The following is a 71,683-nucleotide window of genomic DNA, read 5'->3' as shown; positions in this document are numbered from 1 at the left end:
GAAAGTAGGCAGTTGAATGAAGCAATAACGGTTGGTTCTGATGCAGGATGCTCAAAGGGGAAGGCTCCTTGTGCCCTTCTCTCCCTGTGCATCAGCATAACATTCAGATACAATCTGGCCTAAAAGCTTTTTATCCATCTAAGGAACAACATACTGTAAGAAGGCTGAACTGTGAAACACAATTGAAGGCCATCACATCTGTCTTCCAAAAGCCATGAGTGTGTCTTGGTGCAAGAACTGGAAAGCACTTTTGATGGCGAGGACATAAAAACACTTCAGGCCACGCTGTCCTAGCCGTACACCTGTCTAACTACCATTCAGTACACTATATTTGGCTAAATTATAAGCCCCTTGTCAGAGGGTGACTGAGTCTTCAAGAAAGGTGGGATTAGTCCCCCTTATGACTAAACAGTTGTGCCCAGGTTAGGCCTAATGAGGGGTGGGGTAACGCCTGGTGGTGTAAGGAGATGGTGTGGCAGGCTCGTAGTAAGGGATTGCAGGGGAGGAAGAGAAATAAGGGAAGGAATTACAGAACGGAAGCTAGTGTCTATAGTGTGCTTTGGAACAAGAGTAGGCTCTTGGGATGTAGCTCTGGGACCAGTGTTCCTGAAGAGGAATGGGGACCTGAGAAGCTGGATGAAGATTGTTCTTTGTCCTTGCTGTTGAATTTTTTGTTAATGTGACCCTTGGAAGAGGACGCTGTTAGGCATATATAGAAAAGTTGGTGGACTCACTGGTAACCCATTTGGAAGGAAACTGAGGCAGGGCTGCTCCAGCACCCTGCTATTGCCATGTGGGGGTGCTCTGGATGTGGTGACCCGCTTACACCCCTCTATCTGTGTGTGAGGCATAGATGGAACAGATAATGGTCTATATACTTTGACTATACTGGCCTCCCTATGGAGCCACTGCAAGAAATATGCCCACTGGGGGAAATAGTTTAGTTTTTACTATTGTTATTGTCTGTTTTTTAAATATTTTTCAGGCACGTCACACATTTGATGCAGTTTTCAGGGAACTTGGTTGAGAAAGAAGCATTCTTCTGAGACTGGAGCAGTCCCATAAATAGCCTTGTCTGGGTTTTATTGTCAGTGACAAATTAGAAAGTCTCTCACAATCAAAGTGGAGAATCTGACTTCTTATGTGTGTTTACATACCCGACAGCTTAATCTGTGCTGTAGACTGTGAGAGACTCTATTGAGCAGAACAGTAACAAACCGAGCCCAAACTTAACAGCCATAAAGATAACAGATAGCCTAGTGCTCCTCTCTCTGGCACTTTTCCTCTGCTTCTCCAGTAAATAACCATTGCTGCCGCCTTACAGAGCCCTGTGCCTGATACCTCTAACTCTTGGGAAGAGTTTGACTATTAAAAACAAGCTCCATAGAATGTATATTGCTAAAGAGTGGCTGATTTCTTTTTGAAAGATGGGTCTGATTTTTTAAAAGGGCCTCAAACTGACCTCCAATTTTGCATCCATAAATAATTGCATTATCAACTAATTGTGGACACCAATTACAGCATTTCTGTGTCTGATTTTGGGACAGAACTTAGATTTAAACAAATAACTATTCCTGCAATAAACTTTGGATATAAAAGTGTCTGTAAAATTGGGTCCTAAGCATAAAGCTGAGTCTCTGGCCAGTAACTCACCAGCAATTATTCCAATCCCTCATGGTGCTGAAGGGTCCTGGCTCCAGGTGCTATGAAATCACAGGTGATGGGAGAGCTGACTCATTAGTTGAGGAATGGTAAACAATCAAAATGTCAATAGGAAACAATTAGAATGTTATAGTAAACAATCAAAATTCCATCCATGGTTTACTAAAGTGACTGCAAATCTCCATAGCAACACAGTGGGCCCTTTTTTCCTCTCACATTGCTATAAATCAAGAGAGACTCCAATGAAGTCCATGGAGTTACACCTATGTGAAATGGACGTATATAACAGAACAATCAGGCCCATGGTGGATTAATGCAGGAAACCTTCACTTGGTCATGTTTATTGGGTTACAAAACTTCATTCAATCTTGCTACTGACCATTTAATGTTTTTAACTCAATGTCCAACTGATATTTTCTTTCATTTTATGTCTTGTCTGTGTTTTGGTTCCATGTGTTGCCAACCAGGATGATGAAGTGAGTCCAGCTCCTAGTTGTTTATTAATTTCTTGCTTTTCCCCAGTCTGTGGTTGGTAACAACACTGACCATTCTATCTGTGTTGGAAAAAAACTAAAACTCATGGGAAAAGAGAGATGAATAAAGCAGACCGAACTAGCCCATTGCCATAGGCATGAGAATAAATTTCTGGGATTCAGATATGTGGGTTCTGTGTGGTCAGACTGAAATTCATGGACTGTTGTTGTATGGGATACAGTCTGTGGTTAGAGTGTGAAGTACAGTGAGAAACAGAGGAGGTGAAATGTTAAGAAATCATGAGGCTTGCTTGTTAACTAGAATCTTTTACCATCACAAGTGAATCCTTCTGAAACTGACATTTGATAGTTATTCATATGAGGCATATATTCTGAGTTTATAGGCTCTGTTGTCCAGTTACTGCCAACAGCTGGGTGACACAGCACAAATCATACACTGTAGGAAAGGTTGTGAGCATCATATGGAAACTCTCCCATCCCTCAACTCCTACTGCTATGGATTCACCATCATCTGTTGGAGGGTGACTTGTCCCTGATGCTGCTGGGAGACCCATCTTTTCACACATCATGTTATACTGGAAGAATATCTCAACCCAAGAAAATGGGCTTTGTTGTTGCTCATATTTAACTCTTCCTGGGAGAGAGGAGTGGGGTTGACCAGTCTGCCTCAGAACACCAACAAAGAAGTGGGGAGGGGAGAGGAGGGGGGAGGGGGAGGCGTTGGTCAGACAGATACTGACCCTCAGTTCAGCAAGACCCTCAGCAAGACCCTCAGTTCAAAGGGGTCTTAAACCTGGGGCTTCCTCTGTGGTAAAAAAAAAAACAAAACAAAACCAACCCTCTTCCACTGGGAAAAAGCCAACCGAGTTTGCTCTGTAATTCCCACTCCTCTCCCTCTCTCCCCCAGGTCTGGTGGCCACAGGCTAACTTTCTGCGTACTCTGAATTCTACTTTGGCATTGTGAAGGTTCCATCACCTCTGCTCCTCTGTTGTTCTTCTGTGCACAGCTCTTTTACCCTGGCTTTGGTCCGTTGGGGCTTAACATTTGTCCCACTGAAAACTACTCATAGTTTGACAGCAGACAGATGCAGCAAATATGTCAAATGTTCCTGCATTTCTTCTCCTATAGCAGGGGTTCCCAAACTTGGTTTGCGGCTTGTTCAGGGTAAGCCCCTGGTGGGCCGTGAGATGCTCTGTTTACCTGAGCATCTGCAGGTACGGTCGCTCGCAGTTCCCAGTGGCCGCAGTCCACCTTCCCAGCCAATTGGAGCTGGGGGAAGTGGTGCTGGTCGGGCCACCGCTTCCTGCAGCTCCCATTGGCCGGGAATGGCAAACTGGGGCCACTGGGAGCTGCGAGTGGCCATACCTGGGGCGCTCAGGTAAACAAAGTGTCTCGTGGCCCGCCAGGGGCTTACCGTGAACAAGCCGTGAACCAAGTTTGGGAACCCCTGTCCTATAGGAAAGGATTCTAGTTCATGTTAGCAGTATTGCTCTTTCTTCTCAAACTGTGGTTTCCCTCTTATAAACTGGAAAGACTGTGTGGGACATTGGAGACCAACCTCTCTGTTTCTCATATTGATAATTAATAGTCAATATGTAATAATTTATTGATAATCAATAGCCAATTAACAGCCAGTAATTGAGAAAATTTTAATTGTGATTATAGTTTTGATGAGAGTGGTTGTCTCGAGTTTAGTTTTAATTAATAACAAAACTCAGATAAGTCAGCTTTTGATTGGATTTTATTGATTAAAAGATAGTAAAGACAGAATATTACACAGAGAGGCCTACAATTACTCACAACCGTAGAATACCTTCCTCTGTAGTTGTCTCAGACAACCTGCTTCCAGTCTGCAAATGGTCTCCTCCCCCTTCACAAATGATTTCCTTGTTACCCCTTCTTCTTTACCACAATGACCCTTAACTACTTCCTCCTTTTGGTACATACTTCTTCTTATCTTAGGTTATTTCCTAAGTCCTCTGTTCCCTTGTAACTTTCCAACTGTCTCAACACCTGGTAGTTAGTCATTGTTTATTCCCTTATTTGGATCATTTTATTCGTTATACATTTTGCACATATTTCGTGGTAAGTATTACTAAAATATCTGTTACAATAAGTTCAAAATACATGGTTACTGCTTGGTACAATTCAACTCCTCATAGTTAGCCAAACTGCAAAGCATCGTAGGACTCTAGCTCCCAGGCAAGCCTTAGATTTTTCCTTTGGCCGGTTTAGATGGCAGGCCTTTTTTTATGTTTAATCTCTTATGGCATGTATCAGTAAGAGGAAACTGAAAAAATAGACACTTCCCTTTTGGCTATCACTCCCCATGTAGCATCCATTGGGTTTCTTTCTGTCACTTAAAAAAAAGAGTGAGAATGATAATTCCCAATAAAGGTTGGTATAGTGATGATCTTATGTTTATATTAGGGCTGTCAAGCGATTAAAAAAATTAATCGTGATTAATCGCACTGTTAAACAATAATAGAATACCATTTATATAAATAGTTTTGGATGTTTTCAACATTTGCACATACATTTATTTCAATTACAACACAAAATACAAAATGTGCAGTGCTTACTTTATATTTCTTTTGATTACAAATATTTACACTGTAAAAACCAAAAGAAATAGTACCGGTATTTTTCAATTCACCTAATACACGTACTGTAGTGCAATCTCTTTATCATGAACAGTGAACTTACAAGTGTAGAATTATGTACCAAAAAAAACCACATTCAAAAACAAAACAATGTAAAACTTTAGAGCCTACAAGTCCACTCAGTCCTACTTCTTGTTCAGCCAATCGCTAAGACAAACAAGGAGATAATGCTGCAGATATTTGCAGGAGATAATGCTGCCCACTTCTTGTTTACAATGTCACCTGAAAGTGAGAACAGGCGTTCGCATGGCACTGTTGTAGCCGGCGTTGCAAGATATTTATGTGCCAGATGCGCTAAAGATTCATATGTCCCTTCATGTGTCAACCATCATTCCAGAGGATATGCATTCATGCTGATGATTTCTGCTCAATAACAATCTAAAGCAATGCGGCCTGACACATGTTCATTTTCATCAACTGAGTCAGATGCCACCAGCAGAAGGTTGATTTTCTTTTTTGGTGGTTTGGGTTCTGTAGTTTCTGCATTGGAGTGTTGCTCTTTTAAGACTTCTGAAAGCATGTTCTGCACCTCATCCCTCTCAGATTTTGGAAGGCATTTCTGATTCTTAAACATTGGTTAAGTACTGTGGCTATCTTTAGAAAGCTCAGGTTGGCACCTTCTTTGTGTTTTATCCAATCTGCAGTGAAAGTGTTCTTAAAATGAACATGTGCTGGGTCATCATCTGAGACTGCTATAACATGAAATATATGGCAAAATGCAGGTAAAACAGAGAAGGAGACATACAGTTCTCCCCCAAGGAGTTCAGTGACAAATTATTTAACGCATTATTTTTTTAACGAGTGTCATCAGCATGGAAGCATGTCCTCCGGAATGATGGCCAAAGCATGAAGGGGCATACAAATGTTTAGCATATCTGTCATGTAAATACCTTGCAATGCTGGCTACAAAAGTGCCATGCGAACGCCCTGTTCTCACTTTCAGGTGACAATGTAAATAAGAAGCGGGCAGCATATATCCCGTAAATGTAAACAAACTTGTTTCTCTTAGCGATTGGCTAAACAAGAAGTAGGACTGAGTGGATTTGTCAGCTCTAAAGTTTTACATAGTTTTGTTTTTGAGTGCAGTTATGTAACAAAAAAAAATCTACATTTGTAAGTTGTACTTTTACTATAAAGAGATTGCACTACAGTACATGTATGAGGTGAATTGAAAAATACTATTTCTTTTGTTTATCATTTTTACAGTGCAAATATTTGTAATAAAATAATAATATAAAGTTAGCAGTGTACACTTTGTATTCTGTGTTGTAATATAAATCAATACATTTGAAAATTTAGAAAACATCCAAAAATATTTAATAAATTTCAGTTGGTATTTTATTGTTTAACTGCACAATTAAAATCGTGATTAATTTTTTTAATCACAATTAAATTTTTTGAGTTAATCGTGTAAGTTATCTCTGATTAATCGACAGCCCTAATTTATATATAGGGTAATGTCTAGAGAACCTAGAGAACTCTACTTTCATGAAGTGCTTGATGAGAGAAGACTGTGTGCGTGGAGGAAGGAATAAAGCCTGAATGTTGAACAGTTTTGGCTCTCGCTCTTCTTATACTTGAACACTGAACATATAGAGAGAGATTTAATCAGGAAAATAATATAACCTCTGAGGTAAGTGAATCTGGGCAGTGATACTTAGGGAGGCAAGAACCTGAGAACTGCTTAGACAGGATCCATCATTTTCCTCATCTGTTCTATTTGTCTACAGCTGCAGCATCCATGGGTATGACAATGCTGAATATCTTGAAATAGTGCCAGGTAGACAAGGATCAGGCCCTGTAGGACTATAAATCAACAGCAACGTGTTGAATAGAACCTGGAGCAACTGAATGTTTCAAAGGGGGATGAATTCTGAGCTATGAAAGAAAGGTAACTGTCATCTTGGAAACTGGTGGTTGGAGTGGAACAGTCCATTTTAAGAAATTTGGAGTATAATTGGAAATACACAGCAATCAGCCAATACATGCTGCATTTGTACAGTGCTCTTGTAGGGTGTGAAGGAACCTAAAGAGAACCTAAGGTGTGAAGAAACCTAAAGGGTTTCTTAACAATGCAAAGACAGTTTACCGGGTAGTTTATGGAGCCCATAATGAAAATTTCCACAAAAACCTGTACATTATCAAAAGACTCACTGTGGTCTGTAGTTTTTTTTTTTCTCTTTTTTTTTCTTGTCATGCATCAACCCACAATGCTTATGAAAATGCAGAATTGTTTGGCACAAAAGAACAAGATGCCAAAGGGAAGGTTGAGAAAGACTGTATCATTCCAAGCACACAGGGACTTCCTCAAAAAAAAACAAAAAAAACCCTTGTTCTGGTATACAGTATCATTGGTGGCTTTTGCATGTGATTTTCTAATCAGGATGGAGGTTCTGGCCTTGAGTATAAATATATGAGCGCTCCCTCTGGGGTGGACTGCATCTACAGAGCAGAGCAGTTAACCTAGATTGAGCATCTCCACCATGAAGACAGCTGGTGTCTTCATGGTCCTCCCTCTGGTACTTTTATGTTGCTTCTCAGGTGAGTACTCTTTGCTGTAGCCTCTTTAGAGTAGGGTGACCAGACAGCAAATGTGAAAAATCGGGACGGGGTGGGGGTAATAGGAGCCTATATAAGAAAAAGACCCCAAAATTGGGACTGTTCCTATAAAATCGGGGCATCTGGTCACCCTACTATAGAGCCATATGTTTGCTGCTTCCTAGTCCTCTGGAAGCCTTGACTATTAAAGCATAAGGTCAGTGATATGCTTGTTTTTGAGAAGAATCCTGAGATCCGGCCTGTTTTGCTTGGATAGTAGACAATCCAGGGAACCATAAGAGTACAGGTTAATGTTAATGTCCTTTGACAAAATCTCCCCTTTCCCATGGTGCTGTGAAATGTACCATATGACAATTGGTTGCAACTAGAGATGGTGGTAAAACATTCAGTTTCAAAATATCAATGAAATTCAAAATTCCAAAAAACTTGGGGGAAATTTCAGTGATTTTTGGTGAAATTCCTCCCCTCCCCCGGCACCTTCATTTTTCAACCAGCTATTCAGAAGGTAGACATTCTTCAAGTTTTTGAATTTTCCGTTTTTTAAAACACTTCTTATTATGGCAAAGTTACCATAAAATGTTAACATGCTACATCATACATTACTTATTAAGGATCAGGTTAATATTCAAAGAACTTGGATTCAGATGCCATGTGTATAACTGGGACATCAAATTTGTGAAAGGACTCATTCCAAAAAGAATTGAAATCATTTTGAAAGATGTTACTGAGAAGACTAAATATTAAGGACCTGCTTAACATCCATTGACTTCAATGGATTTCTAAGCATAAAGTTAACTTCCTGGCTTGTAACTTTCCTGCCTTATTCCCACTCCTCTGCACAACGCGTCATGTGAAGCACTGGATCCATGCGCTGAGAACTCCTAAACAGTGCCAATGACTGAAAAGGTTTTTGAATGATCAGGCTTAGAAGAAAAAAATATTTTCAAAAGTTGTAAGGTGCTATTAGTTACCCTGCATCTTCAGTGGAGTAGAAAACCTGAAAAATGTATAGTAATAATAAGCAAATGATAAGCCCCTTATTATATTTTCAAATGGTGCAAAACCCCACATATGGCCCATTTGTTGCAGAAAAAGAGTTCAATGGACATATTTCTTGAATTAATGCTTATAACCTGATTTCCGTTGCAGGGATTTGTCTCATTGTACATTGAGTATCCATATTTTTCCTCTAGGTATTGCCAGTGAACCTCTGAATCAGGTTAGTCCAACTCTTCCTGTTTAGTAATTTTCACTCTCCCCTAATCATTAGGGAATTTGCATTGTGGCCAACTTTTCCGTGTCGGAAGTAACACTAAAACTAGTTAAGAAGGTGTTCAGATATTAGTGATGAGTGCAGTCTAGGAACCTACTTCGAACAGAGTAGTGGGCAGGGCTGGGTTAATCAAAAAGCAAAATGACCCCAGTTATTATCATTATTGCTATTAGTTATTATATATTGGTACTGTGGTACTGATATTTCCAGCTGGGATATAGGAATACTTATTTTGGGGGTGGATTAAAAAGTTCACTTTCTATAGGAAAGAGGACATCCCCATGTGTTTCATATGGTCAGTCGCTGAGTTTACCACATTGATAGTAGATAGTACGGCTGGCTATTATGGAACTAATATACCCCTAAAAGAATGAACAGTAACGGTTATCTTTCATTCATCTATATGTCTAGAAAATAATATATTTACAGTTACAGAATGATTGTTGTGCTTATCCAAAACCACCAAAGGGCAAAACCCGCTGCTGTACATAGTGTTTTTCCTTCCAAATGCTTTACTAACTACACGATATTCATAGAGCATCATGGAAATGCAACTAGCACTTGGGCAGAAAGTAGTTCCAAACTACAGAGCACAGTACCCCAGTGGTAGGGAGGGGAGAAGTACTAGCAAAGACACATGGAAAAATCCTACTCTCACCTGTGTCACAACTGTTCTTCTACCTTCTAAAGCCAGGGCTGGCATTAGGGGGTAGCAAGTATGGCAATTGCCTGGGGCCCCATGACACAGGGGTCCCTGTGAAGCTACATTGCTCAGGCTTCAGTCCTGGCTGGCGGGGCTCAGGGCCCTGGGCTTCAGCCCCATCCATCTGCCCTGGCCTAAGTGAGTCTAGTGCTGGTTCTGCTTGGTGGACCCCCTGAAACCTGCTCGTGGCTCCCGAGGGGGCACCAGACTCCTGGTTGAGAATAACTACTCTAATACACCTCAAAAGAATGAACACTAATAGTTATCATCATGTATTCATCTGTGTGTCTAGAAAATTATATATTTACAGTTGCAGAATGATTGCAGTGCTTATCCAGAAGCAAAGGGCCAAACCTTCCTCTGTACGACAGAGTACCATCCTGTCTGTGGCACCAATGGTGTGACATACAACAACATATGTTTTTGTGCACCAGAAAATGGTGAGTAAATAAATCAATATTTTCTATTAGCAAGAATTAGATCTACTGCGGCAAATGATACAGGAATGCTGAAAACTTAGAGTGGTCAAAGAATATTAATATGAATATATCTGTCCCAATCACATGTTATACATCCCATGTACTTCTGTGTAATTCCACAGTGATCTTATGAGATGTATTGCTGTGCAGGGACATTCATTTTGATCTCTTTTTGTGTTTCAAGGGAAACTGGAGGCAAATTTAACCTACTGCATAAGGGAGTATGTATGAAAAAGGTAAATCCAAGTGTATTCTATTTTTCATTAGCATAGTGTTTTTCCTTCCAAATGCTTTACTAACTACACGATATTCATAGAGCATCATGGAAATGCAACTCTCACTTGGGCAGAGAGTAGTTCCAAATTACAGAGCACAGTACCCCAGAGGTAGGGAGGGGAGAAGTACTAGCAAAGACGCATGGAAAATCCTACTCTTACAAAAAGGACCATGGGCTTTGTAATGGTGACTTACAGGAGACAGAAACTTGGTATGCCAGATCTCATCACCCCCAACATAAACCCCATTGCTCTCCCTGCCTCCACCTTTCCTCTACACACACATTGACTATAGGCAACTGGTTTATCACCTTTGGGAGAAAGAAGGGCTGATCTAACTGATAATATTTCAGCCTCTGATTCCAGGCAAAAAGATGTATTTCAGGGTTTCAGTTTAAAACACAAAGCCATCCCCTCCACCTGAAAGCAAAATATATTCCAAATCCCAAGGCTGCCAACACAGTAAAGGGGAGTAAACCAAGACGTTTATAAGAATGAAATTGTAAAACTCTATTAGTAGTATCCATGTAGTCTCTCTTCATATTCTTGTACTAATGAGAATGAAGTAAACAGTAAGTGAACTTTTTAATCCACCACTAGAATAAGTATTCCTATATTCCAGCTGGAAATATCTGTACACTGTGAAGTCATTAATAGCAATTGACTCCAACCAGGTTCAGGGCTTCACTGTCTTATGGCACCACATAAGGAGATGCTGTTTCTGCCCTGAAATGCTTCCAAATCTTCACTCAGATAACTACTTCTTCATTTATCAGATTGATTGCAGTAGATACCCACGAACAAAAGACCCACGCAAGATATCCTGCCCACGAATCTATGCACCAGTCTGTGGAACTGATGGTGTCACTTATAGCAATGAATGTCTGCTGTGTGCAGAAATCTTGTAAGTCCTTGAATATTACCTTTGGAATAACTGAATCAATGGTAAGAGATGCTAAGAATAGTTCTCTTGTATAAGCATTTTCTTTATACAGGGATATATCAATGTCCTGAGGTAGCTGAGTCCCTGACTCACATCCATATTCTTTTGACCTCTTCTGGTTAACCCCTATGTCCCCCGGACACCATAGCTAATATGATCCACTATCCCAGGGATGGGCAAACTTTTTGGCCTGAGGGCCACATCTGGGTGGGGAAATTGCATGCAGGGCCATGAATATAGGGCTGGGGTTGGGGTGCGGGAGGGAGGGAGTGCGCGGTGTGGGAGGGGGTGCAGTGTGCAGAAAGGGCTCAGGGCAGGGGGTTGGGGTGCAGGAGGAGTGCAAAAAGGGGCTTAAGGCAGGGGGTTAGGGGACTCAGGGCAGGGAGTTGGGTTGTGGGGTGCAGGAGGGGTTTGGGGTGCAGGCTCTGGCCCGGCACTGCTTGCTTTGAGCGGCTCCAGGGTGGCAGCAGCGGGGCTAAGGCAGGCTGCCTGCCTGCCCTGGCCCCACGCTGCTCCCGGAAGTGGCCAGCACCACGTCCCTGCCACCCCTGGAGGATGGGGGGAGCAGAGGGCTACGCGTGCTGCCCTTGCCTGTGGGTACCTCCCCCGCAGCTCCCTTTGGCTGCGATTCCCCGTTCCTGGCCAATGGGAGCTGTGGAAGGTGGTGCCTGCAGGCGAGAGCAGCGCATGGAGCCCTCTGCCCCCTCCTGCCCCAGAGGCTGCAGGGATGTCGTGCTGGTCGCTTCCGGGATCGGTGCAGGGCCAGGGCAGGCAGAGAGACTTCCTTAGCCCTGCGGTGCCACAGGGGTGGCAATCCCATGGGACAGATCCAAATCCCTGACGGGCTGTAGTTTGCCCACCCCTGCGCTATCCTCTAGCTCAGGGGTTCTCAACCTTTTACTTTCGGAGGCCCAACATGCTATAAAAACTCCATGGATCAGCTGTGCCACAACTGGTTTTCTGCATACAAAAGCCAGGGCTAGCATTAGGGGGTAGCAAGCAGGGCAATTGCTTGGAGCCCCACACCACAGGGGGCCCTGTAAAGCTAAGTTGCTCAGGGTTCAGCTTCAGCCCTAGGTGGCAGGGCTCAGGACCCTGGGCTGCAGTCCTGTGTGGTGGGGCTTTGGCTTTCTGCCCGGGGTCCTAGTGAGTCTAGTGCCGGTCATGCTTGGCGAACCCCCTGAAACCTGTTCTTGGCCCTCCAGGGGGCCCCAGACCCCTGGTTGATAACCACCACTCTAGTTAATAGGTTTATCTTTATGCATGCACCTAACTACAAATCCCAGATCACAATGGGACTCCATGATTGGTTAACATCAGATCCATGCTGACTTCCATCAGGATGATAAGCCTCACATTCCCAGTAACTTCTGAGATTATATCAGAGAGAATTTGATCATTACAAATCATCCCTCTGAAATATTCCATATGTTCTTAACTATTTCTGTAATTTAATAGTGAATTCTGGAGAGTTTTACTCACCAGGTAGACAATTTTATTATTCACTGACAATAATTGTCTTCTCTCTTTCAACTTTTCATCCTGTAGAAATGGGGCTACCATAGGTCTGGCACATAAAGGAAAATGTAAGGAGAAGGTAATGGCACATTTTTTATTAATTATCATTAAAATTGACATGTCACACAGTATAAATCCTGGTCACAAAAATGTTGATAACACTTGATAGATGGAAAAATGCTACTCTTACACAAAAGGCTTTGGGATCTGTAATGGTCACTTAGAGAAGACAGGACCTTGATTTTCCAGATCTCATGACCCCCAACACAAATCCCACCTCCTTGCCTTCCTCCCTGCCCCCACCACCTCTCCGCACCCAGATTAATTATAGGCAACTGATTTATCACCCTTGGAAGAAAGAAGGGCTGATCTAACTGATTATGTTTTTTCAGTGAAGCAGATGGTGTTTCTTATGACAGTGAATATGGTGGGGCTTGGAAACCATGGTGATTGGGGCATTTTAATTATTTATTATACAGCAAAGAGATGGGTTGAAAGTATGGCCTTTGTGGTAAAAGGAAAGCTGGGGAGATATGAAACTCGGGTTCTATTCCTGTTTATGTCACAGACTTTCTGCATGACCTTGGGAAGGTCTTGTAATCTCTCTGGCCCCTGATTCTGCTTCTTGAAGTGGTCAGTTCATGACGCAGTGGCAGCATAATAGAAATTAAAGATCCCCACAGAGTACGCCTGTCTAAACGTTTTCTCCACAACCGTCTCCATTATCAGAAGGTCTTATAATATCTGTAGCCCTGATTATACTTCATGACATGGTCCGCTTATGCCACAGTGGCAGCATAAGGGGGTTTAAAGAGCCTCTTTACTCCCATCTCAAAGTCTTCTCAGCACAGTATCATACTAAAGTAATAGCTGTGGGTGCAGAAAAGTAGGAATGGAGAATCTGGCCCACTCTGACTTTCTTCCCAATATGTAAAATGGAGATCAAATTACCTGCTTCCTAGAGAAGCCTCATTGCTTAAAGAAAGGTGCTATGTTAGCTCAATAGATGAGTCTTACAACAGATGACTTATTACTCCCAACAACAAATGGGGTTATAATGTCATATAACTATGTAAGCAGAGTCAGGATGAGCTCCACCCTGACATCTGGTGGTGAGGTGTGGCAAGTTGTGGAAAAGAACTTCAGGGGCCAATCTCATTTGCATAGGCACACCCACCCCGCCTAGAGTGAGGCCATAGCTGCCCAAATGGTTACTTTGGCTGCTGTGGGATCCCCAGTGTCTCTGTTATTGGGGCAGGAAGAATAAATTGTTATTACCCTGATTATGGGAACTGTGCTTGGAACTGTACTTGGCCTTTTGTTATGATGAAGGGACTCACCATCAACTAAGTAGCACTCGCTAGGCAAAGATCATGGATTCCAAAACTCTGTGAATTGAGAGAGACTGGGGACAAGTATTAATACTTGGTGGCATGGGCCCCTTGGTGAGGCAAAAAATTGGCAAAACATGCCAGATAACTGATCAAGATATCAGAGAGGATTAATATGAATGTCTGTCTCGTCAAATGTCTTGTACTATACAGTCCATTTCCTTTATTTTTTTACATGTGACAATGAGATGTTTTATTTTGAAGAAATACACATTATGCTTAATTTTTCTCTTTTCAAGGATAACTGGAGTTAACATTGGCATAAAACATGAAGGCGTATGTAACCGAAAGGTAAATCTACACATATTATATTTACACTAATATAGTGCTTTTCCTCCCAAAGACTTTACAAACTATAGTATGTACACATAACACCAATTATGTAGTCATCACTTGGGTGGAGAGCAGCAATTAATTTGCACACAGCAAACTAACCAAGTAGTGAGGGTGGAAAATATTGACTGAGGAGATATGTAAAATCTTACTCTGACAAAAATTGTCATAAAAACTTAAATGTTCATGCAGAGGAAACAGGACCATCTGCTGATTCTGAGAGACCTATGCACAGTAAATTGTGGGAGGAACTGAATTGATCTACCATGGAAGAATGAAGGACTCTGTGGAATTTTATCTTGTGAAATCTAAATCAAATAGATAATGTTTAGATTAGAAGGCATTTTTGAGAATTTGCTCATACAAGACTGTTGCATTGAGATCATTATCTCCATTTTCCCTCTGTTCTAGTTAAGCTTTTATACGTCACTCATCCTAACAACTCTAAATATTGTCTCTCTCTAGATCAACTAATGGAAGAATTGGCATAAAATAGAAAATATTATGCTTCAGTATAAATGATAAATTCTTCTGATTCCTTTATGTAAAGATATAGTTGCCATTTGTCCTGTTCATCCAGCATTCCTGATGGCATTACTGTCTTGAATTGGCGGTTCAATAAAGCAAATTTAGCAGAAATTTTTGCCTTTGTTCTTTTATCACCACAAAACATTGTGGGATTCCTTGAGGGAATCATTGAATAAACAAACTTTTCTCTTCATTCTCTATGAAATGAATAATCCAAAATTAAAAGAATCAATTTGATAATAAATGTGTTCTGGGATTGGATTCTAGGGGGGAGTCCACAGGAAACACACACAGTGGAGGACCTGAGTTAATATCAGTCTTCCCCTAGAATCAGTCCAAGGAGCTGCTGATCAAATAATAATCCAGGCTGCACCCATACATTCACCTTTCCCTCCTCACCATCCCCTTAGATAGCTACCTGGGCAGCTATCAGGATTTTCATCAGTCCCTTCATGCTGGGTAAATACTTTGAAGGTATGGACAGATTTCTGGTAACGCAAAGTTGTGCCTCGAAGATACATGCAACACTAGTCATCCAAATTAACTTGCCAACCATCCTTAAAGGTGAAGTGTACATTGCATATGCTAAAGTGTATATTTTCATAATCCAAGAGAGATCTGTTAAATTGTTGATGTCCTAAGCAAACATCTAAAGACCTAAGATTAAAATCTTAACAAGATGCTTTCCTGTTCTGTCACAATAGAACTCATTAAAAATCTTTCATTTCCAACATAATGAATGGTCTTAGATTTCAGTTTTTTTAACCTTTTGAATCTACTTTATATAGTACTTGTATTAAATTGCTGTGGAGGTGGTTTGGGAATTGAGTTGTTTGATTCTGAAATGAATGGTGTCAGGAACACATCAAAAGAAATGATGAGGGATGAAAGTAATATTAAATTCTTACTGGTGTGTGGACCAGCTCCAGCCCCCGGAAGGCGTGGGGCCTCAGGCGGAAGGGGCGGAGCTAGGGGGGTCAGTCTCCCACAACCAGCCCATCCGTGTTGCCTGGTACCCGCCACCCGGGGCTCCGGCGACGATTTAAAAGGGCCCGGGGCTCCAGCTGCTGCCGTGGTAGCGGCAACCAGGAGTCCCGGACCCTTTTAAATCTCCAGCCCCGGGGCAGCTGCCACTTTTCTCCCCCCCACACCCCCACCAGCAGCCAGGGGGGCAAAAGGGGCAATGATGTTAAAGCGCTGCTGCGGAACGCTTTAGCATGGGCTATGTACTGGCCCGTACCAGCCCACTTTCACTCCTGGAAATGACACCTTGTTCCATGATGTTCTTATGCCTTTATAACAGCTGAGGGATTCCTGCACACAAACAACTTCAGGGATGGGAGACAGAGGTGGGACTAGCTGAAGATACAATACAATATGCAACCTCAATTCTCCAAATCTTATAGGAGGCCTGGAGTAAGTTTTGATAAGCAAGGTTGTGGATTATTTACAACGTTAGCAATTAAATAGCTATTAGGAGATATGGAAGTCTGGGTAACATGTTCAGAGAATCAAGATTCTACAAAATATACAGAAAATATTCTAGATTTTACCCCCTGCAAAGTTCTGACACTTCTATCCCTCCATAGTAATTAATGCTAATCCCCTCATGGGACAGTCCCATTTATCATCAGCAAAGCAGCTCTTCCCTTCTTTAGGTCTATGTATTCTTGTTAGAAATGGGAAGTCAGAACATGTCCTTCACAGGCAAGGGAGCTTCTGGTGAGTTTTCACTGTAGACTCTCACTCTCACATATTAGTCACCCTGAATTTCTGCCAAGGAGTGAGGCATGAAAATTTTGTTTGCCAAGTAAAGTTTGGTTCTTGTCCTATGTCCTTCTACATACTCAATATCCTAATATCCAGATGCTAGCTGTATCTGCGCTTGGGAGAGAGTAGGTATGTATGTATGCTACGCTGGTGCCATCTAGTGCTGCAACTAATGTTGCACCACCAACCTCAGCCTGGTCCAGTCCACACAAGAGATCCACTTCCTGGACACTACAGTGCTAATAAACAATGGTCACATAAACACCACCCTATACCGGAAACCTACTGACCGCTATTCCTACCTGCATGCCTCCAGCTTTCACCCTGACCACACCACACGATCCATCGTCTACAGCCAAGCTCTGCGATACAACCGCATTTGCTCCAACCCCTCAGACAGAGACAAACACCTACAAGATCTCTGTCAAGCTTTCTTACAACTACAGTACCCACCTGCAGAAGTAAAGAAACAGATTGATAGAGCCAGAAGAGTTCCCAGAAGTTACCTACTACAGGACACGCCTAACAAAGAAAATAACAGAACACCACTAGCCGTCACCTTCAGCCCCCAACTAAAACCCCTCCAACGCATTATTAAGGATCTACAACCTATCCTAAAGGATGACCCAACACTCTCGCAAATCTTGGGAGACAGGCCAGTCCTTTCCTACAGACAGCCCCGCAACCTGAAGCAAATACTCACCAACAACCACATACCACACAACAGAACCACTAACCCAGGAACTTATCCTTGCAACAAAGCCCGTTGCCAATTGTGCCCACATATCTATTCAGGGGACACCATCACAGGGCCTAATAACATCAGCCACACTATCAGAGGCTCGTTCACCTGCACATCCACCAATGTGGTATATGCCATCATGTGCCAGCAATGCCCCTCTGCCATGTACATTGGTCAAACTGGACAGTCTCTACGTAAAAGAATAAATGGACACAAATCAGATGTCAAGAATTAGAACATTCATAAACCAGTCGGAGAACACTTCAATCTCTCTGGTCACGCAATCACAGACATGAAGGTCGCTATCTTAAAACAAAAAAACTTCAAATCCAGACTCCAGCGAGAAACTGCTGAATTGGAATTCATTTGCAAATTGGATACTATTTATTTAGGCTTAAATAGAGACTGGGAGTGGCTAAGTCATTATGCAAGGTAGCCTATTTTCTCTTGTTTTTTCCTACCCCCCCCCCCCAGATGTTCTGGTTTAACTTGGATTTAAATTTGGAGAGTGGTCAGTTTGGATGAGCTATTACCAGCAGGAGAGTGAGTTTGTGTGTATGGGGGTGAGGGGTGAGAAAACCTGGATTTGTGCTGGAAATGGCCCACCTTGATTATCATGCACATTGTAGGGAGAATGGTCACTTTGGATGAGCTATTGCCAGCAGGATAGTGAGTTTGTGTGTGTGGTTTTTGGGAGGGGGGTGAGGGTGTGAGAGAACCTGGATTTGTGCAGGAAATGGCCCAACTTGATTATCATGCACATTGTTTAAAGAGTTGTCACTTTGGATGGGCTATCACCAGCAGGAGAGTGAATTTGTGTGGGGGGGTGGAGGGTGAGAAAACCTTGATTTGTGCTGGAAATGGCCCAACCTGATGATCACTTTAGATAAGCTATTACCAGCAGGACAGTGGGGTGGGAGGAGGTATTGTTTCATATTCTCTGTGTGCATATAAAGTCTGCTGCAGTTTCCACGGTATGCATCCGATGAAGTGAGCTGTAGCTCACGAAAGCTCATGCTCAAATAAATTGGTTAGTCTCTAAGGTGCCACAAGTCCTCCTTTTCTTTTTGCGAATACAGACTAACACGACTGTTACTCTGAAACTAATCTTCTGTCAGCAAGTTCTAGATTTTAAATTTCTACAGAACATCAACAAAGAACAAATTTATCTTTTCAGCAGAGTCTACCAGCTCCCCACTGCTGGTTTTCACTGTTCAAAGGAGAGGCCCTGTCAAGGATGGCTGGATGCAGCTACCTTCAGTTCAGACCTTACACATCAGTGCTACTTCTGGGTCCATGGGAGCATTGCGAGTAGCGTGAGATTGTTTGTCTTCATGGAAGATTGAATGCAGGTTCAACCACAAGTTTTCCTCTTAACCCACTCAGTAAGCACCCCCAACTCATCATTGTCATCAATCCATTCTGGCACCACCCCCTCCTCCTTATCCTCATATACATGGTGAAGCACACAACATATCCCAATCACATGTAGGGAATTAAACATTTTATTAAAACTGTTAAAAAAATTATATAATACATAGGTTGAGAGAAGAGTGTCTGTACATCTGGGTATAGTGCTTAGATTATCCACAAATACAAAGTTTGTTTTTAGAAGTCATGTGATACATAGAGTACATAATCAGCAATAACCCAAATTTAGGAGAATAAATTTAACAATACGGTTTAGGTATTAGAATTCGAATACTCAGGTACGTCACTCATGAAAAGTTGTACAGATTGTGGAAAGCAAAATATATCAATGAGTGGAAATTGTCCCTCAGTAATCACATGTAGGGAATTAAACATACTACAGTCTAAATGAGTCTGTATGCAGCACTATTTTGCTTTCAGTAAGCCAAAGGTACATTCCACCATCCTGCACTTTCTCAATGTGTCATTAAGGAGAACAATGGACTAGCTCACCCAGATTGAAAGAGGCCAAACATCTAGAGCACCTTGCCAGCGCATCTTGTGTAGGTGTCCATGAATGTGCCACAGTGTCCACAAGAGCTTGTGTGATGATGGTATCATATCCTTTCGTGTAAGATACTCACTTGCTTCAAATGGCATTCAGAGGATGTGTATATAGGCATGCTGCCAATCACACCTGCACAGCTCAAGAACCCATCCATGCAAACACCACAATTATTTCAGGGATATTTCCAAATTCTGTAAACCTGGCCTCGAGCACAGCATTAATTGCCTCATGAACTTCCAAGACTACTGAACCAGCCATGGATTTGCAAAGCCCGAACTGATTGCCAACAGTTCTGTTAACAGCCTGGAGTTGCCAACTTCCACAAGGCAATAACAACATGCTTCTGGACCATTAGTGACTCTTTCATCTGGGTGTCCCGCCACTCCAGGGCCAGGGCAAACTCCTCACACATGGGAAAATCCTGGGCTCCTACCGGTCATCCCATGTTTCTAGCACAATGTAGTGCACCATTCTGCACTTGCAGTCATGGTCTAGAAGCAGTGGTCTGCATGGCTGGGGAGAATCTACCCTGAAATACAGCATCGGTTCAGTCCAAGTCTCCATGGTCCCAATCTGTTGTTGTACTTCCGCATGTTACTGCAAGTTACTGCCTCTGTCTTCTCCAGGCTAACAGCCACTTCTGAAAGGCTTACTACCATCTCTTGACAGCACCTTCTGCAGAGGCCCACCAAAGAAACACTGCACATTCCAGAAGAATTGGCAGCTGTTGCTCCCAAGCAGAATCCATACCTTCAGCCCTATCACACCACTTCAGGTCCCACAAGGAAATTTATTTCCCAGGCCTAGACCATTTCCACCCACAATCCTCAGAGTGGGTAGCTAATTTGTCTCACAGCACCCTGTGAAAGCAAGCATAGAGTGACACAGTGAATTAGTGCCCAGTGACATATTGGATATGCACCTATGTATCTGTATTATTTCTCACAACCAGACAGAGCTCTAGTGCTGACGTGGGGCATGACCATAGCATGCAGATGCAGACAATGTGGTTGCACTCTAGTGAGTGAGGCTACTGTGCATAGACTAACTTGCAATTGCTTAACCTGTGGTTAGCCTGAGTAAATACATAGCCACAGGCTTTCCTACTCCACACCATTAAGTCTGGTGGTTTGGCCTTCTCTACAGTGCCTAATTTGTGCCAGAGCTGAGCCCTGGCACCTCTAGGCTTGGCAGTTCAAAGCCCCGTTATCTCTGGGCTTGCCACGTTAGTTATGAAAGTAAAAAAATTACTTGAGCCCTAGCACCTAATTGCTTGAGCCCCAGCACCTCCTTCATTACAAATTAAGCACTGCTTCTCTAGTGGTGGCTGGTCCACACGTAGAGGTTGAGGAACCTGCTACATTTGTTGCCAAGAGTGGTGAGCTCTTTAGTGCCGGAAAAACCAGCCTGTGCTTTTTAAATCCAGCAATCCCAGTTCAAATCCCACTGCTGATAACCCACACAGGAACATCACATTATACATACAACATTTGCAGAGCTCCCAACCTCGCCAGGTCACAGTTTTCAAAAGTGGACAGTGATTTAGGCTCCCTCATTTTTGGGTGCCCAAACCTGAGACATTGGGTCTTATCTCCAGGGGTGAGGAGCACCGACAGTTCCCATTGACTAGGCCCAATGTGACTCAAATTGAGTACCCAAAACATGAGGCACTACCCAAAATCAGTGACTACTTTTCAAAATATGGCTGTAGATTTTTAAACTTTCCAATAGATTATTTTGTATTGTGTGCTACCTAATTTAACTGGTATTTAAAGTACAATAAATACTCAAGTTGTTTGTAAAATTCTTGTAGGGAAGAAAAAACTGATGTTTGTAAACAGGAATAAGAAATATCTATTTATAGAATCTCACAGTGGTAGGCTAGCCCTGAGGATTTTAGGAAAATTTGGAGAAAATAATCATTAAAACCTTCCAGTGTGTAAGAGGGAGAGCTGCAAACCTTTAAAAAATACAACTAATTATTTTACTTTGGTTTTGCCTTAGACTTTCTTGAAAGACAGAGAAGGCTTTCAGAGCAGTGAAATATGTGAACAGAAAATTAAAACCTGGTGGGGCTACCATCTGTGAGTTTTGGAGAACACCTTGTATGGCATGACTCTTGCACTGCCCTACTTTTTTAGAAGGTTTTGGAGCACAGCCAGGAATTGCAGATTAATTACTGCTGATTCATTGGTTCAGGTGTGGCTTGTTAAACACCACTTTTAATATAAAGGAGAAGGCTTCTAACAGAGTCCAAGTGGGCATGGGTGGAACACAGAGAAGACAGAAAGAATCCCAGAAGCTGCTAAACCAGAGGAGTGGGTTTAGGCTGGGAGTGCTTATGGTATTGATTTGCAGTTGCCCTTTTATTTATAAATCAGCCCTCAGGAGGGTGATTTTTTTGATTCTCTGAGTATGTTGTTTCTATCTGGAGCTCACGGGCCACTCATCTAGTTTATACCCTAATAAGGGAGAAATGTTCACAACTGATTTTTTTACCTGCACAATGTGTTTTCCCCATTATACTTAGGGCCAGATCCTGACATCAACTGGAGTTGAGGCTGTTCAGCATCTCGCAGGATTAGAGCTCTACAGCACACTTCCTTAACTTTATACAAGATGCACAGTAATGACTATACTAGGGGCAGTGATGAGCTGCCAAAACCTTAACAACTGGTTCCCGCCTCACCCCATGAGGGGGTCGTTGCCCACCCCCAGGACTTCTGCCCTATCCAACCCCCTGTGTTCCTTGATGCACCCCCCCACCCCCCCAGGATCCCTGCCCCATCCACCCCTGACTGCCCCCAGAACTGGGCAGAAGGGTCTTGTGAGCCACCGTAGTGGGTGCCACCCCACCCGTAAGAGCCAGAGGGACCTGCCGGGGGGCAAGGTGGGGAGTCCCGGTGGTGCTTACCTGGGGCAGCTCCTAGGAAACATCTGGCAGGTCCCTCTGGCTTCTAGGGGTGGGGGAGCATAGCTAGGGGGGAGCAGGGGGAGTGGCCGCTCCCCCCGCTGATCACATCAAAGTGGCAGAGGTGAGCTGGGGTGGGGAGTGGTTCCCCTGCGCCCCCACCCCAGGTTACCCGCTGAAATGCGGGCGGCCCTCCTCGCGTCCCCCGCCCCAGCTCATCTCTGCCTCCCTGGGCCTGAGTGCGAAGCTGCTGCCTGCTTCTCAGCCTGTCCCAGCTTCCTGCACGAACAGCTGATTCGCAGGAAGCCTGGGGGGGATGGGGGGGGCGGAGAAGCAGAGTGGGGCAGCGCGTTCAGGGGAGGAGGCGGAGGCAGGGCGGAGGTAAGGTGAGCTAGGGACGGGGCGGGGAGCTGCCGGTGGGTGCTCTGCACCCACCAAATTTTCCCCTTGGGTGATCCAGCCCTGGAGCAGCCATGGTGTCGGCGCCTAAGGTGCCACTTTTGGCCGGTTAAATTTAGAAGCCCTTTTAGAACCGGTTGTCCCTCGCAGAACAACCAGTTCTAAAAGGGCTTCTAAATTTAACAACCGGTTCTAGAGAACCAGTAAGAACCAGCTCCAGCTCACCACTGACTAGGGGCACATGTATAATCTTAGGCTTTCAGGGAGTTCCTGAGGTATCAGTACTACCCAGGCGCTCTCTCTGAATTCATTCTCTTGATCCATTTCCATAGGTTTCTGAGAGATCTTACCCCATTAGCGATTGCTTGCTTCCCCCTTATCCCTATATAATGTGAATGCCTCACATGGACTCTAGAGTTCTGTACAAAGGACAATGGGACAAGTGACATTCATTGAGTCCACAAATCCCCATGGCAGCCAGTCAATACTGAACATATTTTCACCTACTGTCCAAATACTGGTCACACCAAATAAGTGTTTCACAAGCCATGACCCACTCATAATGTGATTCATTTTGAAAATGTCCTTTAGAAACAGAGGTCTTTAATATAAACCCATACTGCTGAGTGTCATGTTTTGATGTAGGACCTAATCATAATCTACATAGACTGGCTACTGTATTTCACCAGCCCAAGCTAAGGAATCACTATAAAAATGTGAACGGTAGCAGAATGGTCCAGTTTTATGGCAGTAAACTGGAGATAATTGAGTGTAAATCTCTGCTGCTGATCTGAGGCAGGGTCACCATGTGACGCAAACTTTCCTCATGTTTTCTGCAAATTATGTTTTGAAATAAACATTCCTACCTGCCTGCAACTGCCTGCAGAGAAATTCCTGTGTCAGTAATATCCTTTGCAGATGATTTGCTAATCCAGGTCCCGAATCTGATTACTTCTATAGATATACAGAACTATATATATCTGCGAACACAGTCGGGGGTTAATTGCAAGGATACCTACCCAGCAAAGTACTAACAGAATCAGCACAGACCAGACACCTGTCTTCACCATGAAGCTAAAAGGTGCCTTTGTGTTCTTTTTCCTGGCATTTTGCTGCTTCATTTTAGGTGAGTAACTCTCTCTACTCTGCGTCATGTATTAAACCCTATGGCAGACACCTCTGGCATCAGAAATCTTGACTATTAAATAATAATGTTGCTTTCACTTATTTTCTTAAAGAGAAGATGAAGGTAAACATTTTGAAAATTGGGTGTCAAAAGTTAGGCACTCAGTGCCAGATTTATAAAGGTTTTTAGGTCCCTAAAGATGCAGATAGGTGCTTTTGAAAATCTCACTGGATACCTATCTGCATCTTTAGGTGTCTAAATACCTTTAAAAATATGGCCTTTCGAGCTTGGTTTTCAGAGGTGCTGTGCACCCTAAACTCCAACTGAAGTCAATGGGAGCTGCAGGTACTGAGCATAACCCTAAATAAGTGGTCTGATTTTCAGAGGTGCTGACCAGATCTCATTGAAGTCAGTGGGAGTTACAGATGGTCAGCACCTCTGAAAATTAGGCCAGTAAGTTTGAAACTTTTGGCCTAAAGCCCTGTCGTGTATGTGAGGTGTGGCACTTTTCCTCACATTCGGAGTTGGTGCCCAGTGGTCTTGGCCAAAATTTTCCCTCCCCTTTGTTGTGCACTGGGATGTTGACTATTGCTCTCCACCCTATAGGTGGCTGCACTTCAGCACTAGATATTGTTTGTAAAGCTTCTGGGAATTGTATGGGATGAAAATGTGATGACAGGAAATTACATAGATTTAAATAATTTAGACACAGAAATCAACAATTTGCATTCAGCTGGGCTAAGCTAGTTTTTGCCATGTTTTAAAGGTCTTTTAGTTTCATTCTGTTAGGTGTTTTAGTTTTGCTATGCTTCTCCTTAGCAGAGCATAACTCCTAAAACAATCAGTGATGTGAAATAATAAAAAATGCTTATTAATTAATAAAGTTAATACACAACCCATAAATGCCAGTAATATTAGGTGATGTTTGCTGAGTTAGAAAGTGCATTCTATTTTTCTACACACAGACTATTGCATTTAATCTCCTTCAAAGATTTTGTCTTGTTCTTTCTTTCCTATCCTGTAAGCATCCTTACAGCTCCATAGTTAAGGGTGCATTGAAATTTGCAACTAAAGCAGAAATAAGATACCTCTGTTAGACACTTAAATGATGGAAATTATTTTTTAAAATTTACACACCTGCTCTTTGGGATCATTTAAATGTTTTATAATAAATTCTAGGACACATTCTGCTAACTTTCAAGGGTCCATTTTAAATATTTCCTTTTGTAAAGTCCATATTTAATACAAACAGACATCTATAGACCATCTCAGATCATTGGCAGTATTCATATTTGTCTGTTGTTTTTTCAGGAGTCACCGCTCAAGGTGGGCGTCAGGTAAGTACAGTTCTTTGTGTTTATTAATAGTAAATTTCCTAGGATCTCTGTCTACAAACAATATTTTGGCCAAATTCTCTGTGTTGGGGAAACTCTTCTCCCCTAAAATTATGGGAAAAGCTGGTTGCATCAAAAATGAGAACTATCCCATTGCTCTATTAAAATTAGAGGGTATACCTGCGATTCAGATAGATGGTCTCCACACAATCAGACTGATTACTTTTATACACTATTTTAAATGACACAACCACTGGTTAGAATGTGTGAGATACAGAGAAACAACTGGGGAAATATTTTAAAATATGTCTGTTGCCACAGCGAGAGAGATTTCTTTCTATATCATATATGTTAATTACAATTATTTACTTAACTGACTTGAAACTGGCAAATATTGAGGTTCTTCTTAGATTTTTAGCTCTGAGCCTTTGTCTTCTGGTTTATCGTTATTGGTCTCATTATGACAGTGACTTGTAACTGTGAAAAAAACAAAATAGACCTTCTCCTGCGAAATATCTGCAGTATTTTCCTTTTCTTCCAGCAAAATGAACTACTTTTTCCTCACCCCATTCTAGATTTAGGAAACAGTGAAAAACATAGCCCCTGTGTGTGCTTTCTCTTCTCAAAAGATCTAGTGAAGAGTGCAAAATGTCCACTCAAATGTCACCTTATTAATTTTGCAGCCTGACTGCAGGAAATACAAAAATCGAGATGGAACCTGGAGAGGAGGCTGTCTAAGGAACTATGCACCAGTCTGTGGAACAGACGGCATCACTCACAGCAATGAATGTTTGCTGTGTGAAAAAATCTTGTAAGTACTTTTATCGTTTCTTTGATGAAGTGAAATCACTGGTGGGAGCTACTAATAACAGCTTTTCTATTTAAGTATTTTCTTCATAGAGGGAAACATCAATTTCCCTAGGTTTCTTATCTCTTGATTATTATTTAATATTGATATTTTTTGTAATGCACAGATCAGGATGGACAGCCCTTTGTTTTGATTGTGTTTAATACCCGAGTGTCCTCTTCCGCTTACCTTCCAATAGTCCCAGGCCCAGATCCCCAAAGGGACTTTTATGAATACTTAAATAGTCAGAGTCATTGGGACAGAGTGAGCAAGAGAATGAACCTATAGCCTGGTAGTTAGGGTAGCTGGGAGACCTAGGGTTCAGTCCCCCTGCTCCAATGACTCTTTAATCTTTTACCCACGGTGGAACAGCTTCATCGGGGGAGACTGAGGGAGCCCTCATCAGAATATCCCACATCTCTGAAGTTAGAGCACCTCTTGAGAAGCGTGGGAGACCCTAGTTGAAATCCTTTCTTCTGCCTCAGGCAGAGGAGGGATTTGAACATGGGTCTCCTACATCCCCGGGGAAGGCTCTAACCAAAGGGCTAAAAGTTATAAATTGGGGACCACTACCACCCCTCCAGATTTTGAATGGGACCCAGACCTGAAGGTAGCCTCTGAACATGCCTATTGGATTGGGCCCCACACATGAGATAGGCAGGTGAAAGGCTGTCTTTCCCAGTTAGTGAATCACTCCGGGGCTTAGGTGGGTTTAGGAAGCGGTATGCATGCTCAGACAGAAACTTAAGCACCCAGGGATATTTCTCCCTCAAAATGTAGGTACCAAGTGAGTTTAGGTGCCTGCAAGGTTTGGTGGGAATTTTGTGGATCGCAGTGGAGCCTAAAACTGGGACTTAAGCACCTAAATCCCATAGTTCAGTGCCTAAGTCTGGCGTTTAAGCACCTAAGTACCTTTGTGGATCTGGGTCCCAGTGTCTTCTTGATCTGCTTTAGGCTCTAGTTAAGATGTTCATAAATTCCCCAAACTACAAATCCCTGAATGTGGCAGGAGTCAGAGTAAGAGAAGGGACCACCTGGCTAATTTAAACCTGGCCAATAAGCACTGCATGCTTGATAACCTACGTGATAGAAAATGAAAATGTAAAATGACTGTGCCTTTGCCAGAAAAACAGCACGTGTGTTTCCTGTATTCTTTTAATACTCTCTGCTTCAAACTGCTTACCCAGTAATATATTTTGTTGTTTATTCACCTTAAAGTAAGATACTCCTTCCCAACTTTATTTCTACTGATCATACTCTTCCCTTTTTGAAATCCTCTGTTTTGTCATCTCTGAATTTTCTTTTCTCCAAACAGATTAAGTACATCAGGCTTAACTTCCTGCTATCAGATTTATTGTTCTACACTGCCCCCTGTCCCAGGAACTAATGTCATTCCTGGGGACAAAGCTCAGACGTGTACTTCTTAGTGGATCAAATCCTCCCATTGGGAAACTAGCATTGCTCCACTGATGTCTATGCTGATTTGTAACAGCTGAGGACCTTGCCCCTTGTTCCGTATGGGCTTTTACAGTTCACTGTCATGTCCAGTAATGGCATCATTTCTCCAGCTCAGATCCTGTCTCTCCCACATACATTCCTCTCATCATGTTCTGTCTCTCCTGCCCACGTATGCACATTGTCCCAGAACATCTCCCTCCTGGGCATGGAATGTGCTGTTGTTGCTGCTCAGGGCCAGCAGACAGGTGGGTAAGGGAGTGTAAAGCTGCCAGTACTGGATGTCTTCTCCTCGCTGCCTGCCTTATTGGGCTGCATTGAGAGGCACAGTAGGGTTGAGGAAGCCAGCACAAGGAGCAGTGAAAATGGGACTTGGAGGAACGGGCAACTTTAGTTGTGTTCTTAGCAGCCCTGAGAGTAGTGCCTAATAGCCAGGAGGACAAATCTTGCCCATTCCTTGCAGCCCAGCTGACTTTACAACTGGTATGAGCAAGAGAAATAGTGAAGCAAACCTATGAGTGCCATTCTATACACTTAAACACCAGCAGTTACATGAGCGTCTCAAGACTCTTTTCCATTGCTCCCAGGTTATCCTTCTTGGGAGCACAGTATATTCTTCAGTCATTATGAATGTGTAACTCCCAACAATGTGGGTGTGGAATGCATTTTTATAGATTCTGACTTGGTTTCTTACTGAAGAGTCAGACTACAAATACCAGCACCCAAGTGGGCAGCCTGTGGATATGGCTGACTAAGGAAGAGACAGGTTCATATTGGAACAAATGGTAAAACATATCATAAAAAATATACACGAACAGGGCTGGCCCACTCTATTATCTCAAACTGTATCGTTTATGTTAATCTAACTAATTTAACAGCATCCTTATAACAGTTTTTACTCTTGAGGGTGACTACCATGTACTTACTCATAATGGCTAATCTTTCTTCCTCTTTTCCAGTGAAACTGGAGTCCCCATTGGCATAAAGCGCAAAGGAGAATGTTAGCACAATGGTAAATCCAGGGCTTTTATTGATTAATTCAGTGTCAGTTTCCTTTGTTTGATGTGTGGAATAGAGGACTATTTGGAACATTTTACTGCTCTGGACTAAGGCACTGAGTTCATTTTGTCTGTTTTATAACTGTCTCTTTTCCCCCTGTAGGATGAATAGTGGATGTTGTAAAGCACAAATAGGAGGTGTTGTAAGAACTCTGAGCAAAGAGTCTCAAATCATCTTGTGCACCAGGGGCTCCTAGTGGCTTCCCCGTGTCTCCTTATGTTTGTTCAATAAAGTAAACTAAAAAGTTTTTTTTCTTATTTTATTTTTCAACACAAAGCAGTATATGCTTTTGCGGGGGAATCATTAAATCAACAACTGATTTTACATATCAGCCTTCATAACATAAATAAACCACAGCTAATAAAGTATGTTCAATAATGAATAGTCTTTGAGGTTGGATTTATTTAGATCTGTAGGAAACACACATGATGGAGATCTTGAGTCAATAGCAATTTTCCACTGGGATCAGTCCAAATGGATTGATTAAAATAGATATCCTGAATGAAGAAACACGAATGCCACCAATACACTTTGACACAGACAACTAGCCGTATAACAATCACTGACTTTGTGGCTGTGAAGATAATGTATGACTATTTTTCAAGTCAAAGTTGCATGCTTGATCATGATTTTTACAAATGTATTCATTATAATTTTTTCAGACATAGTTTATGTGAAGAAATGTTATACTTCTAGCTATTCATTATTCAAAATTTGCTACTGAACTTGTGAGAATGGTCACTTAAGTCACATGTTATTGTTTCTGTTCCCATACTAGTTAAGCAAACACTTTGGAACTATCTCTGCTTCTCCTCCAAACAAATGTATTGTGTCACAAACTGAATTTTGTTTCTTGATTGAAAGAATCTCTATGAGCCCAAAATTCCTTTTTTGTGAATAGTCATATGCATAAGACCTTGCTCAGATGAATGCTGGTGGCAAATGAACACAAAAGGGCTTGTGCACGGGTGGATTGAAATCTGTAAGGGTGCTGTGCACGTGCTGCCAGCTGTCCAGTTTTATGGGCTCAGTTGTTATTCCATGCAGATGTAAGCAGTGTCAGGATGAGCTCCACCCTGACATCTGGTGGTGAGGTGTGGCAAGTTGTGGAAAAGAACTTCAGGGGCCGATCTCATTTGCATAGGCACACCCACCACGCCTAGAATGAGACCATAGCTGCCCAAATGGTCACTTTGGCTGCTGTGGGATCCCCAGTGTCTCTGTTATTGGGGCAGGAAGAATAAATTGTTATTACCCTGATTATGGGAACTGTGCTTGGAACTGTACGTGGCCTTTTGTTATGATGGAGGGATTCACCATCAACTAAGTAGCACTCGCTAGGCAAGGGTCATGGGTTCCAAAACTGTGTGAATGGAGAGAGGCTGGGGACAAGTATTAATACTTGGTGGCATGGGCCCCCTGGTGAGGGCCTTACATGCTAATTGCACTTCCTCCTCTCTCCACTGTGGAATATCAGAGCTAATTTTGACTTCATTAGAAGTCTAGTTATAGGCTGCTGAGCTCACTTTGGGCTGACAGTGCACCAGCACTGGGGCTCCCCTATTATAAGCTGAATTCACCTAAGAGCTGAAATCACTGAGTGTTGTGTTAAGTAGTGGGGGAGCCTGAAGATATATTGTGGAGCAGTTTGCGGGACGGCTGGTGAAGCAGTTCAATGCGGCGCAGTGTGTGGATGGCAGGAGCTGCTTGTGGGCCGTGGAGCTGAGCGAAGGAGTTCGTGGGGCGGCTGGCGGAGCGGGGTGCAGCTGAGCGAAGGAGTTCGTGGGGCGGCTGGCGGAGCGGAGCGCAGCTAAGAGAAGGAGTTCGTGGGGCGGCTGGCGGAGCGGAGCGCAGCTGAGCGAAGGAGTTTGTGGGGCGGCTGGCGGAGTGGAACGCCGCTATGGAGCTATGGGGCGGTCAGCTTCAGATCACGTAAGGTGCCTCTTACCCCTGTCCCATTTCCACCCAGGTTGGGAGGTAAAGCTCCGCAGATAAACTTTCGAACTCTGGGGCTGCCCTGACCAGGGACAGAGACTTTTGGGGCATTGGACTTTTGGGACTTTGGGTGATTTGGGGTTGCTGGACTCAAGAACCAAAGGGAAAAGGGCATGCCCCCAATTTGCCTGGGGTGGGTTTTTTGCTCATGGGTTGTGTTATGAATCCTGTTGGTGGTGTTTCCCCAACATAATGCCACATTGTTTCTCTCTGTTATTAAAAGACTTTTGCTACACTCAGACTATGTGCTTGCGAGAGGGGAAGTATTGCCTCTTGGAGGCGCCCAGCGGGGGTGGTATATATTGGTCCCAGGTCACTGGGTGGGGGCTCGAGCCGGTTTGCATTGTGTTATTGGAATGGAACCCCTAGATATTGAACCCGGCCCTTGTTGCTGCCAACTCTGACGGGCAGAAGGGTTACACAAAAAAAAAAATGGATAGTCCATTTTTTGTACCTTAGTGATAGTGTCGCTACATCCACCGGACTCTCACAATGCACAGCTGAAAATCATGCACAAGCAGGCTTAGACTCAAATCCTCAAAGGTATGTAAGCCCCTAGATGCTTTTGAGGATCTGGGCCTTTCTCTCTCTCTTTCCCTCTCCCCAGCCAGCCTGGGCCCAGACACTGGCGTACAGATGTAATAACACAATTGTGAGACATCAGATCTGTGCCATGCGCTAACCTGGTCAGCTGCCCACTCCCTGCTGGCCTTGGGCCCTGGGCAGCTGCACTGCAGCTCCGGGCCGGCCCCCAGCCCTGTACAGAGTGGGGGCTGAGCCTGGCAGGGATGGTACACGGGATGGATAGGTTTGCGGGTGGCTCAGTCTGCTCCCGCGGGGCAGTAAACCTGGCCTCCATCGGGGAGTAACAGTCTGGGGTGGTGCTGGGATTCCTGCTACTCCCTCCCATCGCCCATACAGAGACGCCATTCGCCTGAAGGCAGAGAGGCCACAACCAAGATGGCGGCGATTGGGCTGCAATGGAAATATGCACGAGGTGCCGCATCCAAGATGGTGGCGCGGGAGGGCCGCAGAGAGGGTTGATTTTCCCTGGTTCTGGGGTCAGGGACCGGAAGCGCAGCGGGCGGAAGCGGAAGCGGAAGCGCTGGGTGGCCGGAAGTGTCTGTCGGGGTTATCCCTCCCCCTCGCAGTCACAATAACAGGCGGCACTTGACGGCCAGGTAAGGGGCGGCGGGGCCGGGAGGGGTAGGATTAGGGTTACGTGCGGCTGCTCTGGCTCCCCGCACACGCGCCCCCGGGGACAGGAGGGAGGCGCCGGGTCGGGCTGGCCCTGGCCCTATGGAAGGGAATGGGGAGCGGCGTGTGCCCCGCTTTCCTGGTGGGCGATGGCCTGGGCCGTGATCGCTGGCGGCGATGACCGTTGCGGGCGCTGGGGCGGGCGGCCGTTGCTGGGGGGGTTGACTGACTGACTGACCGACCGACCGACCTCTCGCCTGGGCCTGCCGCTGGGAATGGGGGGAGGGGCCCTTTCCCATCTGCAGTGGCCTGGGGGAGACCCGCGGTCTGGATGACCTTTTCCCTGCTGGGGTGGGTCCCCTCTGCCGTGTAGAGCGAGTGTCTTTCTCTCGCTCTCCCCGCTTCCTTTGGGATTTGCTTCCCTGACTCCCCACCGGCACGTACTCTGCTGTAAGTGCATGAGGCGGCCTTGGGAGACCCTGCTTCATCCCTCTTGATGCCGTGCTCTGCCTCATCGTTCCAAACCTGAGGCAGGTGGAGGTGCTTTCTAGTTACTGTCCCCTTTTTCTTGCTTTTTCTCCCTTGTTACTTCAAAGAAAGGGGGTTACATTTGAGTAATGTCTCATCACAGCAGAAAACAGGCCTGAAAAATAGTGATGTCTCTTCTAAAGTACCACCTGGAAAAGGTGGAAAAATCCACTTTTCTCAGAGACAGGATGCAATAGGAAACTAAGCTCCCACAAAATAAATTCTAGGAGGATGTTTTCTCCTGTTCTCTCCCGCCCCCTGCAAAAAAAAAAAAAATCCCCAAGCAGCAGTCACATTAAATGTGACTATCAAAGATATAGTAGGAGATGGGGATTATCTGTCTTACATTGCTTTTTGCCTACTGCACTAAAAAAAATTTAGACATTCTTTAGGATCACCTCACCCGATAACAGGAATGTCATAGTAGATAGCATGTGATTATTGTCTCAAGTGGTTCTTCTTAAATAGTCCCTGGTGTCAGCACATATTTATTTGCTCCCCCTATCTTCCAGGTCAGTGCTACTATGTCTACCGATGAAACCAAGTTTTGCAATGCTCAGACTAGCAGTTTGATCTGGGTTGTATTCTGTTTTGCAAACTGTCAACAAAATTGACAGCTCATTGATTCCACAATTGCTGGTACAATATTTTTGAAACTGCTCAGTTTGTTTTCCAAAAGGAGGCTAAGCTGACAGTTCTGGTTGTTACTAATCAAAACAGGAGTTTTCTAAACTTATCAAGTTGAACACAGAAGTCACTAATTGAGAATATAACACATCAAACCATTGTTCATGTAGGATCTTTTTTTTACCTTAACTATATTAAATTGAGGAGAATAAAATTCTCTGCATTTTCTGCCTACTTTGTTTAAATATTAAAGGAATATGCATGGATTGTTTAGAAGTCAGTTGTTGTAAAACAGCAGAACTAAAATAGTGAGAATGTTAGTTTTAAAAACTTGTATGTAGAAACTTATTCCCTACGCTTATTTCTGGATACCCCACACACTGCTCTACAAAGATTACATAGTTCTGGGTGACGAGGCTTTTTCTGTCTCAGTGATGAGATCTAATTCAAAGCACAGTCATCACCAGAGAAAAGTCTGGAGCTGCTCATGTAGATTAACTCATACCTTTAGATTTTCTGCACTGGACTCCCACAAGTGGAGGTGGCTCTTTTACTTCTCTGTGGAGCTCTTCCCTGGTTTCCTCCTCCTCCACTTCAAACCACTGACTTACCTTCTACTTGACTTAAATCTTCCTTTTTATGTGTTATCTTATATCAGACGCTCTTTTTATCTTGAAATATCTTACTCTCTGTATAAAACTAAAATGTTTTCCATTCTCTGCTGCTGTCTGTCTGTCCTCATACTGGAGGAGTATGGGGAAATTCACTTCGAATCCATATCACACAGAGAAACTTTGATACCCATTTATAAAAATTTGTACCAAAGTCCCCCAGTGTCTCTGGATCCTATTTAGGAAATCTTGTCTTAAAGATGGGCTGGATGGCTCAGTTGGGATCTTGATCCTTGCTTATTGGTTGACGATAAAATATTTAGTTGGCCTGTGTGTTCCTCTTTTTATGGAGGTGTAAAGGGTGTGTGGTTTTGTGGGCCCGTGTGAGAACAGTACTGTGATCTTATAGTTACAGAGATGCTTATGTTTAGAAGACTTTAAAAAAGGATCTTGTCACATTAAAATCATACAATTAAGGTAGATTTGTTACAAACAACCTTAATATTAATCTGACAGTTTTATAAACCTAATCTTCCTTGGTTATGTTATGTACTTACTACATGCAGTAATCTACCAGGTTGGGCAAAATAAATAGAATAATCTCATTTCTTTATGGGCCTTTTCTAGTCAGTTTCATTCTCGGTCTTGTATGCTTGAACAATGCTGCAATATTTCAATTGAAAATATTGTAACTGATGAATATATAAACAAACATTTCTGTTGATGTTGGGATTTGTAAAAGCTAAGTTTTGTAAAATCTACAGTATATGTGGGGCCAGATATGACTTAACAGTATCTCTTGAGGGGAAGAAGGGTGGCATAACCTTGATGTGTGTTGTATGATTTCAAAATTTAGAATGCTGACAAATTAGCTATTAAATAAAACCTTTCCCCATCATTAGATCTGAGTGAAGTTCATAACGTTTTGAGGTTTTTTGTCAGATGCAAAACTTGCATTTGGTGAACACAATTTTTCTCTAATCTGTTATAAGATGCTCTTTATATGTCCATCAACCTGCCTTTGAAATATACTTACTTCAGGTTAGGACAGTTTATCAGAGCTATACCCTTCAGTCTTTTTTTTATCTATTCTTCATCTACTAGTTGACCAAAGAAGGAAGAGAACCAAGATCAGTTAAATGAACTGGTTGTGAGCAGCTAAAGACCCTAGGTACTGGGAAAATAAAGAATGAGGGGAAATCATGTAATGTACTATTTGTATTGTGGCTATTGGTAGAATCACAGTAGAAATACAATATGTAGTTAAATGATAACATGTTTAACATCGACAATATATATAGTGTTTCGTAACATTAACCACAACATTTGCAACAGATGATTTTGATAACTTCATATTTTTACACTCTGTTGGTTGATGAATTTTAGTTTGTGGAAAACTGAAGAAAAATCGGTTGTTGCATATTGTGAAGCTAAGAAACGCATTTCCTACTAAACACTTCTTATCACAGAGAAGTGATGAAAGTTGACACTTGACATGTTAGAGGACACACTCCACTTAAAATCTAGTCAGTTTACAAAAGTTAACTCAAAGTATTTTCATGTCCACCTGCCCTGAGTCTTCCTGCCAATTATTTGTTGTTCTACAATCATTTTCTTGTTGTGGGAAAGACCCCCACAAATAGTTTTGTATGAATTGAATTAAATTGAACAAAATAATCTTTCATAAAAATAATAATTTACCATCATGATCAGGAGAAAATATAGACCATCCAAAACTTGTGTGTATCACAGTTTTGGAGTCTTTCCACAATTTTTGTTGCAGTCTGGAAATTCTGAACTTTCATTACAAAAATGTTTTCATCTCTTGCTGTTGAAAGTTAAATCCATGACAGAGTTTATTGGTTTAACAATACTCTGTCAACGTAACTGTCCAGAAAACAGTCTTGAACTAAACAACATCAGTAGCAAGGATGTGAACTCTTCCTACCTCATGCCATTCATCTCTGTGAGCTGTCAACTTAATTAGAGTTATTAAACATGGTACTTTTTCTTTAAAACTAAACAAATTAATGCAAAAACTGCTAACATTTGGTTTGGATTATTTCAGTAGCAGAAAATGCAGCATCATTAACTCAGCCATATTGCACATTAGGTATAAAATTATCGTGAAACAACATTTACAGAAATATAGTAAGCTACAAATTTAACAGTGAAAATAGAGAGAGATTAAATGTATGCAACATTGCTGAGAAGAACTTTAAGCAAGATTGTAAGAGCCTTTCCTTTTTAGGACAGAATAATTTTATTTTGGATTGGACATAGTACACTGAAATGTGTCCACTTTGGTTAGTAATTTTCTGTATCTATTGTTCCATGAGCTGTCTTTGCTCATTGCTATGTGGGTGGCAATTGAAGAGACATTTTATTGTTTTCTAAGTTAGAGAAAGGTTACTACAGAAGTAACCTATAATTAAATTACTTGGATATGTACATAAGAGATCCAGGTGGTATTCTGTTTACTAATTTTACTTGGTTCAAAGGGACTTTCTAGTTAGTCTTCATTTGTTTGGCTGGAATTTTTTTCCAGCTTTATACACAAGGCAGATTGATTTATATCTTGCTAGAACAATCCTTCCACTTTTTAGTTGATCCATTTGGATAATGGCATTCTAGAGTTAATTTTTAGTGGCAGATTTTGTTGAGTCCTTCTGTTTATATTTATGTTTATTACTCTCTATCCTTTCTCCCACTTTTTGTCTTTCAGTTGCACTGAATTTGTATAACATTGTGAAAATTGATCCTTTTAATCAGAAATCATTGCAAATATGGGGCCTCGACGGAAAAATGTGAAACCGTGCTGCATGAGTAGGGAAGTCTCTGAAACTACCAAACTAGATGAGCCAAAAGATTATATGAACCAGCTCTCACATGAAGTACTTTGCCATATCTTTAGGTAAGAAGCTGTATTTTTTGTCTCCCCATACCTTCCACTTTGGTATCTGTGAATAAAAATCTAATGACAGGCATTCAGAAAATACTAGCTGTACCGCCATTAGTTAGATGGGAATTAAATTTAGTCCTCAGTATTTGTGGATGAGGTTTTGCTGGACAATACAGAGGAAATGTATGGGATTTCTTTCTTGTGGAACTCTACCTTTATTTCTTTTGTTAAAACTAAGCACATAGGTGGCACTATATAAATAAGTTATCTCTCCAGAGAAACACGCTTCATATTCTTTGATATAGTCATGTACACTGAAAACTACCTTATGTGAAAATTGCTATTAGTATCATGTAGAAGCAAGCAAAAGAGCAGAGAAACGTTATATCTTTTATTTTTTATTTTTTAAGTTAAGTTTGACTAAAAAACGTCTGCAAGTGTACACTGATGATAGATACAATATTCATTCTAAGGCAAATTATTTTTTTATACCTTGTAGATGCATGTCTAAAATTTGTTGCATAACTGTTTCACTCATACAGATTCCCTTACTGTTAGCGTTGCAATCTTGCCATTCAATCTTTCCTACACGTTTTAGGCATGATCGTGCTCCAGGGTGTGCAGCCATGCACTATAATGTCTCTGATAAATTCAATTACCGTGCATACATTACAAGTGATGGATGTCTGGATATATTGAAGCAGCACTGACCCTGCCGCTGAGAGTTTTAGTCAAATGGTTCATTCCATTTAAAAAATAAATGGAATACTCTAACTAGAATTTTACAGATACTCTTAGACTTTGAATAATGTGGCTGGCATGTAAATATCTTGCTGACAAGTTTAAAATGTCCCACAGATTGCAAGTATGTTTGTGGGGCAGCTCCTACTAAACGGATCCCCATTTACAATGAACTAGAGAATTAAAATGCACACTTCAAAGGTAGAAAGTTTCCAGATCTCCGGGTATGGCAACTTTGCAAGATTTGGTCAGAAATGAAATAGGCTCCTACACGTACTAAAGTATCACGGAGTCTCCCTTCTCTACCTCAGACCCTTATGGACAAGGCAAGGCCACTGTTCTGTTTTTTACCTTAAGTGCATTGGCCCGCCTGATGAACAAATTGCTACCTCTTCTGCCTAGCCACATTACATAGGTTGCTACAGTACTATCTGAAAAATCTTATTTGAATCCATGCTAGATGTGAGGAACGTCTGGGTTTGTATAGTAATCCTCTGGATGTTCTTTGGTGTGAGAGAAAATGAACGAATGTCTTTGATGAACAGAGTTTCTTTCCATCCGAAAGGTACCTTCCCCTGCAGGATATCATGTGCATGGAATGCCTCTCCCGGAAGCTGAAGGAAGCGGTCACTCTGTACCTGAGAGTGGTGAAGGTTGTGGACCTCTGTGCAGGCCGCTGGTGGGAATATATGCCCACTGGTAAGAAGTACACTTCATTTGGGTATTATGTTAATATTGTATTGATGATACCTAGCTGAGCTATGATATCATTTATACAGAGACATATGGGATGGGCTTTTCTAAAGCAGCCAAGAAAGGTGAGTGCTTACCTCTCGCTGACTTTCAGTGGTAGTTGGTGCCTTCCTCACTTCGGTACTTTTGAAAATCCCACCTGTATGTGTGTTGAATACTACAGTGATGAAAATGGGGCTGCTCCATAACAAGTTATGAATAATGTATGTTTGTTGTAAGGGGGTTTAATGTATGTATACATGGGGCAGTTCAAGAAGAGGCTGTTTGCATGCTGGTAAGAAAGAGTACGACTTCATCTAGCTATCCATTTGCCAACTGTTCAATGTCAATATAAGAGCCATTCACTTGGAGATCCTACCTCCAACCCTTGCTTAGCTCACCCATTGAATTTGTCAGGAGTGGGAGGAGCAAGCATCTGAACAGTAAGACTTGCACTGGATTTAAAGATATACTCGTGGCTGGGGGGGGAGGGGAAGGCAGGGGAAGGAGAGCTACGGTGACCGACACTCCAGAGGTTGCAGTGTTTGGGAAGTTAGACTTACAGGGGTTCCTGTCAGGAGGATATTGGGATAAGATATACATGTATACAGACTGTTTATTGTTTTTAAGTCCTGTTTCTCTTGTATTTTGTTCCTACTGTTATGACTAATCAGTACTTTGGTTAAGAAGGCTGTCTGATCACTGTATTTACCACTGGTCACAGATTCTTAAAGGGAAAAACCACAGGTACCAAAACCCTCAGACCTGCTGCTTTAGCACCTTTGATACATGGGGTCCTGCAGACCAGGGCCTCATCTAAGAGTGGGAGAATAATGGGATTCTTCTCAGGGGAAGGTAAATGGACAAGGCCTGACGCTCATGGAGGTGCACTCAGAGAGACCTGACAGAGGACAGAGATGCAGCTAGCCCTATAGTTTTGACAGCTTTGCCCTGGAGGATATAAAGGCAACAAAACATATAGAATATTAGTTCATAAAAGTTGGGGATGGAAACCATCTATTATATCATCTAATACCTTTTCTGGCATGGGAGGGCTGAGGATTTTTATTTTTTTAAAAAAAAGAAAAGGAGGACTTGTGGCACCTTAGAGACTAACAAATTTATTAGAGCATAAGCTTTTGTGAGCTACAGCTCACTTCGTCGGATGCATACAGTGGAAAATATAGTGGGGAGATTTTATATACACAGAGAACATGAAACAATGGGTGTTACCATACAGATTGTAACGAGTGATCAGAAAAGGTGAGCTATTACCAACAGGAGAGCGGGGGTAGGGGGAACCTTTTGTAGTGATAATCAAGGTGGGCCATTTCCAGCAGTTGACAAGGATAGTAGGAGGGAAAATAAACAAGGGGAAATAGTTTTACTTTGTGTAATGACACATCCACTCCCAGTCTTTATTCAAGCCTAAGTTAATTGTATCCAGTTTGCAAATTAATTCGAATTCAGCAGTCTCTCCTTGGAGTCTGTTTCTGAAGTTTTTTTTGTTGAAGAATTGCTACTTTTAGGTCTATAATCGAATGACCAAAGAGATTGAAGTGTTCTCCGACTGGTTTTTGAATGTTATAATTCTTGACATTTGATTTGTGTCCATTTATTCTTTTACATAGAGACTGTCCAGTTTGGCCAATGTACATGGCAGAGGGGCATTGCTGGCACATGATGGCATATATCACATTGGTAGATGTGCAGGTGAACAAGCCTCTGATAGTGTGGCTGATGTGATTAGGCCCTGTGATGGTGTCCCCTGAATAGATATGTGGACACAATTGGCAACGGGCTTTGTTGCAAGGATAGGTTTCTGGGTTAGTGTTTTTGTTGAGTATTTGCTTCAGGTTGGGGGGCTGTCTGTAAGCAAGGACTGACCTGTCTCCCAAGATCTGTGAGAGTATGGGTCATCCTTCAGATAGGTTGTACATCCTTGATGATGCGTTGGAGAGGTTTTAGTTGGGGGCTGAAGGTGATGGCTAGTGGCGTTCTGTTACTTTCTTTGTTGGGCCTGTCCTGTAGTAGGTAACTTCTGGGTACTCTTCTGGCTCTCTGTCTGTTTCTTCACTTCAGCAGGTGGGTATTGTAGTTGTAAGAACGCTTGATAGAGATCTTGAGGGTGTTTGTCTCTGTCTGAGGGGTTGGAGCAAATGCGGTTGTATCGTAGAGCTTGGCTGTAGACAATGGATCGTGTGGTGTGGTCAGGGTGAAAGCTGGAGGCATGTAGGTAAGTATAGCGGTCAGAAGGTTTCCGGTATAGGGTGGTGTTTATGTGACCATCGCTTATTAGCACCGTAGTGTCCAAGAAGTGGATCTCTTGTGTGGACTGGTCCAGGCTGAGGTTGATAGTGGGATGGGAATTGTTGAAATCATGGAGGAATTCCTCAAGGGCTTCTTTTCCATGGGTCCAGATGATGAAGATGTCATCAGTGTAGCGCAAGTAGTGTAGGGGCATTAGAGGACGAGAGTTGAGGAAGCGTTGTTCTAAGTCAGCCTTAAAATGTTGGCATACTGTGGGGCCATGCGGGTACCCATAGCAGTGCCGCTGATTTCGAGGTATACATTGAAGGTATACATTTTTGTTATACACAGAGAATTGCAGCATAAGTTCTGTCTGTTTACTGTCACATGTTTACTGCTACATGTTTACTGTCACAAAACATTCAAAACTTGTGTCCTCCTCATAGGTTTCACTGATTCCAGTTTCCTAACGTTGCTGAGGAAGATGCCAGACATTGAACAACTCTATGGTCTTCACCCCAGGTATCTTGAAAGGCGCAGAGTCCGTGGCCATGAAGCTTTCAGCATTCCTGGAGTGCTAGAGGCCTTGCAGGCCTGCCCAAATCTGCTGGTAAGTGTGCAGGTTCAAAAGATAAATGCCTTTCATCAGTTGATATTATGATCCTTGATAAGGCTGCAGAGGAAATAGATGGTTGGGATTAATTAACACAATTAATGATGTAACTTCTTGCTTGGATGCAGTACTGTTGTGCATTTAATCTTTGTCTTGCATTGATGGCAGCTGAAGTAAACGTTTACAAAATGTGTTGCTAGTTTACAAATGGGTGCTGTTTTTTTGTAGTCACTTCAATGGGAGTTACAGGTGCTCAGCATTTCTCAAGATCAGGCCATTAGTTACAGCAGTATTGCAGCTAATTAAGCAGTTTCCTATGACCACTTCTGCTTTTAAGGCAAATGGTTCTGCAAATGTCAAGGGAATTCGTGCATTGCCTCAAGCTCTGAGCATTACCGAGAAGTTTGCTTGGTTAAGAGAAATATTATTTCTGCTTAATATGGTAACTGGAGCCTTGCCTTTGCTTATTATTGTACTTTTATCCAGGGTGTTGAGACCTCTCATTTGGAGCTGGTGGAAGCCATTTGGACATACATGCCACAAGTTCATATTTTAGGGAAGTTTCGTAATCGTAATGGTGCTTTTCCAATCCCGCCCGAAAACAAACTGAAAATTCCTATAGGAGCTAAAATTCAGACGTTGCACTTAGTAGGTAAGAGTTTATTGGTGAGTAGTTTCCTTAGATACAAATGAACTTAAAAGATTTGAAATGCTGCATAATCTGGAACCTATATTTGACTCTAGGACAAGCAGAGTTCCAGAACGCAAACTCCAGTGTGACTGTGTTGACAGATGGTGGTGAATTCCCCGTTCAAGAGCCCATAATTTTTGAAGTGTTCCATTTGCTCTTGGGGCACAATCTGTAGAGATGGGTGTAAGTGCCCCCCATCAAAGTCAAAATCATTTACCCTGAGAGATGTGTTGTTAGACCCTAAAAATCATGGACTGATTAGAGACACTGGATTAATGGTTTATTACAACAATCTATAACCCACTTGCAATCCCTACCCTCCTGCTTTTCCCCCACCCCTCATGACTGGAAGGGTGTTAACAGGCCACGTCACTTGTATGGTCCCTTGAAATATGTGTTAACTACTTATGCTAAATAATCTGTTCCATCTTGAATTTAGCTGTGACCACTCTGAGGGCTTGTCTACACTTACAGTGGCAATGCTACAGCCTTTTAACACATCAGTGAAGATGCTACTTAGGCTGACACTAGGGCTTCTCCTGTTGGTGCAGGTCAAGGATCAGCAATCTTTGGCACGCGTCCCAGGGTAAGCCCCCTGGCTGGCTGGGTCAGTTTGTTTACCTGCTGCGTCTGCAGGTTCGGCCGATTGCAGCTCCCACTGGCTGCGGTTCACTGTCCCAGGCCAATGGGGGCTGCAGGAAGCGGCAGCCAGCACATCCCTCGGGCCACACCGCTTCCTGCAGCCCCATTGGGCTGGAGCGGCAAACCGCGGCCACCGGGAGCCGCAATCGGCCGAACCTGCAGACGCAGCAGGTAAACAAACTGGCCCGGCCCACCAGGGGCCTTACCCTAGCGGGCCGCGTGCCAAAGGTTGCCAATCCCTGGTGTAGGTAATCCACTTCCCTGAAAGGCAGTAGTTACATCAACCAGAGAAGCCCTCCCATCAACATAGTGCTATCTACACTGGGAGTTAGGTCAGTATAACTGCGTCGCTCAGGGGGTTGATATTCCGCACCGCTGAGTGACGTAGTTATATCGACATAAGTTGCTTGTGTAGACACAGCCTGAGGAAGTTTCCCAGACCTGAAGAAGAGCTCTGTGTAAGCTCAAAAGCTTGTCTCTCAGCAACAGAAGTTGGTCCAATAAACCTCACCCATCTGGTTTCTTTAATTACCCCGAGCCCTGGTCTACTCTATAGAGTTAGGTTGGCGCAAGGCAGCTTGTATTGACCTAACTCTGTAAGTGTTTATACTAAAATTTCGCTCCTGCTGATGTAATTTGCACACTACATCAACTTAATAACTCCACCTCCATGAGAGGTGTAGAGTCAATATTGATGTAGTTAGGTTGACACAATGTCATTATAGACACTGCATTGCTTACATTGACCATTACTGGCTTTCAGAAGCTGTCCCACAATGTCCCACACTGCCAGTTCAGACAGTGCAAGCGCTCCTGGTGAGGACGGGCACAGCCGATACAAGGAGCAAAGCGTAGACACGCACAAGCGATGTAATTACTGTGGCAACTGTATGCCAACCTAACTTAGGTTGACTTAATTTTGTAGTGTAGACGTGCCCAGAGATTCATTCTACAGTATACGTCTGAAAGTTTGTTTAATGTGGGACCTGATTTGGTTTTTTGTTGTTGTTCCTGTATTTTAGGGGTAAATGTCCCTGAAATTCCTTGTATCCCAATGCTGAGGCATCTTTATTTGAAGTGGGTGAGGCTCACCAAACCACAGCCCTTTAAAGATTTCCTTTGTATCAGCTTACGCACTTTTGTCATGAGGAACTGTGCAGGTAAGGTGTGCATCTATATAGGAAAAAACTAGTACCTGTACTAGGGATATTGTAACTGCATTCGTGCTCGACTACCAAAGGGCACTAGCTCAGAACATGATGGTAAAAATGCCTGAGCCCTGTCTACCGTAGCACTTACACCTGTACAGCTGCACCATTGCTAGCAGTTGCTGTAGTAAGGTTACTAAGTTTACTAATGCAGATAAGATCTTGGGATTGCCCATCATGCAGTACTCCAGAAGCAATCAAAGGCTTTATTTCACTTTTGATATTGAGGAAAAAATTCTCCTATGCTGTATTGCGTTGTTACATTAATAGAACACCTCTAGTTCTTAGTTCTGATAACTTGCTGAACTGAACGGGTGCAAATAGGCGTATCTGATGGCTGCATTATTTGAATGATGTATTAAATAAGCAACCTTCTGTGTATATGTTCCCTATCGGAAGATTTTTTTTCTCTGCAGGACCCACAAATTCTCTGAAATATGTCCCCTTAGTGACGGGTTTGGCTTCTGCCCGAAACCTGGAGCATTTAGAACTGGTTCGAGTTCCTTTTCTTGGAGGACTTATCCAGCATGTTGTAGAAGATAGCTGGAGATCAGGTATACAACTTCCTACTGCCCTGAAGAATAGAACAAAATTACCTCGGGCATCTCATGGGTACCGATCTTATTCTACAGTTTGTTCTTTAATTAGTATGCTTTTAGCCATGTTGAAAGGGTGTTAATAATGGGACTTTTATTTTATTTTTGGGTATTGTTTTAATCTTCTGTATATAACTATATGCTTTAGTGACACATTTTTGTATACTAATACTGAAAACAAATAAAAGCTAAGTTAAATTGAAGTTCTATATTTCTATAACAATGGAAACTATTAAAGAATTGCTACCTTTTGACATTCCAACCAAATGTCAATCTTTACTGTCATTTCACTTTCTAGAGGGTGGAACTGGCAGGAGTAATTTGAAGGAAGGTCACTTTTAATTTAAAAAAAATAGCTTCTTGGTAAACTTCTGTTGTGGTAGTCAGGGCTACCTCCTACCAGTAGGTGTCAACGTAAGGAAGCTTATATTAATTTTCTTTAAAATGGCATGTATTCTTATTGTTAATTGCAATTCTGCATTCGTAAAATAACACCAGGAAAGTGAGTAATGTTTTAATGCCACAACCCATTGACTAAAGTGAAATTTTGCTTTTCTTTCCCTTTATCAGGTGGTTTTAGGAATTTGCACACTATAGTTTTGGGAGCTTGCAAGAATGCTCTTGAAGTGGATCTTGGCTACCTCATCATAACTGCTGCACGAAGGTACTTGCCTTCCCCAGCCATTGTCTTTCCTTTCTGGTTTCTCTCTCTTCAAATCACAGTTGTTTAGGTAATTTAATAAATTCCCAGTGTTTGAAGAACAAGAAGTTTTAAATGTTCAAGAGAAAAGCCATGTGAACTTTTACAATCTATAACAAGAATATCAAATGGCTAGAGGAAAGGACTGGGAATTACCATGCCTGGATTCTGTTGTTACGTCTGTCACTGACTTGTTCTGTGGTCTGAGCCAAGTTACTGCACTTTGTCATCTGTAAAATGAGTATAACAGTATTTTTCTAGCAAGTGTGTATGAGGCTTAATTGGTATTTATAAATTGCGTGGAGTTCCTCATTGCTGCATAACTGCAAAATACTGAAGGATGCAGGTATCCACTGGATTTCACCATTGTCAAGTAAATGTTTTCGTTTTACTGCCTAGAGTGGAACAGAGGCATTCACTCGGATGTTTTCTGCACTAAACAGTGCTTTGTTGCATCTGACCTTGAATGTGAACTGTACTTGATTGCTTTTAGGTTGCATGAAGTGCGAATTCAACCTTCCCTGACCAAAGATGGTGTCTTTTCTGCACTGAAGATGGCAGAACTGGAGTTCCCACAGTTTGAAACCCTTCATCTGGGATATGTTGATGAGTTTTTGCTACAATGTATGCACATTTTTGAAAAAAATTCTTAAATTACCTGGTGAGGGTTAGGATAGTGCAAATTGATAGTTTTGGTGTATTTTTCTAAGACTTGCTTTTAAAAGAATATAAATAATTATTGCTCTTGAATCTGGTGACGTTTAGTCAAGTATGATTTTTCTGTACCCCCTGAAACTTCCATTGTAACTGGGACTGAGACTTTGCTTTGTCTAATGAAAATAATACTCTGGTCTTTGTGTCAAATGGGATTACAGTATGGGACTCAGAAAAAGCTTATTGAAAGGCTGCAACTTCTGAAGCAGCAGATCGCTGAAATCTTCTATTGTCTTTCTTTAGGCAAAATGACTAATGGGGACTTGGTAAAATATGGCTTGGCTGATGTCGTTGAAAATCCAGGAATCATCACAGACATTGGAATGAAAGCTGTAAATGAAGTATTCTCTTGCATCAAGTATCTGGTCGTGTACAACTGCCCACATCTGCACAACCCAAACAATTGGATCACAGGTATTGAATGCTTTTGGAATGCTGGAGATACAATGTGAATGCCTCACATCAGGATGAAGATTTCTACTTAAACTCCTTTCAGTAAATGAACATCATAATCCTGCAATTTAAGGAAACATCTGAGACCAAGAAATGGTCTATTTTTTTTTTTTAAAGATTTGGTAGTTGAGGGCATGCCTTCTGTGTGTGTGTGCGTGTGTGTATATATATAATATATATACACACAAGCAGAATATTGTTAATTTGCACTGTAGATTGGGGTAATAGTTAGGAATTATTGATGTTTGCAAATTAGTAAGTGAGAAATATAGTGGAATAGTGCATCATATAAAATTATGATGTACCCATTTAATAAAGTTAGTCCAATTTAAAAGTTTTCATGATAATTCATTGTGCTTGAATTCTGACTTTTTAGGACCAGGTCTGATGATGAGAGTGTATTTTCGTGTCTATCGCTGATTCTACTCTGGTCCCCTTTCCTGAGAGTTGATAAAAGTGCAAATTAGTGCTAATTACGATAGTGATTCCTGTGATGCGAATGCTTGTCTGTTATGAGCTAGACTGAGACTACAAATGCTTTTCATACAGGTTGTGAACAGCAGGATGGATTTAAATCACTAGTCAGGAAGGCTCCATTTAATCATGGATTTATACATAAAAGTGCATTCTTGTTGGTTGTTATAACCTTAATACATATTCCTCACAATTCAGAGATAGATGTAGGTTTCATTTTTAGAAGATACACTACATTTTTAAGTGATTTATTTTGAAAACTTTTCAGATTAGTTTTACAGCTATATCAGAAAATGAATGGTTGTTTGGTTGTTTCATTTGCCAAAGGTAATTGAAGCAGATATTTATGAAGTCATTGGGAGGTGAACTATCTCCAATTCAAAAGGTTAATCATTAGTATTTGGAGGATTTTCTTGCCATGCAGTATTAGGAGGAGAACATCACCAGACAGACATTTAAATTGTTTTATTTAACTAAAACAACAACGTTATGTAGTCTGGATTTTTTCTTCAACAGCAAACATATAATATTTTAACAAAACAAGCATATGAATTTTTGAATTTAGTTAAACATTCACATTTTTTAAAATCATGTTTGTTTTTGTTAAAATTGTTTTTAACTAAAATAGTTAAATGAAATATTAAAAAAAAATTAAATCGACTATGTCAGCCAGGTCAACATGAGAAACTTAAAATACTGGCTTCTGCAGCTAACTCAGTCGTTTTCACCTTCATCTTCCTGTTTGTTCATAAGCTGGAAAAGAAAAACAAGGTTTCCTGCTTTTTCAGGTCCCAAACGATTTCTCAATTTGGAATGAATTAGTCCAAAGGAAGAAAATATTGTTTCTACACCGGCAGAAGAAGCTACTGCTGTCAAAAGTGAGATTATCACTTCAACAGTCTCTGAATCCAAGTGCTTAAGTGACTTCCACCAGTTCACTGGTGTGACTTTCTTTAAAACATCATCAGCAAACATGTATTTCTTGAATGGTTCACCCTTAGCTCTGAAGTTTATTATAGCTGGCATTATGGAGGGATGATTGCTGGATGTCCATGTCATAGCCATCTCCTCCTCTTCAGCAGTTAAGGTTCCACCTTCGTACCAAGTATTGAGAATATTTGCAAGAAAATGAGCTGGAGATAGTGCTTATCCCACTTGTTTTTTTAATGCTTGTAACTTAACTCTGTCATTGCATATTTCTCTTTTTAACATCTCACTCAGCTTCTTCCAAATTTCAACAGCATCAGCAATAAAACAGCTATTTCCCTGAGTTTTGTTCAAGGCTACAGAAATAGGCTTCCAGGTACTCAGCATGTGTTCACCATTTCTCTTAAGCCCAATGTTGAGAACTTTGGCTGTGACAGGGCCATCTATTTTTTCATGATTTTGTTCACAAACTGTCATCAGATTGAGCCAGTTCTTGATATAGTGCTCAAAACAGTCCACTGCTGAGTTCCATCGCACGTCTTGTGGGAGAGTTAGCTTGGTTCCTCCCACTTTTTTCAGAGCAACTGCTGCAAAGTGGTTGTTACAGAAGTATTTTGCAATTTCAATAACATTAACCTTTATTTCTGGAACACCGAAGTCTTTGGGTAGGATGTGCATCAAATGAGCACTGCAACCGTATGTTATGAGCTTGGGACTCTCTTCACTCTTCTAAACTTCTTCTCATCTTAGATACTTTTGCAGCCCTGTCTGACAAAGCTGCATACTAGACATTTGAATTTTTTTTCAGTTTGTTATAGCTTTTACTACTACTTCTTGTAAATATTCTGCTGTGTGTGTATTTCCTGAAGTATCAATTGTTTCTGTACCCGTTGTCACACAAGCACATACAACAGGATCATTGTGGACATTGCTCCACCCATCAAGACTCAGGCTAACAATTTTACCCTCTAGACCTTTTGCACACTGCTAAGTTTCTCTTTCATACACTTTATCCAGCAATTTGCTTACGACATCTGCTCTGTTGGGTGGACTGTATCCTGGTCTTAATGACTGAACCATATTAATGAAGTGTGGGTTCTCAATCATACGGAAAGGAGAGTTCGTTGCATAAACAAATGGGTCAATTTTTTCATCTATTATCTCTTTTTGTAATCTGCTGGTTCTTATCACAAACTTATCTATGGTTGTTTCTGGATGATGGAGATTTTTTTTTTCTTTTTGCTACAGGTGGTATACTGTGGCTATGTGAGAGAAACACTATCATTGGCAGATAACTCTGAAACTATAGAAAATGATGGTGATCTTGAAGGTGGATAGTCGTCAGAATCCTGTATGTTGAGGATGGATTCTCCTAAACAAAATAAGTCAATGCCATTATTTAATTATTATTACCATTCTGCTCATTTAGTATTACTCATTGCATTCATTGACACTCAGTACTACTTTAAAGGTGAAATTTTAGAAGGAAGATCAGCCTATTTCAGCTATTTATTTTGTATCAGAACTGCATCTAAAATGATAGTACCATAGAGTAACAACTATATTTTTTGCTCAAACATGAGAATTCAAGAATAGTCCAGAAGGAAGACAGGTAGTCCTTAAGAAAGAAGTATGAAATAAAAAAGTTTACCAACCTGAAAATCCTGCATGTTCAGACATGTTCCTTTCATCATCTTCAATGCAGCTTCCTCCTGAGAAGGAACACTTCTCATGATATTGTTTCATTTGGGAAACCAGGCCTTTCATTTCTTTGTTGCACTGTTTGCATTTTGCAAGCATGCCTGTCTTACCCACAGGTAGAGGAACTTCATTAAAATATTCCCAAACTGGGTCTTTTACGGCCTGCTGCCATTATAGGTTTTCCCTTCTAGTGACAGAATGATGTGGTAGATCTCAAATCAATAAAGGCTACACTCAGAAAGACCTCAAGACTTCTGGAATATGCTGCTCAAACAGTTTGATTTTTGTTTCTACTGCCTGTCCCTCCCTTCTCACATTTATCTCCAGACTTCTTCTCCTTGTCCAGATCTATTCTGTTCCCAACAATCTTCTGTTCATTGAACTTTTTGAAACTTTGCACTTTTAGAGAGCGGTAAAGGATGGACTCTGTGTACTCAAATTTGCAGAGGGAAAATAGGGTTGAGGTCTGTTACTTCTCACCTCAATATATTTATTTATTTATTTATTTATTTAAAAACATTTTTTGCTGTTAACAAACATGTTATCTCTGGAGAGACAAATCCACAGTTTGAAAACTGCAAAACTAAGCATCTCTGATGGTATCTTCTAGACTGAGCACTGAGTCCCATTGGTTAGATAGAAAGATTAACCTAAATAATCTGTACCAGGGATCAGGAAACTTTGGCACGCAGCTTGTCAGGGAAAGTCATTGGCGGGCCAGGCCAGTTTGTTTACCTGCAGCGTCCGCAAGTTTGGCCAGTTGCAGCTCCCACCAGCCAATGTGGGCTGCAGGAAGCAGCGTGGGCCGAGGGATGTGCTGGCTGCCGCTTTCCATTGATCTACACAGAAGCCCCTGGAACTCCATAAGATTGGGTCCCTAATCCATGAACTATTGGAACTCATTTACAAAACTTTTCTTAAACATTACATGAATATATTGTCTCATACTATAGAATTAGAATTTATAATCCCTATTTCATGATGAGATATCTTTGAGCTAGAAGGTATCTTATTAAAACTATCTTTAGATAGCTTTTTTTCCTCAAAAAGCGTTTTATCAAAAAAATCTAATTTTTTTTATTTTTGATTTTTTTTTAAATCATTGATTTTTATCCACCCTGGTGAACAGTCGTTATAGATGTGGACTGTATTCAGACTGGTTACAGAATGAAGAAAGTAACAGTTAGCAGACATCAGAATTACTCCTTTCCCCAGTCGTCATTTTAAAACACGGGTAGGGCAAAGACAGAGAGAGAGCCCTAATAATGATGGAAGGTTTTCCATAATTCTGCTAACTATTCTGTCCCCCTATAAACAAATATGGAGATGCAGAAATTTGGAACCCCGATGCTGATAAACTGTCATAGTGGTGGTAATGGAAGGCTTAACCGTCTCAAATCTGCAAAAGTTCTAATAGGAGATAAAAGAGGAGCATATATCTCTCTCCTTCCACAGACCATTCAAGATGGACCCGGCTAGTTGACCTCACCCTGGTGCGATGCCATGCAATAAAGCTAGATTCTTTTAGTCAGTTCATTGAATTACTGCCAAGTTTGGAGTTTATCTCTCTGGACCAGATGTTCCGGGAACCTCCTAAGGTAAGTTTTTCTGTGTGTAGTTTGAGGTTTGGTTGGTTTTTTTGTTTTGTTTTTTTGTTTGTTTGTTTTTTTATTGTTGCTAGGGCATCTGAAATATACCAGAGTTCTGTTAAGGTACATGCTTTTTATGGTTATAATTAATTAAATAGTTCTGTGTGTGACTTAGGAATACAATGATTGCTATGAAAGATGTTTTTCTAAAAGATATGCTCTGAAGTTCTATGGCCTATGTTATGCAGGTCAAACTAGAGTATCACAGTTTTCCCTGCTAGCTTTATGATCTATGAATCTGTGATATGCAATGAAGAACAATTGTATCCATTTGCAGACAGCAGTAGTGGTGGAATGTGGTACTAATGATTAAATATTTTGTTGTCCTCAGAAAAAAGGGTTTAGATGTACTGTCCATATTTTTACTAGGGTTTTCATTGCTATTTTGGTTTTGCCTCTTTTTTTTTTTTTTTTTTTTTGCATGAGACTTATTTTTGTATTGAGAGAATTACACATTGTACTAAGTATTCTTATGATTTTGCAGCATGGTAAAATTGTGGTACTATTTCTTCATGAATGTGAATACTTTCATATATGGATTCTCTGATTTTTGTCTCCCCTCCTCATTCCCGCCACCACAAACTGTTAAATATCTTCTTATAACAATGTTCACAACTGTGGCAATGTACTAAATACTTCTTAATGAGATGATTATTCCAGAAACCTTTATCACATATGTTTTTGTTTTTTACTAGAAAATCAAGAATAGTATCATTTTAATATCTGTCCTCTGTCTAGGGCCTATCCTGCTCTGGAAAGGAAATACAAACTCTTCTACTAGATTTTCTTTCATTTCTAGCTTCTCTGATCCTATGACCTATGCATTACAACTTTTTACCATAAGAGTGTACTATTGCACTTTACATTTTTAATGCCAGTTTGAAAGAGGAAAGGGAAGGGGTATAAATTTGACAACCAAATACGCAATCTGTGCAATGAAAGTACAGCAAGTTTTGTGAGCAGATCCTTCCCCATATCTACACACATACTACCCAACGACAAATATAACAGCATCAATACAATGGTTTTGTATCAATGTTATGATACATTGTGGCAATTTGACATCAGTAATTTAGAATCTTTTTGTGTTTTTGTTTATTTCAGGGCTGTGCTCGTGTGGGCCTGAGTGCTGGCACAGGGATTGGTGTTTCATCTGCCCTAGTCAGTAATCAGAACTCCAACAATGATAACGACAACAACAACAACCACCAGAACAACAACAACCCCAACATCCATCACAACAACCATCAACACCCAAATGACCAGAACGAGGAGAACGAGCTGCGGCAAGATGGGCAGGTGGAAGAGCAGCAGATTGCAGCCGAGGGTAACCACTGATCTTTTGTGAGCCTCTGAAAGAAATGGTCTTATTTTGCATTGCCATTTGCACAGGACTGTAGGCAAAAAGTGAATGTGTATTGTATTTGAGCTCACTTGGTCAGGGTTAGGATTGCATCACGTTACTTTGTAGCATACCATCCAGTGAAATGGTACAGATGTTTTGGGGAAAGCAGCATAAAGGCCTCAACCAGATGAACTTGTCGTGGTAATGCAAGGAACCTTTTCAGGAAGAAAAATGGAGAATCCTGAAGGAGCCACTTCCTTCAGCAAAACCAAGAGTATAGAATTGGACCCAAATCCCCTAGAAGTTACAGAACCAATAATCTCTGAGAGGCTTCAGCATGACTCAGTGAGGAAATAAGGCAGCTACTGTTAGTGATATTACAGCACTGCGGTGCCTCTCTGTGACTTCAGTGTGATTATTACTGGAAATACTTCTACATATATTGAGCTATGTGCTTTGGCTTCTTTTTCTTGATGGTTGATTTTAATTGTCTCGATCTTTTCAGCACTGAATGATATGGAGGAAGTGGCACAGGATGATGGAGTGGCTGCAGGGGACAATCAGAATGAGGCCTCTGCTCATAATCCAGCAGTTATTCCTATGGATGTTGATGAGGAGCAAGCAGGTAATTCTGATCCTGGAAAGTAATCATTACTTCAAGATCCTTCGAGTTGCAAGATTCGTTAGCTCAGTGTGACTCTATTCTGACTTGACTTTTGTTCAGCTAGGACATGTGAGACATTTGAATTAATAGCTCTGGTATGGTGGGATACTGCAAAGAAACTTGTTGTGATTTAAAGTCTGTTCTACAGTCCCCACTTTTCTGCAGTTGATTTGGTGCAGGATTATGCTTCTAAGGCCTAATTTTCATACTGCAGTTAATGAGAGGATCAGAAGGTATGAATATTCTTAGCTTGCTTTGCCTTGTTCCAGCCCTTGCATTTATGGTCTCCCTCCTCCCACTGCAGTTCATGGACTCCTCCCCTTTGGTTGTGTTGTAGCCAGAGCATCTTGTATAAGCACTAATTTAAGTTGCATTAATGAGTCGCATCAGACAGTCTCAGTTACTGATGCCAGCCATTTGCTTTACAGCACACTGCACTGTAGATAAGTCAACAGCTTAAAACAAAACCATGGTGTCTGGTCACTGGAGTGTTTTTCCAAAAAGCCCCAGGACATTTATTTTCATGCTGATGTTCATTTCTCAAATTATTCACAGGTACCATATACTGTGCCAGTTTGGTACAGTTAGCAGCACTCTGTCCCAACAGCCAGAAGCATGAGAGTTGAGCCCCACAAGAGGACATAGGTTTGCACTGAGTGCAGATGCTCTGGGATGTTACTAGGAGGAAGACTGCTGCACCACTAGGGATCTTTTCTGCCATCTTTGAGGGTTGCCTGGGTGGAAGTTTGACATCCCTGGATGCTTTTTCGAAAGTATTTGAGGATAATCCCAACGTCCTGGCTAACATTTGCGCTCCCAGTAACACAGATTCTAAGGGATGAGCACAAAATGCCTTCCAAATGAGCACCTCAGTTACTACATTGTCAGTTTTTCACTGTTGTAGAAGATGCTTACGGGATACTTCGAGTGTGAGGCATGTCATAGAAAACCAAATTCTGGCCTATTGTGCCAGCCCTTTTTTTTTTTTTTTGGTGATAGATTAGAACATCTTTTGATTGTTTTAAGTGTGTTTTAATGCTGCATCTTTAAATCACTTTTGCAGCATTTCAGTTTTTATGCAGGACCCACAGAAAAGCGTGCAGAGTTGGTTGAACCAAACCCATCTCTTTCTATGGTATTCCCAAACTGTTGGAGACCTTCACCAGACAGGAACTATTGCATTATAATACCCTACAATCAGTGATTGCCTGGCGTAAATGAACTGTCAGCATTCTTCTCCTTTTTTAGGACCCAGTGGCCTTCAGCCTATTGTAAAAGCCACACCTATTACTGTCCATGACTCGGACAGTGAGGATGAAGAAGAAAACATGGGGTCCTCAAGAGCCTGCATTACTAACAGCATTGCACAGAGTTACTCTGATGGAGAAGAGAAAATCAGAGATCCAGTGGAAACCAGAGAGCTGTCAGGTGTGAAAGATTTTGTATGGGTTGGCTTATTAGTAAGGGCTGGATTACACTAGGCAAAGTCTCCTAATTTGGAGACTGAAGCTTAAAAGAGCCCATTTTGCTTCTTTTCCATGCCTCAGATAACGACTAGTCATACAGATCCATTACAACCTAGAATGAAGCAGTAGGATACATCCCCATAATGCTGCATTCACATGTGTAAAATGGGGACATACAGCATAAATGCCAGAGGTATAGCTGCAGATTTTTGCAGGCACAGGACTGCTCATACATATTTGCAGGTACATTCATTGCATCAGTGGCTTACAGTAGACATCTGTATGTCCAGATTTGCAACTGTGTTGCCCATATGAACTCTTTCAAAGTGCCTGCAGTCACAGGTTGAAAAGCTATCAGGCAAATGCTTAGGGGAAGGGTAGGAAATGCCACTGCCATCTAATGGATAATGTAGGCTTCCTGGGAATGTCCCAGAGAAAGTAGTCCAGACCCAGACCTTAAAGAGAATGTTATAGCTTAGGAATAAAGTGAATCCTCCCTTTTTTCAGCTCTCAGGCTCCTCTGCTTTGGAACAAGGCTCATTATTGTTACTGTCATTGTTTGTATTACAGTAACACCCACAGGTTCAAATAAAGGTTGAGGCCCAGTTGTACAAGTGGAAAAACACAGCAAGAGACTATCCCTTCCCTGAAGACCTTGTAGTCTAAATAGGCAAGACAGACAATGGATAGAAAGGGAAACTAAGGCACAGAGAGGTAAAGTAATTTGACAAAAGTCACAAGGTGGCTCTGTGGCAGAGATGGGAATAAAACCCAAGTTCTTTATCCTCAGTCTGTGATACCTCTCCAGAAACACAGATGACTTTAATAACATTTCTGAAGTCTTCATCTGCTCACTCTGAGTAGGACACTGGTCCACATGTGTACGCAAAAGGTGGAAGTAAACGTTGAATTACATTCTGTACACAGGATGCCAGATAATTGACATGAAGTATATATGGCCTGGTTCTTCTGGGTCTTGTAGCCTAGAAAAGGTTTAGCTAACTTAACAGTATAACAATAATCCTGAGTGGTGTGTTGGCTTAATGTACCCTACTAGCCTTCCATTTTTGCAGATCTGAACGCACATCAGCCTTAGTTCAGAAGTGAGAATGAATTTGGTGGCTTCACACTAGTAGCTGGTGTGTATCTGCATCTCAAAACCGTTAGTGATTTAGTACTTTTTGACAGGACTAGTAGTTTCAACTCAAAGGAAGTCCCAGGCAAGCTACAGTGTAGCAATGAGGTTGGGGACCCAGATTTGAAATAGCAGGGGATAGCTACATGTCAGAATTAAGATACGTTTGGAGAGCTGTTTGCAGAAGCTTTCCTGGTGATACCAGTGCCATTGGGAGCTATCTGGTCTAGTACACGGAGCAAGGGGCTGGGAGCTAGATGTTTCTGAGTTTTAATGCTGGTTTTGATACTGACTCTGTGTCTATTCCTCTGTAAAATGGGAATAAAACTTATCTACCATACCTCACATGTAGGTGTGTAAATTAATGACTGCACAGTGCTTTGCAAGTATGAAGCACTATCAGTTCTAAATTGTCATTTAATCCCTTATTTTCAAGAGAACTAAGAATTGCTACAAATTCATTCCCATATCATGTTCTTGCACATTGGCCTTTTTAACCGGTGAGCTGCTTACAGAAAGCCCTAGGCACATCCAGCAAATGTGTGCCTGGTACATCAGTTCAGATGAGCAGCTCCAGGATGTTAGAGAGATTCAGCTGCCAATGGGATAAGTGTTAACTTCCCACAACTTCAGAATAAGTCCTAATTCAATATTGGTTCCTCACTGACCTCCCCACAGCCTTTGCAGCTGAACTCCTGGCTGCCTACACTTTTAGGTGGTGTCCTACAGCATACTATTCTGCATGTTGTCCATATGCATTGTCCATATGCAATGTCCATATGTGTTTATTGCCTTGCATTCGCTTGCTTTATTGTTCTTTCATGCTTAATGTTACTGTATCAGCAGTGAGCGGTAAAGGGAAGACTCCACTGCGGAAGAGGTGCAATGCCAACCAAGTGGGCCAGGTCAAGCAATTCCATGCTGAGGAGAGCAGCTGTGAGAAAGGCTGTCAAGTGACCAGTGAGCAGATTAAAGCAGATATGAAAGCAGCCAGCGACATGCCTGACAGGAATAAAATCAAAGATTCTTACCCAGGTTGCACTAATGCCACTGGATCGACAGGGACCTCCAACTCTTGCAGTGCTGCTTCTTCAAGCCCTGATTGTGCAAGGACAGCTAATAGCCACTCTGCTGGCACCAGTCCAACAATTGCAGATGAATCCAGGCAGTGTGTCTGCTCCCCTTGTAAGAGCGAAGGCTCCAATGAGAGAGACAGTGAGGAGGGTGCCATTTGTTCCAGGTGCTCCTGCTATAGGCAGCAGGAGCCACAAAGGAGGATTAGTGGGTGCTCTGATGGGGAGTGCCCATCCACTAGTGGCACCTACACTAGGAATGGGCCAAACAGCACTGGGTCAGAGTTTTCACTTAGGACGCTGCCAAACTGTGGGCCTCCAGGAGAGGCAAACACCGAAAGGACTAATGGGAGTGTCTGTGGGACTGCTGGTGAGGAGGAGAGCGCTGGCTCACAGCCAGGGAACTATGAAATGGAGTATAATGAAGATTATCCCCGCCGGCCTCTAACAAGAGCCAGAAGCAAACTGTCCCATGTACCGCTGTTGTCTGAATCAGGTATGGCCTACACTTGTATATTTTACTTCAGAGTTCCTGTTTCATACTAAAGCAGCAACTATCAACTAAAAGAAGCATCCATATTTTAATAACTCAATAATTCTGCATGCTTGTAAATAAACAGTTTTATTGATTGACAGAAGAGCCAGAGAGTTAAAATGACAGATTTATCAGTTTCATAGCTGCTTATGGTCACACATCTTTCTGTAAGCGTGACCATGATCTCTATATTTTCTCATATGTTTTCATGTGTGTCATGCATATGTGGTAAGGTTGGAACAACAATTCATTTACTATTTTGAAAAACACAAATTTTTTGACAAATCATCTTGGTTTTTCTGTCTTTATAAGCTGTTATTCACTGAAACATAAGAATTGCTCCCCCATTCAAGAATTACTTCTGTGAAAGAGGAAGCAGGGATGCTTAACTGTTTTCCAGAGGAAAAAAGTTGATGCAATAATTGTGATAATTGATCAGCCAGTAAGGCAAAATGTAATTATTACCCAACCTTAGTAGTATACAAACACACACCAGCATAATGGATCCCACTTCCAATTGCTGAGGCATGAATAAGAGACTTGAAAAATGCATTTCTCATTAAATAGTTTGCACAATATCCAGAATGCTAAAAGAGCCCATCTAAAGGGATGGAACAGAGACTAAAATTTGGGATGCGGGGAGGGAACTTGCTGGCATCTTCCGTTTCTTACTGTACGTTAGGTAAGGTTTCCTGTCCAAGCTGCTATAGATTTCACTTGTCAGTCCGGGCACACTTTTCAATAATATTTTCCACATACCCAGAATTCCTCTCTGGGAGCATCTAACAAGTAAAATGTGACAGAAAATAATGGTGTTATTTATAGAATCATAGACAGTGGAGATGGAAAAGATTTATTCAGTCATCAAATCCATATCTCTGCCAATGCAGGACTGATTTCAGTACATTTTCGAGTGTTTTTCCAGTCAAGTTCAATGTCCCAAGTGCTGATGAAGCTTAAATCACTTCCCTTAGGAGACTACTCCATAGCTTAATATATCTCAGATTCAAAACGGTATCCTGATATTCATCTTGAATTTTCTGTTTCCTAACTTGCTCCATTATTAATAGTAATGGAATGAAACCGATAAAGAAATATAGTGCATTGTGTGCATGCCTGACAGGTCTTCCTGAAAAGAGTGCTGTTCTCCTGTCTCAGTTAAGGAAAGGGTCTGTTTCTTCTGCAAGTTAAGTGTCTTCACATTTCATATTTCATGGCATAAGCTGATTGCCTGCAGACAGTCAGGAATCCCTATCCCCCACCCCGCAAAAAACCCAGTCTCACAAGCGTGTGCACATCTATGCCCTTGTGCAGCATTTGCCTGCTCTGAAGCATTCAGTGTTGGCTAATGCTGGAGGCAGGCTCTCGGTCTTGAAGTACCAGTCAAATCTGGTGTGGCCCAGGCCCAAATTCATGCTGTGTATGCCTGGATATATAGAACAGTGAGGCTCCATCTGTCAAGCCATTATAGCAGCGTTTCCCAAACTGTGTTCCGCGGAACACTGGGTGTTCCGCACGATGTGAATAGGTGTTCCATGAAAGAATCGTAATTAAAAAAAAGGGTCTTTAATTTTATTTAATTTTAAATTTGGCATATTTGAAGCATAGTTTAGAACTCTTTTTGAATGACCTATAATTTAACATAAAACTCTTTTTCCAGCATTATTCTTAATATTAAGCGAATTTGTGATAGAAAAAAGCAGAAACACCAATCCCATTAAATCCAAATTTGTATTTCTGTTTATAAGAATAGACTTTCCTAGTAAAAATCTAATTTGTTTGTTTGTCTAATATATAAAAACAGGGGTTTTTTTTAAGTAGAACACTGTTTCTAATTGACTCTTGCACTTGATTTTTGTACTGCTTTATACACGCTTTCCAATTAGAAATTGTTAGTTCAAGTTATTTTAAATTTGTATTTTTGCTTTGTTTTATAAAATAAAATATATTTGAGCATAAATAATGCATTTTTTATTTGAAAACCAAATAACTACAAAATAATATTATAAGTGTTCCGTAATGGGCTAAAAAGTGGCCAAGAAAGTTTGGGAAACGCTGCGTTATAGTCTACTTCCCTCCTCTTCCATCCCCCCATGCTGGAATGTAATATTCATTTACATTCAATGCAAAACTTGAAAACGGTTTGTTACAAAACTAAAGAAATGTTCCTGTAATTGGGTTGAATAAATGCATTGAGATTCATGGCTCTCTATTGTTTTGCCTGTGAGTTCCGGAATAAAGTGACGTGGTTTTTGGCTTTTGTAACAAACTTTTATTTATGATAGTGAATCTTCTATAATTGTTTGTCTTGAGTAATTGTTTAACATTATCTCAGACATCTAAGTTTTAACTTTTTCTATTGCTTTATATGGCAAAGAGTGAAATAATCATAAAAATAATTACTAATACTGCAGATAAGTTGGCAAAAGGGGGAAAAAATTATTGGCGGGTATGATACTCTAATTACAGTAAAAAGCAAAACTGGTTTTGTCATATAATAAGCATTTCATTTGAAACTTGTCTTAAGTTTAATTTATAGCTGAAATTACATCCATGTTAAGCTCTTTGAAGAAGAGATCTTTGCCTGGAGCTGTACTGTGCACAATTCAGCATACGTTTTGGATGTTTTTCTTGTATTACAATAAGTGACTGTATCCCTGGTCATATATGCTATATGTACTGTCATGAAATCACACTGGATGATGATACATATGTACAATGAATTGCTTATTCCAATTATAGAATAATTTTTTTCACTGTCAATTTCATCTCCCACAACTGTGGGTCCTCTGGAAGAGGTTCCTGAATGCTGCAGGCTCAAAGGGGCTCAGTTAAAGTTTGAGTGGCAATTGTAACTCAAACTCCTTGCCTTTATGAGTTTGTCTCAGCTGTAACATTATCAAACAGTCTTTTGTGTTCAGTTTCCTTTTTTGTTTTTTAACGGCGGTATAACTTTCATTGACATCGTCTCAGTGTCATAACATCATGTCTACAGACTTGCATTGGTATCACCTTGAGAACTTTGTAACAGTGCCAAGGTGAACAGAGAGAAAGCATTGTCACAAAAGGGTAACTTATAGGCAATACTCAGTAGCTGGTTATCCAACTTTAGGGGACCCCCTCAAGATTAGTCAGCTAAAAATCTGTGCCTGTGTATATGTTAAATTCATCTCTTCATAGCATCCTGAAAGTAGCTTCATTGTTTTTCCTAAATGAAGGAGGCAGTGGAATATTATTAGATTACAGAAAATCTAACTGACTTTGACCTATAATATTAAAGTGGTGCCCAGGTTCCCTCCTCCTCCCCCATCCACCCCACAATTTCAGGAGTCATATTAACTATTTTTCCACATTCTGCTACCTTCCGTTCTTATTGGCTGTACTCTTGTAGGCAGGCAGTGAAGTAAAATTTACACAAGTCCCGTTCTCCTGAACACTTAGAAACATAGGAATTGCCAGAATGGATCAGACCTGGGGTCCATTTAGTCCAATATCCTGTCTCCAACAGTGGCCAGCACAGGCATTGCAGAGAAAGGTACAAGAACCATGGAATAGGCAGATGTGAGATAATCTGCCTCTCCTCCTCCCCATATTAGTTCTCATCCTGATCTAATAGTGAGTTAGATACTAGATCAGTTTAAACTGTGAAGCATAAAGTATAAGCTACGTTTTGAAATGTTAGCTTTAGCAATTATAACACTTATAACATTCTTGTCATCCATATAAATGTGCAATCCTTTTCCGAATCTTGCCAAGTTCTTGGCTGCAACAAGTACCACAGTTTAATTATGTGTTTTGTGAAAAATGCTTTTGAATTTGCTACCCATTAATTTCATGCGGTGTCCCCTTGTTCTTGTGTTTTGAGACAGAAGCTCCTGATCTATCTTCTCTAGACCGTTCATTATGTTGTATACTTTTATCATGTTGGGTCGTCTTTGTCTCCTTTTTCAAGTAAACAATCCTGCTTGTCTTGTCATCTTTCGCCAAGCCCTTCTAATCTGCAATATCCCTTTTGAGAGGACTCTTGTAAATGTCACTTTCCTGGAAATGTGCAGGCCCGGGAAAACACTGAACTTGAGAGTATCTGGGAAGAAAAACTCAAATATTTGGCCTCTTTGGCTTGACAGCATCCCTTTTAAACTTCCCATCCATTTCAAAATATCAAAGTGTATTTCATCCTCAGTGAAATATTAATCTGTTTTACTTAACTATCTCAAAACAGAATTAATTCTTCTTTATAAGGTATTTAATCCTGGGATGGAAGGTGCTATAGAAGTGCCAAGTGATGGTAGGGTCATTTTTTTATTACTGTGTCCCTACAAAACCTTGAATTTTAAATTGCAAAGAGAAATCTGCCAAAGCGTGAGGTCAGTGTTTCCTCTGAAATAGTTGTCACTACTAAAACAGTGTAGGAAGCTGCTGGGCTCCATACTCTGCTTTATGTGTGAGCGTCATCTGCAGCATCAGAGATGTGGCCAGGAAAAGGAGATGGGAGTGAGCTTTCAAATAGTTTGTTGACATGTACAGTTAATTATTGAAAAGCCTATTAAGGTTCTTCTTATTTTCCAAAAATTTCCAGTACTCTCTGGGGAGTGGAGCATGGTCTAGTTGTTACAGCAGAGGACTGGGATGTAGGGTTCTAAACCTGGCTCTGCTGCTGTCTCCCTGTAAGACATTGGACAAGTGATTTCAGCATCCTTTCCTGTGAAATCGGGAATCATATTTACTTTTTTCATTTGAACAGACTTGGCCATTAAATCTGAAAGTGGTGGTGTTGCAGTTGATGGGTTATGACCCCAGTTGCTAGCCTAGGGTGGTCCAATGACTACACTAGTGGAGCTAGAGCATTAGAGGCTATTGGAGGTCCAATTAGGAAAAGCTTCTGCTTTTCTCCTGGCTGTAGCTTAGTACAGAGGAAAGACTGTACTTTAATTTTCCCTTTTTGTTTTTTCCAGAAGTGGCCAAGCCGAAGCCTCGGCAAACAATGAAGCGGAAAAGGACAGCTGACAAGTCAACAAGCACTAGTGATCCTGTTATTGAGGATGACCATGTTCAGGTAAGGCTTATTTCCCCATCTACCACAGGTTCCCAGCCAAGAGGCTTTATGAACATATGACTCATTACAGGCTTGTTTTCACTGCAGAGATCAGATTATAAATTGAGTTTGGTCCCTATCTCAAGTCCCATCAACACACACACATCCTTAACTCAAGTGCAGTGGTACTTGTAACTCAAGTTAGCTGGCCTGAGAGGGAGTATATGCTAAAGCTCAAGTTAACACAACTCATCAGCTGCTCACACAATTGCTTTGTAGTGTGGACTCAGGATAGAGTGCTTCTGTCCCTCCAGTGTCGTCCCACAGTTCCTCCCATACACCCAGAAAGGACAGACAAGTTCTCCCATAATTCACTTGGAAAGCATTCATAGAGCAGCTCAGCTTACTGCAGCACTAAGAACCATGGGATAGCGCTGCCCATGAGTGGGTACAGTGCCAGGGTGGACACAGTAGCTCAAGTGTTGTTTTGTAATGTGAGTGGTCTTACTCAACCTAGACTAACCTGAAGAGTAAATTGAGTGTAGGTAAACTTGTTAATAATCCTGCCACGAAGATGTAGTTTAAGGATACATCTATATTACATGCTTCTTTCAGCAGCATGCAGAGTACATACTCAGCCGCTTTAGCACAGGCATAAATAGCAGGGTAGCCGGTGAGGCACAACTTAGGCAAATAAAGGCATGCCTGAAGGGTGGGAGTATGTATACGAGTACATACCCTACACAGCTCTCTACACGCCTAAGTCACACCTCCCCATCTATACTCTGTTTTTAGCAGTGTAGTGTCCCACTGCCTGCCCTCAGCTGGAGCCCTTCCCAGCTGCAGAAAAAGACTGCAGCAATGGGGAAAACCTCGGGCAGCTCCCCGCTGCTGGAGCCTTTCCCTGCCACAGGGAAAGACTGAGGCAGCTCCCTGTTGCTGGATCCTTTCCCCTTAGCAGGGAAAGGCTCTGGCGGTGGGATTGCCTCCCCCCCTCACCCTCCCCCCCCCGCCGGAGCCTTTTCTTGCTACAGTGAAAGGCTCCAGGAGTAGGGAACTGCTCAAGCTTTTCCCTATTGCTTGAGTCTCACCAACACATATAGCTACATGTCGCAGTGTGGACGCAGACATGTACACTACACTCCTCTGACTCCGGTGTGTAGTGTAGACATAGCCTCAATGTGCTTTCTTATTTCATCTTTTTTAAAACTAGAGATTCTGTAAACGGCATAGAAGTTACTTCTGAGTGTAATAGTTGTTCCTCAAAATAGGCTCTGTTTTAAAACAACACTGTTACACTGAAAGTCATTTTTTGTTCATTCTGCAGTTACAATTAATACATTAGATAACTACAGCTGAAAAGTTACCAAAAACCTACTTTCTCTATTTTTTCAATATGCTTACTTTGTGCATTTGACAGCACTTTTTATGTAGTCTGTCTGCCAAACAGATTCTTCCTTGCTATAAAGGTTGTTACAAAAATTGCTGGATTTCTTTTTTAAATTCAAGCTGTCTTCCCTTAATTTTATATTGTTAGTGCCCTTCTCCCAGTCTCTGCAGTGTTAAAAGTGACTCTGCTCATGTCCCTTGAGATATCAGAGTTTACATTTGCTTTTTCTTTAGTTCCCATACACTAATGTCAGATGTACAGGACTGCATGAGCTTCAGAGACTAAATTTTCTTCTCACCATCCTCTTTAGAGGCACCTTGATGAAAGGCAGTGTATATGGGAATGTCACACTGTGATTTTCTGGACCATACCTTTCTGTATTTAAACAGAAGAATAAGGCTTCACAGCTGTCAATCCGAAGTCAGCCCAGTACTTAGAATATGGCTCTAAACTAAAGCATAAATAAGTTTTTAGATTGTTTGTGAGAGATAATACAATGAGATTTTGGGTAGTAGGAACTCGAGGTATTTTCTATCAAGTCAATGCTGCTTATGGGAATTGTGTATTGACACTTTGTGGGTCTGAAAAATCACTTATTTTTAACTCATTTTGTAACAGTGCTGATCAGCAACACAAGTCCTGCTTTTCCCTTGCCAACCTGTTCTGGGCAGAGGCCATTACCACATTGGACAGTGTCCCAGAATGAATTTTCTCCTAGCATATTTACAACAGAGCTTCTTTTCCCATTTTTGCCAGGATTTTTTGTTTCTATTCAGACTTAATACTTTAAATTAATTTTGTATTAATCCTATCCTGTGGATTATTTTCACCAGGTGCTGACTTTGAAATCCAAAAACCTTGTTGGAATCACATTGACCAATTGTGGAATAACAGACCTGATCCTGAAAGACTGCCCCAAAATGATGTTCATCCATGGTATGTTGTTAATGTGATTGGGACTCATAGCTCAGCCAAGTCTTCCATTCTGTGTGCCAAGAGCTTGCCGCATTTTCCATCCACACTGAAAATACTGGAGACATTTTAAAATATTCTCTTAGGAGCTGTCCACCAGCCTTTTGCTTACTCTGTATTCATCAGCAGCTAAACTACATGTCAGTTTTACTCAGAACACTGAATAGCTATAGGAGGCATAATGAGACATGTCATGGCTTCTCAGTTTCTGAGTTCCTTATTTCTCTAGCTGTAACAGATTTAATAAACGTTAACACTTAAAACAAACAGTGTTAAATAACAATCATAAGGAGAGCCTGTCCAGTAGACAGACTTTTCTTGGAGTTAATCAGAGAACTGAAAGTTCACTAAATGAATTTAGAGTGTTTTGTTTTTCCTGTCACTTTTTCCTGGTTCCATATAGCTCTCCCTATAGTTATTTATCTTACACAGTAGTGTTTCCTTCTTGAAGTGCTGATGAATGATAAAAAATCTGTATTGACTAATGGCACTTTGAGCATATTATGTGCTGCATTCCAGTCTCCTCTGATTAGTTCTCCCTAAATCATCAGGTCAGTTGTTCTGTTTCCTTCAACATCTACAATCAGTAATAGTGTTGTCTTGTCTGAATTGGTGTCTCTCTCACCAGTCTCCATGAAGTCATATAGAACAGGAATGTGTATGTTTGCAGAGATTAGGTTTATCTCAGAAGGCTAATCAAAGCACACATTTTATTTTAACTAATCAGCTAAGTACTGATGATCCGGACATGACAGCAAGGAGGAGAACTATATTATCCCAGTATATAATGCTTTGCCTTCCTCCATATTACAGGTGGTGATGTGATACCATGATTAGAGGTAGATTGCTCTAAAATCAGATTTTTTATTAAGGCTATTAGCTGTGCACACATCCTTCAGTAACTGCCCTTTACATATATATATGACCCATTTGCCTTATGTACCAAACAGTCTGCTTTTGGAGATCCCCTTAGGAAAATTCAAAGGCCTTTTATGTAGTATCTTGTTTGCTGCTGCTTTTATAGTTTTATTCATTTGTAATTTGTAGCTACAAGATGCCGTGTACTAAAGCATTTAAAAGTAGAGAATGCACCGATTGTCAATCGATTTGACTATGCCCAATGCAAGAAATTAAACATGGATCAGGTACTAGATCAAATACTGAGGATGCCACCAGAGAGAAACCGGATCATTTACCTTCGTCCAATGCAGCAGGTAGTTTTCATTTAACCAAGGCAAACTTTGAAGCTTTGTTCTTATTCTTTCATCTATGCTTGCTTTATTATTTCTACTTAGTGCAAAATAAATAAGCGTGAGCATTACAGGAAACTCATTCTCCTAAGACCGTACCACCATCAGCTTCTTTCCTTTTTAATGCGTTCATTGCAGGATTTGAATGTCACTGCTAACATTAAATAGGTTTCAGAGTAGCAGCTGTGTTAGTCCGTATACGCAAAAAGAAAAGGAGTACTTGTGGTACCTTAGAGACTAACCAATTTATTTGAGCATAAGCTTTCATGAGCTACAGCTCACTTCATCGGATGCATGCAGTGGAAAATACAGTGTGGAGACTTATATACACAGAGAACATGAAACAATGGGTGTTACCATACACACTGTAACAAGAGTGATCAGGTAAGGTGAGCTGTTACCAGCAGGAGAGCGTGCGGGGGGAAACCTTTTGTAGTGATAATCAAGGTGAGCCATTTCCAGCAGTTGACAAGAACGTGTGAGGAACAGTTGGTGGCAGGGGGGAATAAACATGGGGAAATAGTTTTACTTTGTGTAATGACCCATCCACTCCCAATCTTCATTCAAGCCTAAGTTAATTGTATCCAGTTTGCAAATTAATTCCAATTCAGCAGTCTCTCGTTGGAGTCTGTTTTTGAAGTCTTTTTGTTGAAGAATTGCCACTTTTAGGTCTGTAATCGAATGACCAAAGAGATTGAAGTGTTCTCCGACTGGTTTTTGAATGTTATAATTCTTGATGTCTGATTTGTCCATTTATTCTTTTACATAGAGACTGTCCAGTTTGGCCAATGTACATGGCAGAGGGGCATTGCTAGCACATGATGGCATATATCACATAGGTAGATGTGCAGGTGAACGAGCCTCTGATAGTGTGGCTGATGTGATTAGGCCCTATGATGGTGTCCCCTGAATAGATATGTGGACACAGTTGGCAATGGGCTTTGCTGCTGGAAATGGCCCACCTTGATTATCACTACAAAAGGTCCCCCCCCCCACTCTCCTGCTGGTAATAGCTCACCTTACCTAATCACTCTTGTTACAGTGTGTATGGTAACACCCATTGTTTCATGTTCGTAAATCTCCCCACTGTATTTTCCACTGCACGCATCCAATGAAGTGAGCTGTAGCTCACGAAAGCTTATGCTCAAATAAATTTGTTAGTCTCTAAGGAGCCACAAGTACTCCTTAACATTAAATAGTGAATTTGTTACTGTTAAATACTGTCTCCAAGGCTAAGTTCATTGCATTAGAAGACTATAAGTCAACTGAGTAAGGTGCTGAATTAATGCTGTACTACATAACTAGAGTTTACATAATATACTTCAAAAACCACTATTGCTTATATAGTTTCATAGTCGTTTTCGTTTATGACTGGAAGTATGCCATATGCCCTGTACGTCTGGAATAGTTTAGTGACTACTTTGCCCTCTCAAGTTCAACACCTCTACTTAGCATTTATATACTGTTTTACATCATCAAAGCAGACTTTAACTAATCAATCTGCCAATATTGCAAGGTCGTTAAAATAATAGTATAACCTGTATTTACATGTGGGGGAACCAGAGACAGAGAAGTTAAGTGACTTGCCCAAGGTCACAAAGTGAATAAATAGCAAAGCTAAGACTAGAACTCAGAACTAGTTCTTTGATTAGTTGATGTGACCATGCTGCTTGCTTAGCAGGAGCACTCTGAATGTCAAGTAATGTTCCCTCTTATCTGTGGTGTCGGAATAGTGAAACATTGGTTGGTACAGAAGACTATATTCTGAAAAACTAGATCACTGTTTGCAATCCAGTTCTTGGTTGCAGTGTGGTGCACTGTGTATAAAAAAAACAAAAAAACCTTACACCAGGGCCGCTTTCTGTGGGAATGAAGGCATCTTTGGTCACTGTGTTAATTAAACTAGTAACATGCAATTACAAAATCAGACAATTTTACTGATTTATTCCCTACAAATCCTGCAGTGCGGTATAATGTGCATTGGCAGCTGTGCTACGGAAGTTGTATAGTGGGTCTTCCCACTAAATTTTAACTCTTTGCTAACGTTCATATTTTTTCTCTGTACACTTTGCTTCCCCCTAAAGTGGGGAGTATTGATCAGACATATGCTGCTGATTCTAAAATCACCTCTTCTCCTTTCTCTTGGTTGTAAGTCCCTGTCTGACTTTTTCCACAGGTCGACACATTGACTCTAGAGCAAAAGATATTTAGTGGTCCCTATCCATACCATATTTGCATAATTCATGAGTTCAGTAATCCTCCTAACGTCCGGAACAAGGTGCGCATTCGCAGCTGGATGGACACAATAGCAAACATTAACCAGTGAGTACCTATCTCTCAGTGCTGAGTGAATAGGCTAATATAGACTCAGTATATTATATTGGCCAGATAAAGGGGTACCCTAACACGTGGGATTGCTAATGTGTAAATGATGGGATGAGGAGAATTCAAATAGTATTTAATAGTTCCTGCACTGGGTTGTTTTCCAGAGGTAAAGTAGTACCGTATTCTGTACCCAGCTCAAGTGCTTCACTAACACAACTGTAAAATGTAGCATTTTGCATCTTTGCTTAGAATGCTGTAGCATTCTCTTTAAGGGAGGCTGGGGGAATTTCTTCTAAACTTGTCTCTCTCATTGTTAAATTCATTTTTAAAAAAAAGAGAGACAGACAGATGCACACAGTCTGACTCTAGTAGATACAACTTTAGTTTTTGGGGGAAATAGAAATAATGTGCAGTTTTCAACTCCACTGCAATTCTGCAAGGTTTCCAGCAACAGGAAATTATATGTAGCAGCACCTGTCCACCATTTCAGACCAGGTTTCCGTTCTTCTTTCATTTACTTGGCAAGATTAAAGAGAGAGAATTTATTTAGCTCTAGCTCTGAAGGATAGTCCCTTACAAACAGGAGGCATCACAAACAGTTGTTTTACATGCAGCAGACATAGATGTGATCTTTTGTCTAACCCCGGGTCACATGTAGTTGCACTCAAGAGCCAAGGGATTGCATATGGCACCCAGGTGTGTATCTTACCAGTGTGTTTCTGTAGGTTCAGCCCTATTAAATCAGAGGTCACATTGTTTCAGGGTTTCCAGTGTGATTCCTGTCCCTTTTTCTAACATTTCCCATTACTGCCACCTGTATTTTCTTCCTTCCTGTCTCCAGAGAGCTTATTAAATATGAGTTCTTCCCTGAAGCCACACGAACTGACGAAGACTTGAAGAAATACACCAAGTACCCTTGGGGGCGGGATATTTATACTCTAGAAGGTGAGTATTCCGGAGGATTAGAGGCTAATCTGTTGCAAAAGCAAATTATTTTGTTTCCTCAAGAAGTTGCCCGGGGAGAGGAAAAATAGCTGGGGTAAATATGCCTTCTAACTGAATATTGGAGGTCACCTGCACACCATGAATTGAGACTGGCGCTTGTCTTGCTGCCCTCAAGCACTGCAGCAGTTGATGTGGAATTAAAAACTTAGTTGGGAAGTGTCTGAGATTACGGTGCGGAAATGGATAATAACTATCTCAGGAAATGTCAAAGAGTTATGGCTTGGACAGGTGTTGAATAGAGCATTCCTGGGCTGAGGAAGCTCTTTGCCTGTACCAGTGTGGTATGCCTGCCTAATAAAATTGGATTCTTCCTGGTGAGATGAGAAGCAATGGCATTTAAAGGACAGCAGTATAATCTCACCAGTTCTCTTTGTTTTTTTTAGGCATTGTGGATGGAGCCCCTTACTCTATGATTACAGATTTTCCCTGGCTGAGGTCGCTCCGAACAGCAGAGCCAAACAGCTATGCCAGATATGATTTTGAGGATGATGAGAGAAGTGAGTAATTGCTGCCTTAACATGCTGCTTGGATTGAGGCTGTGCTTTTTTAAAAATAATTTTCTAAAGGTTGCAAGAGGTATGGGGCATAGGGCTGTTTCTGCACCTCAGAGACCTGGTGAACCCCTTCCACCAGGGGTATTTCCAGACAGCTGTTTTTGCCCCTTCTATACCTCCAATAGGTGTTAAGGGGACAAAGTCAGCAGTGAGTTTATCATCAATTATGGAAGGGAAGGTTAATCCAACCATAATGAAGACAGTTTAACAAAATAGAGGACTCATAGATGCATGGCTTTACTTTATAACATGGACACATGTGAAAAGATCACCCTGTTTTAGTTGTACGGTATGCATTTTAAGGCATCTATAGAACATGTATAGTTAAATGACTTGGCATTTTTTGACAGCCAGATAATCTGTGGTCTGTCTTCAGCAAGTTCCTGAGTTCTCTGGTGCCATATCATTGGCAAAACTGATTCACCTGATGAATCGTTATAGTCTGAATCAAAGTAATTCTGTATTGTTTTTAACTGAACAATGAGAAGACACCTTTTAACGTCTGGTTGTAGATCTACAAAAAAATTCAAAATTGAGGCTGTAACTTCATCCTTAATTTGCCCTTGTTGTCTAGACATTTCAAATTATATGATTTTACACCATGATCTACAACATCTAGGCACATTAGGGTAAGTTGTTAATAATACCTAGCTTTTATAGTGCTTTTCATCAGTAGATCTGAAAGTGCTTTACAAAGGTGGTCAGTTATATTTCCATTTTACTTCTCCATCCCCTCAGAGAAACTGAGGCACAGAAAGGGGAAGTGACTTGCCCAAGTAGGCCAGTGGTAGTCCTGGATATTGAACCCGGTCTCCTAGGTCTAGTGCTCTAGTCATTAGGCTAGGCCAGAGTTTAACTGCAGTAGCATTTGTGATTGTTTTTCTACTAAACCGGAGTTCCTGGACAAAAGTTCAATCTTAAAACAATTGAGACATTGGGGGTTTTTAATCAAAAACAAAAACCTCAGACACAATTTCTTCTTCTTCTTATGCCTGACCAATAGCTCTTAGACTTTCATGCCCAAAGGGACGTTTTCTGTGTGCATGTTTCACTTTCCGAAAAAAGGTTCTTTACATTCTCATGTTAGCGCTAATATAGAGATTGCTCAATTTTGTGACTTTCTTCATAGAAAAGCATTTCATTTTTATTTCATTCTTGCTATACCTTTCATAGCAACTATCTATGCTCCCCGGAGGAAAGGACAGCTATCTGCAGATATCTGCATGGAAACAATAGGCGAGGAGATCTCAGAACTGCGCCAGATGAAAAAAGGTGTTTTCCAGCGGGTGGTGGCGATCTTCATTCATTACTGTGATGTCAATGGCGAACCAGTAGAGGATGATTACATTTAATTGGATCCCCCAGCTAATCCCTGGCCCTTCCTAACTTCCAGTTGGCACTGCCAGCAAAGAAAGCAGATGGATCCATTCCTACTGCCTCAGTGCACTGAGGTGTCTTGGGAATTGTGTACTTTGCGGTTGGCCTGACTCAGTTTGGTATAGAATATGTAGTAAATGTATAATGAAATATAAAAATTGTATACTAAGGTTTGTACATAGAGGAAACAAAAATATTCCTAAAGCTGAGACTTTATTTCATATGTTTATACAATTTAATTTAAATTCCATTTTAATGAAGGCGAACAATTGGGACAAGGTGAAAAAGTTTGAATTTCTTAGCCCATACAATTCAGAGCAGTAAATTTTTTTTGTTTGTTACAAACATAACCCCATTTGCTGTGTTCAAAAGAGTCATTGGAATCTCTTAATCTGTGCCTTTTTCTTCTTGAGCATCTAAGAGTCCAGTCCGAGTAAATCTGTTGAACACAGTCTGTGTGTCTTGTGTGCATTTTTGGGAGCTTGGGGAGGAGCTAACTTAAAGGGGCTGCAAAGAAGGGCAAAAGCTGAAAGGGAGCAGCCATGTCGTTGGTCCAGAGGAAGTTGTAATTTTTTTTTCCTTTTTTAAAAAAAAAAAAAAAAAAAAGCTTGTGAACCCAATTTCATCTTTGAGTGATAAATTCCAAAAACATTTTCTAGCATTATTTATTTCCTCATTCAATAATGTATGTGGTGCCTCTTGGAATATGAAAATAAACCTTTATTAAACATTGGGTCCACTTGCTTTAAATATAAAGCTGCATATGAGACATCTAACTGAAATCGATAACGTTCTTGGAATTCCAGAAGGTAAAGGCCATGTAATTACTGGCAAATGGCTGAAAGCACAGGGTTCAACTGGCTTGAATTATGAAATCAGAAGCCCCTTCTGAATCACTTTGAACTAATCAGCCCTCTGTCTGCTTCGTGCTTGCCCTTCAGCTGCACCTTTTTACAGATGCAATAAGTGAACAACCATGGAGACAGTCCTGGTTTTTACTGTACAGACAGAATGCCTTAAGTTTCTACTGTATCTACAGGTTCCCTCTATGGTTCCAGCAATAAGAGCCAGAATTTTGATTCTGTTGTACACAGTACATGCATTTACTGAAGTTGGGAAGGGTAGGGCTTGAACTGCATTAGACGTTTGTCAGTCATAGCAGA

The 71,683-nt window shown here is 41.4% G+C and overlaps 2 protein-coding genes and 1 long non-coding RNA gene across 6 annotated transcripts; all 3 read left to right on the top strand.

Annotated features, from left to right (window-relative positions):
* The first annotated feature begins 7,270 nt into the window (after positions 1 to 7,270).
* Positions 7,271 to 14,922, top strand: LOC311524813 (serine protease inhibitor Kazal-type 6-like). 2 transcript variants are annotated; one of them, XM_084636338.1, is made up of 8 exons: positions 7,271 to 7,361; positions 8,573 to 8,598; positions 9,683 to 9,795; positions 10,019 to 10,070; positions 10,886 to 11,013; positions 12,601 to 12,649; positions 14,201 to 14,252; positions 14,760 to 14,922. In XM_084636338.1, exons 1-7 carry the CDS (start codon positions 7,304 to 7,306, stop codon positions 14,213 to 14,215), a joined length of 441 nt encoding a protein of 146 aa, XP_084492464.1. In that variant the 5' UTR covers positions 7,271 to 7,303; the 3' UTR covers positions 14,216 to 14,252; positions 14,760 to 14,922. The 2 variants fall into 2 exon arrangements, with proteins under 2 accessions (XP_084492464.1, XP_084492465.1); XM_084636339.1 differs by lacking the exons at positions 9,683 to 9,795; positions 10,019 to 10,070.
* A 10,914-nt stretch (positions 14,923 to 25,836) lies between these two features.
* Positions 25,837 to 28,631, top strand: LOC311525632. The gene is made up of 3 exons (XR_014712831.1): positions 25,837 to 25,893; positions 28,344 to 28,396; positions 28,546 to 28,631. It is a non-coding gene; the product is annotated as an uncharacterized lncRNA (long non-coding RNA).
* Positions 28,632 to 31,529: 2,898 nt separating this feature from the next.
* FBXO38 (F-box protein 38) lies at positions 31,530 to 70,971 on the top strand. Of its 3 annotated transcripts, none has more exons than XM_084635906.1 (22): positions 31,530 to 31,619; positions 36,127 to 36,315; positions 37,610 to 37,743; positions 40,473 to 40,636; positions 41,126 to 41,291; positions 42,995 to 43,132; positions 43,597 to 43,734; positions 44,347 to 44,440; positions 44,970 to 45,100; positions 45,434 to 45,604; positions 50,201 to 50,343; positions 51,499 to 51,721; positions 52,245 to 52,364; positions 53,652 to 53,831; positions 55,851 to 56,573; positions 61,568 to 61,668; positions 63,871 to 63,973; positions 65,057 to 65,223; positions 67,436 to 67,581; positions 68,426 to 68,529; positions 68,973 to 69,086; positions 70,317 to 70,971. In XM_084635906.1, exons 2-22 carry the CDS (start codon positions 36,188 to 36,190, stop codon positions 70,493 to 70,495), a joined length of 3,567 nt encoding a protein of 1,188 aa, XP_084492032.1. In that variant the 5' UTR covers positions 31,530 to 31,619; positions 36,127 to 36,187; the 3' UTR covers positions 70,496 to 70,971. The 3 variants fall into 3 exon arrangements, with proteins under 3 accessions (XP_084492032.1, XP_084492030.1, XP_084492031.1); XM_084635904.1 differs by having other exon boundaries at positions 55,848 to 56,573; XM_084635905.1 differs by having other exon boundaries at positions 31,602 to 31,619; positions 36,174 to 36,315; positions 55,848 to 56,573.
* The last annotated feature ends 712 nt before the right edge of the window (positions 70,972 to 71,683 follow it).

The sequence above is a fragment of the Lepidochelys olivacea genome, assembly GCF_965140295.1.
Source record: "Lepidochelys olivacea isolate rLepOli2 genome assembly, chromosome: 8".
Taxonomy (NCBI): domain Eukaryota; kingdom Metazoa; phylum Chordata; order Testudines; family Cheloniidae; genus Lepidochelys; species Lepidochelys olivacea.
This window is presented reverse-complemented; position numbering and strand designations above follow the sequence as displayed.

Excerpts from the sequence above, each read along its gene's own strand:
- LOC311524813 (XM_084636338.1), top strand. The coding sequence starts at position 7,304 with ATGAAGACAGCTGGTGTCTTCATGGTCCTCCCTCTGGTACTTTTATGT. Across the intron at positions 9,796-10,018 it reads TTTTTGTGCACCAGAAAATG|GGAAACTGGAGGCAAATTTA; the intron begins GTGAGTAAATAA and ends TTGTGTTTCAAG. Across the intron at positions 11,014-12,600 it reads CTGCTGTGTGCAGAAATCTT|AAATGGGGCTACCATAGGTC; the intron begins GTAAGTCCTTGA and ends TTCATCCTGTAG.
- FBXO38 (XM_084635904.1), top strand. The coding sequence starts at position 36,188 with ATGGGGCCTCGACGGAAAAATGTGAAACCGTGCTGCATGAGTAGGGAA. Across the intron at positions 37,744-40,472 it reads GTGGGAATATATGCCCACTG|GTTTCACTGATTCCAGTTTC; the intron begins GTAAGAAGTACA and ends TCCTCCTCATAG. Across the intron at positions 43,735-44,346 it reads AGAAGATAGCTGGAGATCAG|GTGGTTTTAGGAATTTGCAC; the intron begins GTATACAACTTC and ends TCCCTTTATCAG.